Source organism: Mesoplodon bidens, assembly GCF_964165515.1.
Source record: "Mesoplodon bidens genome assembly, chromosome: 9".
NCBI classification, from domain to species: domain Eukaryota; kingdom Metazoa; phylum Chordata; class Mammalia; order Artiodactyla; family Ziphiidae; genus Mesoplodon; species Mesoplodon bidens.
The window spans coordinates 100,079,899-100,151,526 of NC_138166.1; the positions used below are offsets into that span (position 1 = coordinate 100,079,899).

The 71,628-nt window shown below is 46.9% G+C and overlaps 1 protein-coding gene across 1 annotated transcript; it reads right to left on the reverse strand.

Annotated features, from left to right (window-relative positions):
- Window positions 1-25,253: 25,253 nt before the first annotated feature.
- On the reverse strand, window positions 25,254-51,209 carry ZNF777 (zinc finger protein 777). Its single transcript, XM_081243565.1, has 6 exons — window positions 51,078-51,209; window positions 46,235-47,095; window positions 45,088-45,214; window positions 42,855-42,968; window positions 29,939-30,190; window positions 25,254-26,775 (listed from the first exon to the last, which is right to left on the reverse strand). Exons 1-6 carry the CDS (start codon window positions 51,192-51,194, stop codon window positions 25,619-25,621), a joined length of 2,628 nt encoding a protein of 875 aa, XP_081099691.1. The 5' UTR covers window positions 51,195-51,209; the 3' UTR covers window positions 25,254-25,618.
- Between the last annotated feature and the right edge of the window lie 20,419 nt (window positions 51,210-71,628).

A 71,628-nucleotide genomic window follows, 5' to 3' on the forward strand; every position in this document is an offset into this window, starting at 1 on the left:
TCTAAGATGCTTCATTTCTTTTTTCTTTTTCTTCATCTCCCACTCTCTGTTTTGGTTTCCTTTCCCGGGAACCAAGGCCTGGGACCTATGGGAGGCTGTCAGCGTCTTGGCTTACCCCAGGAGAGGCACCTGGCCAAGAAAGCTGCAGCCCCAGCTTTCCAGGGTAAGAGTGGGGAGGGGTGAGCCCAGAAGTTGGCATAGCCACAGGGTCTGGCATGGGGCTTGGGCTTACTTCTTCTGGAACTCAAACAGCCCCTGCTGTACAGTCATACATTTTGTAGTATTGAGCCATCATTGCATTTCTGTCTGAGTCTTTCTTGGCTATGTTGTACCATACAATTGGATACGATTTTCTACTATTTCATTCAGATTATTCTGAAGTGAGATTGCCCTTCCCCGATAGAGGAGGGTGGTTCTTTGGTCAAGGGTATGGGAGTAGCTGTGCCCCTGCTAGATGCTCCAAACAAGCTCTCCACTTGTAGGAGAACGTAGGCCCATCAAGCTTCCAAGACTCCAGGCACATCCAGTGAGGCACTGAATGTGACAGTCTGCCTTTCTTGGGAAAAGAAGAGTTAAGAGTGTTGGCAAGTGGATGATTTTTTCCAGGATTATAGAACAACACTGGATGAACACGAACATACTTCTTGGCCCACTTCTCTGGGATTGATTCCCAAGAGTGAAGACGTAAGGCTCCGAGGGCCTGGCTGGGTGCTGCGGCTCACAGCCGCCATCAGCAGTCATCAGTCCCCTGGGGTCCTGCGCTCTGTCCTTCACTTCCCAACCCCCATGGTCCTGCCCTAGAGCCCTTACCTGGCAGCACCTCAGTGAGGCCATCAGGTATGGAGCCTGGCTCCCAGCCCTGCAGCACCAGACCCCTGACTTTGTGATGCAACCCGGTTAGACCAGGCTCTCAGGACCTCCCTAATCAGGCTCTGAGAGATGGATGCATAATAAGCCAGAATGCCCTCGAGGTTACCTGGGAAACCAAATTAGCTATCAGAAGGTTGCTTCCCGAGGCTGCAATCAGAGCAAAGGGGAACTGAATGCTCTTGAGGGTTTCTCAGGCCCCAGAAGATTATTATGCATTATTCCTGTTCCAAAGTCCCGTTCCTTCTTTAGAGGCCAGAATACTCACAGTCACACTGAACTGGGAAGCGCAGTGTGTCCTCAGGCATCCTTCCTAGATCACTGCCCCCCCTGCCATCCCGCTTCCTGAACATGCCCGTCCCCCTCCTCCATCTAGCCTCTCAGCCCTGCGATCTGCTCAGTGTGGATGGATCTTAATCCACAGATTGAGGGATAGAAGATAACTCTACAAAAGAACTGGATCTCTATTTTGTGTCCCATCCTACTGAGTGACAGAAATGTAATGAGTCAACCTCAGGACTCCCCCGACGCCCCTGCACCCTTGTCACACCTGAGTCCTGAAAGGGCTTTCCGAGTACCACAGTGCTGGGGGTGCGGTGGACATCTGGTCCTCCATGTCGTCTTGACAACATTGTGACCTTCTGATCCCACGCTGGTCCCCGCTGTGTCTCCTCCTGGGTTCCCTGGCTCTCCCGGCCACACCCATGCCGCGCCCCCCTGCTGGCACAGAGTGGGTGCTGATCTTTATTCCCCGAATCCCCCAGCACCCACACTGTTGGAATTGGAAAGCTGAGTACTGACAACATACATGCGTTCTACAGGGTCATCCCTTCCCTGTGTTGTTAAAGGCACAAAACCTCCCCGGCTGGATGGGGGAGGGGGGAGAGCATCCTTCAAGGGCAGGAAACCCTGGTTACCAGCTGTGTGTTAAGGCCCAGCTTCCTAACTGGTCTCTCCGTCTCCGTCAATGACCCCATTACTCTCCATCCTTCCAAGACGGCTCTTGCAGGGGTCTTCCTAAGACAAGGTACTAAACGCTTTCCGTGAATCATCGTGTTTCATCTTCACGTCAACCCTATGAGATAGATATAATTATTATCCCCGATTTACAAATAAAGAAACGAAAGCTTAGAGAAATTCAGTAACCCAGATAGTCTAACTCCAGAACTAAAACCGGTGACCATATTGCAAGAGTTCTTTCTAAAACACAGATTGAATTGGGTCTCTGCCTGGCAGCACTAGATAAGACATCAGTCGTCCCTTACTGTTTGATTTCCTTCTAGACTATTCAGGAGGTAGGAGCTCATCACCCACTGCTTTGGGCTGATTAGGTCAGAGCTCACTTTTAGTGATACCCCCGTCTGAAGAAGTCACTCTGGAACCCTTTCTCATAGACACGCCTCTCATGGGCAGTCCTGCTGATGGCTGGTCCCACGCACTGCCTGCTGACTCTAGTTTCCCCTTCCTGGGGTGATATTATCTTCAAGTTTCAGGGGTATCACCATCCTGAATATAAATAAAAGTGGGGCGTTCTAGAAGCTGGAGGTAAGCATTACCCCCACTAATCTCTGGGCAAGGTGAGCCATGAAGCCCACCCCTGAGGCAGGGGCCCACCTGGCCTAACAGCAGAGGAGCTGGATGCTCTCCCAGGTGTCCTACATCTGTCGCCTCATCTGTGCTGCTGGTGATGCCATTGAGGCCGCTAAGGAGCCAGAAACCGTAGTGACCGGTTCTGGGAGCGCGCTTCTTCATTTCACCTTGCTTTTTAGCCAAGTTCCCTTTAAAAGCGTCAGCCTGTCTCCAAGGTGCTAAGAGGAAAGAGGAAAGGAAGTTTTCCCCTGCACACACCAATACACCGTTTATTAATGTAAGAGACACAACCAAGTCAGAACCAGACAATGAAAACTGTGTTTTTTATTTGGGGGGCATCGTTTCCTGCTGTTGTCGATTTTAAAATGTGTCTATGAAAAAGGAATTTTTAAAAACTTTCATTATGGTAAATCTTAAATATATACAATAGTAGTGGTATTTATCAATTTATCATCCGGTGTATTGGTCAGGGTTCTCCAGAGAAACAGAACCAAATATATATATATACATATATATTATATATAATATATATAATTATATCTATAATATATCTACATCTGGCAGAAAGAGAGAAAGAGAGAGAGAGATTTAATTTAAGTCATTGGTTTCCATAATTACGGAGGCTGAGAAGTCCCGTGATCTGCCACCTGCAAGCTGCAGACCCAGGAAGGCTGGTGCTGTAGGTCCAGTCCTGCAAGTGGAGAGCTGATGGGTACAAGTTCTAGTCTGAGGCAGGAGAAGACCGATGTTCCAGCTCAGCGGCGGGCAGAGCCAATCCTCCCTCCCTCTGCTTTTTGCTGTCTTCAGCCCTCCGTGGGTTGTATGATGCCCACTTGCACTGGGGAGGGGGATCTGCTTTACTTAGATTTTTACTGACTCAGATGCTAATGTCATCTGGAAGTACCCTCACAAACATACCCCAAAATCATGTGTAACCAAGTATCTGTACGTCCTATGACCCAGTAAGTTGACATGTGAAATTAACCATCACATTTAACACTTCAACATGCCCGATCTTGTTAGATCTAGAGGCTTGATCAGATTCACATTCCGTTTTTTTGGCAAGAAGACATCACCAGAAGTACCGTGTTCCTCCTTTGTATAGAAGGATGCTTGCTCATCATGTCTGCTTGGCTCTCTTTTTGTGAAATTAAGGTTAACTGGTGTGTTGAGGTGTTATTAACCTCATTATAAATGCCCCTGTCAAACACTCATCTCATCGTCTTGGCAGGCATTGGTGATACTGGCTTATGCCCATTTCCTCGTTAGGAGTTGCAAATGGTTTTATTCAAATTCTCCACCTTTATTAGCTTGAGCTTCTTTTACAAGGAAGACTTTTCTTTATCCACTATTTGGTTCTGTTTGGAATATAGTTCATATAGAAGATGTAGAACAAATGCTTGATTTTTTCCTTTTATTTACAAGTTTTCAGAATAATGAATTGATGCCTTAGCAACCTCTACATTTGACAGTGAGGGCTCCAGTAGTCTTTGAGGATTTCCTCGTTTTCTTTATGGTGTGAGTGTGAACCTGTGTGTGTGTGCACGCGCGCACACAGGCAAAATGAAATTACCAGGCTGAATGGGCTGCCCAGGCGCCTTTAAATAGACGTCAAGTCCATTTGTGGAGAATGACTTGTAATTGTGTGCAGGGTGGATGGGGTCAAAGGCTTGATACATAGTGCAGGGAGGTGGGCCTTGCCGGAGGATGGTTGGTTGGAGCCTCCCAGGATGGGGAGGGACAGTCGGAGGAGGCTGACTCGCAACAGCACACAGAGTCTGTGGGGAGGACTCCTGCAGAAACAGGAAGGGCCCTGGCGAAGGTTCTGGGCTCGGCCCTGAGAGAGTGGGGCCCTGGGGGAGCTGCTTGCTCAAAATGGCCTGAGCAGACCTGGGCTAGGAGTGGGCCTCCGTGCCCAGCAGCAGACTGCCGAGACGCTGGATGCTGGCAAAGCACAGCAGAAGGGGGAGGACATTCAAACTACCCATGCTGGATTCCCCACCAGTCTTGGTGGGTGAGACCTCATTTAATCTGATTATTTTTAAATTTTAAATTGCATTTTAAAAAGATAGATACGGAACCCACAGAAGTCAGATGATACAATGTTCAAAAGGTACAAAAAAGTATGCAGTTGGAAGCAACCAAGAAGTCCTTCAGAAGGTGAATGGATAAATGAATCATGGTACATCAGACAATAGAATATTATTCAACACTAAAAAAAAATGAACTATCAAGCCAAGAAAAGACATGGAGGAACCTTAAATGCATATGACTAAGTAAAAGACGCCAGTGTGAAAGGCCACATACTGTATGACATTCTGGAAAAGGCCAAACTATGGAGAGAGTAAAAAGGTCAGCGGTTGCCAGAGGTTTGGGGGACAGAGGGAGATATATAGGCAGAGCACAGAGGATTTTTAGGGCAGTGAAAATACTCTGTATGATGCTGTAATGATGGATACATTTGTCCAAACCCATAGAATGTAGAACACCAAGAGTGAACCCTAATGTAAACAGCGGACTTTGGTGATTATGATGTGTCACTGTATGTTCATCCATTGTAGCCCATGTACCACTCTGGTGGGGGAGGTTATGCCTAGGTGGGGCAGGGGGTGTGTGGGAAATCTCTGTACCTTCCTCTCAATTTTGCTGAGAACCTGAAACTCTAAAAAAATAAAATCTTAAGAATAAATACATACATTTAAAGAATAAAATGAAGAAAAAAATATGCAGTGAAAATTCTCCCTCTCTCATCTAACAAGACTCTCTGTTAGCATCCCTGGGGAACCCGTGTTACCAGTTTCTCATGTTCTCTTCCACAGATAGTTTGCGCGTGTCAGTAAGGAATACACAATCTCTCCCTGACTTTATTTATAAACACAAATGGTAACATAACATACCTATGCTACTGCATGTTGCTTTTTTCATCTAATTTAATTTTGTATAAATAATGGCATTGCTTACCTGGAAGCATTTCTCTGTATAGGATTTAAACCAGCCCCCAGTCCTATGAGGAATGCAGCCCCCAAAATAAGGGGGTTAGATCATTCCCTGGCAATAATGAGGGAAAGTTTCCACATCCTCATCCTTGCTGGTTACACAGAAGGGGGTGCAATACCAGGAGGCCCAGCAAAGAGAAATTTGAGATAATTCCCAGTAAAGGGAAGCTTGGGATAGTTACAAGGGGCACCCAGATTTGAACCAGCAACCTCTTGATTTGTAGTCAAATGCTCTAGCCCTGAGCTACACCCACTACTGGAATATCATGTCTCCTCAGAACTTCTCACTTTGGTAGTCACACCAAAGACACCTGTGATAATTTTAAGACCTGATGTTTATTGAGCACTTATGAGGTGCTAGATAAACTGTTCTAAGACTTCTGCATATAATTTAAAAACTTATTGTGGTAGTGCTGTGTCCACCACCACCCTCATCATGGGTGACAGTGACACAGGGGATTGAAGCAAATTGCCCTAAATCACAGAGCCAAAGTGACAGAATCAAGAGTTAAAGGACCACCACTTTATCTTGCCTCGACCCAGCTGCCCTTGAGGGTGGGTCTCAGGGCTTTGCTGCCTCAGGGCCAAGCCTTCACCCCGCCCTGTGACCCCAGCAGTCCCTCTCCCCCACCTCCCTGCAAACTCTCCCCCTTTTCTAATGGGTTTGTTAGGGAGGGGACCTAACCCAGCGCCTTGAGAGGACCCGCCAGAGGCTTCTGGGAGTCAGATTGCTTGAACTGAAATTTCCTAAATTTCTGAATGAACTAGGTATTTTGGGAGTAATGCTTTCATATGGCACAGAATTGAAAATGTACGAAACAGCAACCAGAGAAAAATCAAGACTCCATTCCATCTCTGTCTCTCAGCCACCACATAACGACTTTACTGGTTTCTTGTGTGTACGCCTTTGAAAGGGAACATTTTTTTCTTAGTGCCCCAGGGCTAACTTAATTTTAGTTTATTGTACTGCTTATATCTGTATACAAATGTGTACACAAAATTAGATGTAAATGCTTCACACTCACAGTTTTATACACTATTAAGACAAAACAATTTTAGAAATCAATGCAAACAAAATCACATGCCCAATAACATTCAACTTAATAGCAATTCAGATGAAATCATTTTGCTGGAAGAGGCTCTTTGCAATGTGCTTGTGAAGCTGCTCATGCCTGGAGACCCAGCTATCCCCCCACTCCTCTGCTAACTGTCTCTGCTAACACACCCAGTGACGGCCTCTCTCGGCCCAGATCCACCTCTCATAGGCTGAAGTTGTCACCAAACTCAGGGTTGGCTACTCGCTGCTCAAAAGCCAATAATCAAGAGGCAAGTGTCAGTAGAAACGAAAAACGCTTTAATCAGAAAAGCCGGCAATCTGGGGAGAAGGTGAACTCATGTCCCAAGACCAACTCCAAAGATTCTGCTCAGCCATGACAGTTTTTAAAGGGAAAAATGGGGAAGAATTTCATTGAACCATCGAGGCAGGAGGTTGCGTTCTGCATCCTTCTCCATTGCTTGCAGGCTGGCTGCCTCTCTCTCCAGACGTTATCTTGCTCGTGTGATCTGCCTGCAGGATTGCTAAGGGGGCTGTTGCGGGTAGAGAGCTGGTCATTCCTTTACTACTTAATTCTTCCCTCTTACTTCTTTTAATCTAGGAAAAGACTCAACAGGTTACACAAGGCGTGGTGTGCACTCAGGAGAGCTCAAGTCAGGAGCTAGGTTAAATTGCCTAGTCATCTCGTTCCTATAATTAGGTTCTTTCAAGGTTGGAGGGGCACAGAAATGGACAAACAGGAAAGGGGCAAAAGAGCTGCTTTCAAAGGCTGCCTCTGTTCTTCTGTCATCACAGTGTTACAGCACGGTGTGGGGACAATGTGTCATAAACCCGGGCACACGCCAGCACTGGGCTCTAGGTTATAAGATGGCCCTGCAAACCAGCCACAGTGTCCCTATATCGAAACGGTTAAGATTGTTATTAAAGTATGAATAGATTCCTAGGCAAACTCAAGAACCACTGAGAAGCACTGATCTGCTGTCCCTTTCATGCCTGGGCACATTCGGGCTGCCCACAAGGGTCAGGAGCAGGCCTCAAAGGTTTTGATTTCTGCTCCAGAATCTAAATCTCAGGCCTCCCCAGGAGCACAGCCGCCCTCCCTTCATTTTCTCCTCCCCTCTGCCCAACCTCTCCAGCAGCCAGCGAGAGGAGCCTTTCTGAGGAAGCACCCCCATCCCGGGGAACACACGTTATTGGTAAGCTGAGTAACTACAAAGCCTTGTTAGGTAGGGTCACCTAAGTCTGTCCCTGGGGATGGTCCTGGTCTGTAGTCCCAGCATCCAGTTCATGGAATCAAAGTGAAGCTTTGGAAGTTCTTTTTTTTTTTTTTAGAAGATGTTGGGGGTAGGAGTTTATTAATTAACTTATTTATTTTTGCTGCGTTGGGTCTTCGTTTCTGCGCGAGGGCTTTCTCCAGTTGCGGCAAGCGGGGGCCACTCTTCATCGCGGTGCGCGGGCCTCTCACTATCGCGGCCTCTCTTGTTGCGGAGCACAGGCTCCAGACGCGCAGGCTCAGCAGTTGTGGCTCACGGGCCCAGTTGCTCCGCAGCACGTGGGATCCTCCCAGACCAGGGCTCGAACCCCTGTCCCCTGCATTAGCAGGCAGACTCTCAACCACTGCGCCACCAGGGAGGCCCTGGAAGTTCATTTTGTCCAAGATGAAACACCTGACTTATTGCAAAGGCTGTTATAAACTCCATTTAAGACTTCAATAGAAGATAGAACTCTTTGTTTTTGCGGTAATAATACAAGAATGAAATTTTTGGAGCACAGCATTGTAATATAAACAGTGTTCTTAGCAAGGAAGCCATCAGTAAGTTCTAAGCAAATTAAGCAGAAATGTCACTGGCACTGTGGTGCACACATAATTCACAAGTGCATCCAAACAGGCTGTGGTATTCTACCAATTCCTATAAAAGCTGAATTGGGTTTTTTTTTTAAGTTTTTAAAAAACTAAATTACTTCTGTGACACAGCTGATTTAATACAAGAAAATATTTCATGATGGCAGTATGTATAAGAAAGTACAAATAGCTACTGAATAGAATTATTTTGTAGGTCCACGAAGGTAATCAGTCTCTTAAACACATCTGTCCCCAATACCACTAAGATTTTAGAAATGTTTAAACCTTTGAAGAACTACTTTGTGAATTAACCTAAGTGTCCTGCAATGGCATTGGTATTAAACTTTTCTTTTTGTAAAAATGTGCACCAAAAATTGTTGTTGTGTTTTGCATAAACCTGTTGGAAATCTTTTTTTTTTTTTTTTTTTTTTGCGGTACGCTAACCTGTCACTGTTGTGGTCTCTCCCGTTGCGGAGCACAGGCTCCGGACATGCACAGGCTCAGTAGCCATGGCTCACGGGCCCAGCCGCTCTGCGGTATGTGGGATCTTCCCAGACCGGGGCACGAACCCACGTCCCCTACATCTGCCGGCAGACTCTCAACCACTGCGCCACCAGGGAAGCCCCTGTTGGAAATCTTTAATCAAAGTTTTCAACAAATGGTGTGCCCCAAAACTTCAGCTTTTGAAAACTTTAGAGTTGCAATAAATGAAAACAAAATTTGCAAACAGGAAGATATTGAAATGTATTCTTGCAAAAGCAAGAGAGAAACTGAACAAATTAAACAATGAAATTTCACGTGGTATACAAGATTTAATTCTGAATTTCTAAAATTGAATTTGCGAAATCTCTAAGGAGTCTTTGGCTGAAGCTCCTCATTTAAATTGGATAATTTACATTCTGTACCTGAAGGGAATGAAATTTTCAAAGGTTATGATTTTGCAGCATCTAAATTTGGTGAAATATTCAAAAGAATCATACTCATTTCAAGAGCTTTGTCTTATAAATATTTTTGTGGAAGAAACGTACTTTGAACGGAAGCAAAAAGAGAATGTGAAAATTTTGTGCCTAAAATGTTTACATATTGCAATACAAAAAAATTACAACTGAGAATACTTTTTTTAAATGCTTTTTGGTTGTTTAAAACTTTCTCTTTTGTTTCATGGCCACACCACACAATATGCAGCATCTTAGTCCCTTCATCAGGGATCAAACCCATGCCCCCTGCAGGGGAACTACAGCGTCCCAACCACAAGGCCACCAGGGAAATCCCACAAGGTGCCCTTCAATTAGCACACTTGAAGCTTACCAGTTACTTTAGCACCTGGATCAGAGGTATTTTCATTAAACATATTTTGGTCTACAGAAAAAAGTCACTTGAAAGTGGTTGCCCAGGGACTGGAAATCTGTGGGTCTCCTACGCCTCCCCAGAGCCGTCCGCAGACCCCAGTCTTGCTTCTTTCCTATGCAGAGCAGCCCTCATTGCTCCTGGCTGACACCCCTTGTGCTGATGAGAAAGGTGGGGTGATGGCGGTGCTGGGACCAGAACCCCGACTTCTTACTCCTCCCTGGGGCTCCTTCCATCTACCACACCCTGACGAGCAGCAGGACCCTCCTGGGGCCCTGACAGCATCCCGCTCCCCCCATTTCCTTGAAAACTGCAAGAAGCCAGTGAGACTTCTCACACTGTGGACCTCTCCACAATCCATAGGTGGCTGTTCCGGGTGGGCAGGTGCCTTAAGAGGAAACTGCAACCAGATTCAAAGGCTTAGCCCCCAAACCCCACAAAATGTAAATATCTCATTTATAAATTTTTATATCGATCACATGTTGAAATGAAAATGTTTTGGATACACTGGGTTTAAAAATATGGAAATTGGTTTCACTGATATCTTTTTACTTTATTTTTATTAAAACATTTTTCCAGTTTTAATGAGATATAATTGACATAATACTGTATTAAATGTGTACAACATAATGATTTGATATATATGTGTTTGGAGAAATGATCACTGCAGGAAGTCTAGTTAACATCCATCACCTCACATAGTTACATTTTCCCCCTTTTAAGATCTACTCTCTCAGCAACTTTCAAATATACAATAAAATATTGTTAACTGGGCTTCCCTGGTGGCGCAGTGGTTGAGAGTCCGCCTGCCGATGCAGGGGACACGGGTTCGTGCCCCGGTCCGGGAGGATCCCACATGCCGCGGAGCGGCTGGGCCCGTGAGCCATGGCCGCTGGGCCTGTGCGTCCGGAGCCTGTGCTCCGCAACGGGAGAGGCCACAACAGTGAGAGGCCCACATACCGCAAAAAAAAAAAAAAAAAAAAAAAAAAATATTGTTAACTGGAGTCACCGTGGTGTACACCACATCCCAGGACTTATTTGTCTTATAACTGGAAGTTTGTACCTTTTGACCCCCTTCACCCATCTCCCCCTTTTTACTTTAAATATTTAATGTGGCTACTAGCAAGTGTAAATTCAGACTTGTAGCTTGCATTCTGTTTCTGGGGGGAGTGCTGGTGTAGGCCTTGACCTTAGCAAGGCCAACCTGGCTGGTGGGGCAGAGAGGTTGCCTGTGTCCCCAGAGTGGGGACAATCAATGAAAATCCTGATCTTGCAGGCCTCCTTTGAGGATGAAATAACAATGCCAAGACAGGAAGGAATCTCTCTCCAGATGGGAGAGAGTCAGTGGGTGTTGTTCTCAGTGTGGAGGGGTGCTGGAGCTACAGGGACCCAAGAAAGGAAGACCATGGGCCTCAGGCTTGCTGAAGCCTGGAAATTCCAAAACACTACGTGAGCAGGGGGCACCCGGATTCGAACCGGGGACCTCTTGATCTGCAGTCAAATGCTCTACCCCTGAGCTATACCCCCTGACACGCATAGGTGTTCTCAACTCACACCTTTATAGGCGTGCAGCCACACCCAGGCCCTGCCGACTGTCGTAGCCTCTGCTTTGGGTTTCGCTGCCTAAGGCCGCTCCAGACGGGCCTTCCTGCTCAGAACTCCAACCGGTTTTCCTCCCCAGGTTCGGTGGGACGATGGCTTTGGTCACAGTCTCCTGCCCACAGCCGGAGGTGGCAGAGGTTCAGGACCCCTCTTGTTGCCTGGAGAAAACCCAGGCCGCCGGACGGAGGCCTCTCAGCGCGCCAAGCTCCGGTCTGAGCCCGGGCCAACTCGTTGCTTCTGCTTTATCTGCCCTTTTCCGGCCTTTGGTCGCGTCTTCCTCCTCCTCGTCTTCGCCGCCTCTCCCTCCCCTCCCACCGCTCTGATGCCTCTCGGGGCTCTCCTCCCCTAACCGCGCAGACCTCGGCTAGTCCGCCAGCTGCCTGCCATCAAGCAGTGTCCTTTTCAAGCTCCTTCCTTGAGAGGTAAACGGAAGACCAGGCCTAGTAAATAAAAGGTGAACCATTTATTTGCAAAAATGAAATAGGTGACGGTAGCTAAGAAAACTGCGAAAGTAACAGAAGCGACACTGGAGGACTTTTCCATTGTAAATATTAGAACATCTACTAAAACAGCGCAAGGCAGCCAGACCCGGGAAAACACCATGGTATATGTACCCACGTAATAAAAGATCATCACGAGTGCCTCCCGAGCGGTGAGGACGTCCACAACCCTCCGAGAGGGGCTGTGATTGCTACCCCAGGGGCACAGCGGAGGAACCCGAGGGGGCAGGATGCGAAATAAGCTGTCGGGGCTTACTTAACCACACACTTAACCGCGGCGTTTTACTGCTCCGCGGCAGAGCAGTCAGGAATTCAGAAGGGAAAGGAAAGGTTATTTACATAAATCAAGCTAGGAGAGTTTAATTGGCCATTTGGGAAAAATATTAAAGTAGCAACTACTTTTTGTATATCAAAATACAGTCCAAGTGGATTAAAGCACTGTGTATAACAAAACAGAACATAAAGTATAAGAGAATATAAATGGATATCTAACTAATTTCTGAACAGCAGGGAAGGCATGGAAGAAATCCGAACAGAAAATGTCAGTAGTTATTTAAACATTAAGAGTTTAGGAATATGAACAAAATTGAAACGTTAATAGCAAGTTGGGATTATAGCAAATTTCCATCATTTACGACAGACAAAATGCTACAAATAAATATCCTTTAATATGTAAAGAGTCCACTTAGGCCATCAAGGATGTGCTCAATCTCAGTAAATCAGGGTAAATTTTAGGAAGACCAAAGAAATGCAAATTAAAACATAACATTTTTTACCTATCAAATTAGGGAAAAAATTAAAACAGTAATTATCATATTAGTACTGTAAATTGGGACTGTAAATTGGTACAATCTTTCTTGAGGGGAAGGGCAGTGTAAAACCAGAGATTGTTTTAAATAATTAATTCCCTTTGACTTGGTAGTAATTCCATTTCTTGGAATCCGTCCTTAGAAAATGTCTGAAATATGAACAAATGTTGGCTCAGAGATATGTTAAGTCCTCTTACTTACTTACATGTAAGTCCTCTTAAGTGTTACTTAAAATATTTAAACATGCCTAATACTAGAGAGGTAGTTAAGGGAAGTATGCTAGATCTCCAGTGATCAAAAACTACTGGGACTTCCCTGGCAGTCCAGTGATTAGGACTCCTTGGCTTCCACTGCAGGGGGTGTGGGTTCGATCCCTGGTGGGGGAAATAAGGTCCTGCAAGCTATTTAAATGTTTCGTATAATTCACAAGAAAATGTGAATTACATGCTAAGTCACGGTTCTCAGTCCTGATCTTATTAGAACCTCCTAGGGAGGTTTAAAAAGGTTTAAAAAACCCTAATGCAGGGAGGAGGGGGGCAGCTAGTTGAGTGACAAGGACACTGGTGTCTTTTAAAACCAGGTGATTCTGTGTTAAATGACAGAGAGCATTATTTCAAATGTAAAGATAAAAATTTCCAGTAATGTATTCTTTTCATAAACTACTTGAAATGTAAAAAAAAAAAAAAAAAATTAAGGGCCTGGTAAAAGCACCTCTGAATCCAAATCGGGACCTCTTAATTTACAGTCAAATGCTCTCCTCGGGCCACACCCTCAAAAGACCAGTCCCTTCTTGTGGGCCTCCTTCCCCTCCGAGCCACTCCCAAGACTCCATCAAGCCAGGACTCCACTTTCCCTGGCCTTTCAGGAAGCAGACCTACCTGCTAGGATGCCCAAGTCGCTGGACCTGCTGACATCACTGTTCCTCTTGCCAATGCATTTAAATTTGTATTGTTTGCTCCATGGCATAAAGAGGAGGACTAAAAACGGGGGGATTAAGGGGGACTTTAAAACCTTCTTCTTCAAACTTTCTATATCCTCCAAATTTTCTGTAATGTATTACTTTCAAAATCAGAAAAAACAATAAATATTACAAATTTAAGCATATTCCCTTCTAGTAATTGCAAGCAATACCATTTCCTATGATATAATTAATAAATAATTGCTTTAAGACAAAAAGAACCAGTGGAATAGTCATTTGGGAAATATGCATTATAATTTACATATAACCCACTTAAGCTTTTATAAGGAATAATTATTTCCATTTTGCAGGTGAGGACGCAGCTTCAGAAAGTTTCTAAGACCCTCGGTTTCAAGACCACTTGGTCCAAGTTCAGGGCTGTTACAATACCGCACTTCTTCCATCCTTTTGTGGTAAAGGTTGGGTAACTGAAAGAACGTGAGGGTTGAATCACCCTCTGTAATCCCCTCTGGGGATCTGTAAGAGTTACCACCACATTTGCCACATCCCCTCCATGTTAAGCTGGGTGTCAACCTAAGATACTGATAATGGCTCCAATATGTTGAGTGTTTACTACTTTGGAGGCATTTCATGTACCTCTTCTCATTTAATCTTCCCTTTGAGGTAGGTACAATTATTATCTCCTATGAAGTAGCTCAGATTATCCCCATTTTGTAGATGAAGAAACAGAGCTTGGAAGGGTTAACTTTCATTCAGTCATTCAACAAACACTCAGGAAGCACCCACTGTGTTCGAGGTTCTAGCCTGGCCCTGAGGGCTCAGCAGTGAACAGGCAAACAAGGTCCTTGCTTTCACGGAGCTTATATTCTGAGAGGTTAGGGGGACAGACAGGAGAACAAACAAGTGAACAAGATCATCACAGACACTGAAAATACTGTAGGAAAATAAAGCAGGTTGATGTGATGGAAGACGACGGAGGTGAGATGGGGTCGTCAGGGAAGTGACAATCGGAGCTGAAGTCTGAATGGTAAGAAGCCAGTGTGTAAAAATTTGGATGCAGAGCATTCCAGGCTGTGGGTAGAGACCGCCAAGGCCCTAAGGAGGGAGCTGGCTTGGCAGGATGGATGCAGGAGCGTGAACAGTGCAAAGGGACAGCACAGGACAGAGACGTGAGCAGAGGTCAGTGAGGTGGGGCAGGGGCACCTATAGAGGGCCTTGAAAGTCATGGTCGGGGGAGGGGTGGAGCCTGCACTGACCGCAGGTCTGTCTCCCCCGTGTCCCAGGGCCACCGCTTCGGAGGCCTTCCTGGCGGGCCCTGCAGTGGGCTTGGTACAGAGCCTGTCCCCTCTGGCCTGTCCTACTGAGACAGGCTTCCGCAGCCAGTCTATAAGCCTCTGTGCCCACGTGTTTAGGTTTGTTATTGCTCACCCAGGCGGCCTGATGCCGGCCCTCACGGGGGTGACCTTCCAGAGGAGGCACACGTGAGACTGACACTGTGACTCAGGCACTTCCTCAGATACCATTGGGATGGGTGTCACGAGCCTGTTAAACAAGGCAGGGTGACCCTCATCTGCGGGGTTCGGGAGGGCTTCTCGGAGGCAGTGACATTTCCACAACACCTTGCAGGAGGAGGGGATGGGAGGTGGAGATGCGTGGCCCAGGAGGACAGGGTAGGGGGTGGAGGCTGAGCCAGGAGAGTGGAGAGAAGGCTAGGGCCCCCGAGTCAGGGGAGACAGCCTCTTGCGGGCTGGACAGCGTCCGCTCAAATCCACGTCCTTTCAGGAACCTCCGATGTGGCATGATCTGGAAGTAGGGTCACTGCAGATAGTTAAGTTAGGATGAGGTGGTTCAGAATTAGGGTGTGTCCTTCATCTAATATGACTATTGTCCTTAGAGGAAGAGAAGAGACATAGAGATAGAGACACAAGGGAAACACCACACGAGGATGGAGGCAGACACTGGAGTGGTGCGTCCACAAGCGAAGGGACACAGAGGATCGCAGGCAAGAGCGAGGCATGCAACAGTGTCTCCAGTAAGAGCCAACCTTAACGCCGCCTTGATTGTGGACTTTTTTTTTTTTTTTTTTTTTTTGGGCTATGTTGGGTCTTCATTTCTGTGCGAGCAGGGGCCACTCTTCGTCGTGGTGCGTGGGCCTCTCACTATCGCGGCCTCTCTTGTTGCGGAGCACAGGCTCCAGACGCGCAGGCTCAGTAGCTGTGGCTCACGGGCCCAGTTGCTCCGCCGCACGTGGGATCTTCCCAGACCAGGGCTCGAACCCGTCTCCCCTGCATTGGCAGGCAGATTCTCAACCACTGCGCCACCAGGGAAGCCCGACTGTGGGCTTTTATAGCCAATAAACTTCGGTTATGTGAAGCCACCCAGTTTCTGGTATTTCGTTACGCAGCCCTAGGAAACCAATACACTGCCCAAGATAGGGCTGGAGAGGCAGGCAGGGCCCGGTGGGCCCTGATGCGATTTTGGAGTTTACCCAAAGAGCAAAAGAGGACCCGCATTTTCAAAGGATCCCTCTGGCTGCCCAATGTTCCGGAAGCGTTGACATCCACTGAAGAGTCAGTCCCACAGTATGACCCGGGGCACCGTCGCAAAGCCACTGCCTGCCTGGGCATCCCTCACCTGGAACCCCATGTTGCCCCTTAAATGCCGGGCGATTCTCAGCCCCTCCCCCTCCCCACAAGAGACCACCTTCCCAGTTGGCAGCTCTGCCTGCTGGTACCCTACCTACGTCCCACAGAGAACAAGGTGGCCCTTCTGGAAAATGGTTTAGTAACAGGCATCAAAAAGCCTTAAAAAAAAAAAAAGGCCCATACCCTTTGACAGGGCAATTCCAACTCTTGGAAATGACTAGGCATATTTGAAAATGTATCAAGAAACAAACAATAGGTCGAGGCCATCGTCAGGGCGCTTCTCAAGATCCGCCTCCGCGTGGTGTAAGTACATCTGCCACTAGCTTAACCGACTCGAGCAGGAGAAAAGTGGGTGAAATGAAGTGCCCCGCGGGAAACGGTTTGCATCCCTAAAGCTCGGGTCAATTCCAGTGGCCACCCCTTCCTTCTCGGTCCCCGCGGCTCGCTGGGATTTCCCTTTTACTCTTCTCCTCGGAGCGGCTTTGGGCCGTATGGGTGGGGCACGTCTCGGCGCTCCCGCTCTCCGCAGAGCCCCGAGGTCCGCTCTGCACCCACGGGTTCCCAGCACCAGGATCTGCACAAAGAACGCGCCCGCGACGGGTCGAGGGACGGGGCCGGCCAGGCGTGCGAGAAAACAAGAAAACCAGAGCGGCTTCGGCCCCAGAGGGATGGTCTCGGGGCGTGCAAGGACGGCGCCGGGCCGCCCGCTCGACAGAGAGGCCTGGCGCGCCTTGCAGAAGCGCCCGCGCCGCAAAACCGCGGCTTCGGGCACAGCCCCTTCCTGGGCGCGCGACGACGGGCCCCCGCCACCACCGAGAGGCCCCGCGTTCCTAGAGCGGCCGCGGGCGGCCAGGTGCGGCGCGGCGGCGGCCTCCGGGCCTCCCGGCTCCGGCCGCCAGGGGGCAGCACGGCACGGCCGCGGCCCCACGTGGCGCGGGCGCTCGAGCGAGGCCCAGGACCCGGCGTCCGGCCAGCGCGCGCTCAGCTGGTTCGGCCGCTTGGTGAGTGGAGGCTCGGCTGAGGAATTTGAAAAAATTCAGCTCGCTATAAATTAAATTTACAAAACGACATACATTTATTTAAAACGTAAATATATAAATCTATAGAAATACAATTTTTAATTTAAAAAAAGAAAGGTTTTTTATTAAGGCCTAGCTCCATCATCCTGCAGCACCGCTTACAGAGCGCCTGGGCGACAGACGCTGTCTGTCCCCATTTCACAGGTGCTGACTTGGGGCCCCGATATTTGAGGGAGTCGATGAAGTCTCAAGAAGAGATGAAGCTGGGGTTCGGCGAGGGAGGCTGAGGACGGGCATGGCAGTTCCCTGGGAGCCGGGAAGGGCTCTAAGGATCCCCAAGGAAGTCTTCAAGGGGTTGGAGGCCTGGGGTTGGGAGAGGACTCTACCCAGGGGGTCCATGTGCCGCCGCCGCTGTAGAGGGCAGGAGGGCACAGGGGACCAAGGCCATCTAAAATGAGAGGAAGCCAAGAGTCGCTGCTGTCCTGTGAAAACAGAGGAGTGACAATCTGACAGCTCCGCCAGCCAGGGAAGGGTGGGAGGGCTCGTTGGATGCAGGGGAGATGCCAACTGCTCCATTCCCCTGCAGTCTAGCTCTGCTGCCTGCCTTCCCTTGGACTCCATATCTGGGAGCTGGGTGACCGTCCTTCAAAGGGCAGGGCAGCCCAGAAGGATTTCTGTCATCACCCCAGCCACCCAGCAAATGTGGTTAAGAGGATCTGGCAGTGACCTGGGGACTCTACCTATTATTTGGGCTGAGATATCGGAGGGAGTGATAAAATACGTTTTCTATGCCATCTTTTAAAGGTTTGGATTAGCTTTAATGAGGAAAATCATCTGCAACCCAAATGGACAGAGATTTGGGGTTTTACTTGTTTCTCTTTCCTGCACATTTTCATCTGTGTCTGATTCCCCTGTTCATTTAAGGTGAGTGCCCCACCTGGGCCAGACCCGGGTACCAGATGCTGGAGCTAGCACAGAGATGACCTGAAGCCTGCCCTTGAGAAGGTCAAGCACACATGCTGTCAAGGGCCCACGCCAGGCACGCACGGAGCCCAGGACAGCCTGGAGGAGGGAGACCCTCAAAGCATCTCACAGCTGCGATGTGTGGCCAAGGGTCCTGGGAGCTGTAACTTGGCCTGATGATCCCTTGTCTCCACAGTGTAAGTGTTTGCTGTAAAAATAACTTCTGTAATCCTGGCAGCTTCTGACAGGGCCTTTCTGGACATCTGTGCTGCTATTTCCTTCTGCCTTCCAGGGATTCTTGGTGGGTGTCAGCTCTCTAGACTTCACTGGTGAAGTCACAGGGACTCGCCATATAACCTGATATGAACATCTGCCTGGTAATGTAGAGGTTATAGAGAATAGAGATGCATGTACACCCTAAAAGGAAGAAATAAACTTAAACCCTGTGCCCTATCAAAGGTGTAAGCATGGAATGTGTCACTGGATAAATTAAACCCACAGAGTTTGGATTGAGACTGGGAAACATTGAAGCAAGGGAGAAGGGTGGGCAGGACTTGCCCAGGGCAGGGGGTGGGGTTTGAAGCAGCTTCCTCTTCAGAAACCCCTCAGGGCCGGGGAGGGCTGAGCAGGTGGATTTAGCAACTACCCCTCCCACTCCAACCCCAGCCCCTCTGCCTCTGATTATTTTACATATTTAGCTTCTGAAAATGGTTTTATTTAAACAAGGGATTCTGGGGCTAAAAACAAAATCTTGAAAACACTGACAGATGAAGTGCAGAAAACTTGGCTGATCATTATAAATTTGATGAAGATTTTGTGTCCTGACTCTGAAAGAGATTCTAAAATATAGTACTATAGATTTAGTTTCTACAGAGAGGTGATGAACTCTTCCAAACAACCCACTTAATTTCACAGGTATGGAGATGGTTAAAAGTCCTCATACTGGGTGGCAAATGAATTTCTTCTGGTACATTTACAGATGAGACTTAATACTTTCTCTTGGAGAAATAACGGGCTCATTCAATTCTGAGGTAAGTTCTTATTCTTTGGAATTCAGAAGTTCCCTTTACAGTAAGAAAAAACAACAGTGCTATTTTCATGTTGGGGAAAAGGGTTTTAAATTAAATTCTGAAATTCAGTTATATGACAATAACATACTAATGCGAGTTAATCCTTTTGGTAAAATGAACACCCAAGCATGTTTGTATGCAGTTTAGTTTATGCTTGTTCCAAGACTCTGAAGGGCTGGCACAGATTTGGGCAAGAAAAATGTGTCTATTTCTTCTCAGTCTGTCTACCATTTGAATTAAATATACTAGGGGCTGGCGTTATTTGGATGTTGACTTGCTTTTTTAGTAGTGCTCTGAAACATTTGAGGGTTTTTTTTCCCAAACTTATTTCAAGATGTATCACAAACCTTTGGCTTGGTAAGGCATTGATTAATTCAGGATAAGCTAAAGTGGGAAATGAATAATAATTTTAGGTGGACATTTATTATTATTAAATTGTTTAGGGGGTTGCTTTGCAAACCAACTTACTGCCTTTACTTTTGGACAAAATTAATGTGGCCATTTTCAGTGATGACGATCAACCCACAGAAGATAACACACACCTAAAATTTTTATCTTAGATTTTAGAATCTGTATAATTGACCTGCAGAAAATTTGGTCATGGAACTGTATGGTTCTTGGATCATACCTTCAGTGGAAGAATGGCAAATGTCATGCTTCATAACCTGTTTAATTTTCTTAATTGAATTGAGCTTAAATCCAATCAATTTCAATCCTTTGAGGGTGTGTCTTTAGTATTTGTGTATCTGTAAACAAAGAATTGATTGAATGTAGTTCTTTAAAATCTTTTATGCTTATTAGTCTATACTGATTCTAAAAGGAAACAATTTGTTGTCCCAATATTCGTTATTTAAATAAGATTGCTAGTGAGGCTAGAAATTTTCATTGGTACATTTTGTCATTAAAATTCAACTTTTCATTACCCTAGTTAACGGTCAGTAGTGATGCTCCTATCTTAACATCCTTGAGTTATTTTGAGAACTTGTTTGTTATTTCGTAAAGAGAAGCAGTGAGTTTCATTCATTGGTTGTGGTGGAAGGAATGGTGAGAACCCAAGAGGTAGCACAGCCTAAAAGCTTTGAGTCAGGGCGTGAGTGCTGTTTTATCGGGGAGCAGGTGCATTGTCCTCATGAAAATCTTCACCCCATTCCTTCTCTGACTGTTCAACAAAGGGCTTCTTAGGTCCCAACATAGAAACAAACGCAGAAAGGGAGCCCCTCGCCTTAACACATAAGCCTCTTCCCAAAGTCCCCACGGAAGAGAGGGGATCGGTCTAAGATGGGGGCTGGCTTGATGCCCAGCCACCAGGGCGCGCAGCATCTATTCTCCCCGGTTAGGAGAGCCGGATGCTGTCCCAGGGTTGCCGGGCTGAGCTGGTCTGTCTGCCAGGTCCAGAACTTACACGCTGTGTCCACGGGAGAGTCAGAGCTGCAATTCGAGAAAAAGCACTGTTTTGCCTTCTTTATTAAGGATCCACGTAGAAGAAATTGGGAGGCAGTCTCCAACAGCAGTGAACAGCACGCACTTGACGGTTAAATTCTGGCCGTGTGACCTTGGGCTAATCGCTTAACCTCTCCAAACTTCATTGTAAAAGGGTATATAGGGGCTTCCCTGGTGGTGCAGTGGTTCAGAGTCCGCCTGTCGATGCGGGGACCGTGGGTTCGTGCCCTGGTCCGGGAGGATCCCGCGTGCCTCGGGGCGGCTGGGCCCGTGTCTGGAGCCTGTGCTCCGCAACGGGAGAGGCCATAACAGTGAGAGGCCCGCGTACCGCAAAAAAAAAAAAAAGGATATATAATACCGATTTCACAGGTTGTCAAAAGAGAAAATGAAATGAAAGCGTTTACTTAGCACAGTGCCTGGAACATGGTAAGACTCAGTGAATCATAGCGGTAATTATTATTATCCCTAAAAACTCAGGGCTAGGTCTGACTTCTGACCGGAAGTTTTCACATAAGGCCACTCACTATCGGTAGTACTCGGTTTAACTTAGTTTTTTTTCTTTTTCCCTTCCTTCCTTCTTTCCTTCTTCCCTCCCTCTCTCCCTTCCTTTCTTTTCTTGCTTAGAAAACTTATTTTAGCCTGGAGTTACCTTTGGTCGAAAATAGAAATACAAGGGTTAGGTTCTATTATGCTTTAACTAAAAATACCCGTTTCAAAGAACCCAACTAGAATTGGTCAGTGCAGAACTGATTTATCAAAAATTTAAATCTACAAGTCCCCACTATGCCTGGGAAGCAGTAAGAGGCTTCAGCAGCTGCAATGCTTTCCAGAAAGCTGGAGGAGAGGCCTTGGCCTGACTCACTGTTGCCCTGGCAACAGTAGGGCCTGGAGGCCTCCGTCCCTGATCCCTTAATCTGAGAAGCTGCCACAACATGGCCTCAGGAAAGGTCCCCACAGACACCTGGCTAAAGCTACCCTGTCTGAAAGGAGGGTCAGAGAAGAGATGGTGGCGTGATGGCTCTTCCTGCCCAGACAGTGGCCTGAAGGTCTCCGTCGCTTTCCAGACCCCAAAGCTTCAGTCTGGAGAATTAGGCCGCAGTCTCCACCGGATTTTAAGTGCTGTCAAGGCAGCGGAGGGTTTCCTAATCCTTTTGTGTTTCTCCGTGGAGCCCAGTACAACGCTTTGCACATGAGGGGTGCCTAATAGATACGGGCGTCTGTGTGGCAGCGAGCGCCCTCTGAGGTGCCAGCCCCACGGCTCGCTCCCGTCGCTGCCCCTGCCCGGGTGAGCGAGCCCAGCACCGACCACGCACTCCTCCCCGTCGTCTTTTCTCCAGCTGCAAACACGGGCTCCACGACGCTACGGCCAAGGCCTCTAAAATTCTGTTTTAACTATGTTCACGATTTTGGCAAATGTATGGCACAGAGCATGTTCTGCTCGGTATATTGGTTCCCCTAATTGTGTCTTAATTTTTAAAATCTGAGGGTAAAATGGAATAATTTGAAAGAGGCTCTGACTTCTCTTTTGTCAGTAACCATTTGGGTTATTTGGTTATGTGGCCAAACACATGGGCTTTGGAGTCAAGACGACTTCAGATCTTGGCTCTGCAGTGTGGTTGCTGTGTGACTCTGGGCCAACTTACCCTCTCTGGGCCTCAAGCTCTTCACCTATAAAATGAGCGTGCGGTGCACACATCCGAGCTATGAAGCCTGCGAAGGTACGTAAAGCCTTCAAAAGAAAGAAGCCTTCAATAAATGGCAATTATTCTCTTTGGCACACAACTCCATGGTGCCAATGGCAACTGACAGTTCAGGAGTTTGAAAGTCTGGCTTTCTAATTAAGGGCCCCCGGGGAAAGCGCCGTGAGGGTACAGGATAAGCAGGAAGGCGGGTACTACCCACTGCAGATGCTGGCATGTGGCTGAGACGTGAGTTTTAACCCTTGTCTGCTCCGACTTCAAGACCAAGGGGTAGTTGTCTGCGTGATTTGACTTGAACGTCCTCACACCAAAGTAATTTTCTGCTTCTGGCTGGCGGGGAAATTGCCTTCTCAGAGCTTCATTCTTTTGGGACACAACACGAGCCCACTACCTGCCCGAACTTCTGCTTTTACCAAGTTAAGCCGTCATTAGCCATAAACTAATCTGAAACTAGCAAACTTTTATTCAGACCTTAGGATGTGCCCAAGTCTTTGCCGCATATTTACTGCATTGTTATTAAGCCTCAGAACAATGGCTCATTGTCCCCAGTTAACGAACGAGGACATGGTCTGTTAATTAGCTTGTTCAAGGCCACACGACCATCATGTTTAAATCCACATCTGTTCGACTCCAGGGTCTGTCTACGCTGTAGTGAGCCCCCTGTTTGATGTTGGTCCATGACCACTGGCAGAGATTACGGCAGATGGAGAGCGAGAATCACGACGGTGTTTGGGAGTCGGGAAAAGGGAGAGATGACGTGGAGCCCAGGGAGCTGGGCCGCGAGGAGGAAAGGGCACGAAGGGGGGGTTCAAGCCAAGGGAGGTCAGGGCACAGAGGAGCCCTGACAGCCCATAAGACGTACCAGTCTTTGACTATATTGAATCCTTTATAAACCAGATTTCCTAGGAAAAGAAAGGCTCACGGGCACGGTTCCCACAGACCCCACAGTTCTCCGAGGATGCCCTGGTACCAAAGGAAGTTACTCTCTGCGTTTCCGCCTTGGATTTCACCGGAAACTACCACGGTCTCCCACTCAGGTCTGATCGCCCCCAGCACTCTCCGGTTCTCACATTCCAGGACTAGTAAAAATTCTGAGCAGCTGTGGCCTTCCACCAACTATCTCCAAAATACCTCTGCTCACATCTCTTCGAGGCTTCACACATCCTGGTGTTCAAAAGAGCCATCTCCTCTGTCACGCCTCCAACCTCCAGCACCAGAGGCATCGTCCTCGGACCCGTCCACTGACCACGGCTAGTTCCCCCCCTACGTTTGACTACAGACTGTCCCCATCCCCACTGGCTGCAGCCTCCTGATACCCACGTGCACCCGTCTCTCTCCTGCTCCGCGATCGGCAATGGCATCTCCTACACGATCACATTCAAACTCCACACTCTCCAGTCTCAGATCCGAGACTCCCCTGCACCCACGTCTACTCCCAGCCAGCTTGTTTTCTCTCCACAGGGCCTTTCTCCAGCTCAGTGGGTTTAATCAGTCACTGATCCCTGATTCAGTTGGGCCCACTTTCCACACTTCCGCCTTCGAGAATACCCACAGCTGGAAGGCCCTCCTCATTCCTCTCACCTGTGAAATCCTCCAGCTCGGATCCCACCTCTGCACAGAAGCTACGCTGTGTCCATGCCGCATCCTCCCGCGGTCGGCAGTGCATTTATCACGCGCTTGGCACTTAGGTGTTTCCTATAGGCAAACCTACCGACTTGCTCCTAGATCTGAATCTACTCTCCAGCCGGTTCCGCAGGTCAGGACCCAGAATGGCCTCCTCTCCAGCCCTTCACATCAGCCCGGCCCCCTAACCCTCCCTCTGGCTGCCGGCCCTGGTGTCCTACCATCCTTTTAAAAAATTTCAGTGTAAACCAACAAATCACATCCTTTCCAACAGGAGATCCTGGGCCATCGCTTCCCCTCTCCGTGCCTGACCTTATGCATCTTTATAAAGGAGGGCGCTGATGACCTACCTCTACAGCCCCTTCAAGGTCAGTAATGTAGCACCTGTGCCCCCTGAATTCCTAACCCCCTTTAAATATCTGTCCTCCCCTCTCCGCCCCCAGACTCACTACCTTCAGCAGCTCTTGGCTCTCAGGTGCTCTTCCTTCAGTTAGACGTCTGGCCTCCCCAGCTCACATGGCTGAGCCGGGCACTCCGCTAGCCTCCACGAACCGTCCCTTCAAACTGCCTGAATTCTCTCTGGGTCACTGTCAAGCCCAGGACAACAAGAGCAGATCGCTCTGTGGGCAACGTAATTTGCCCCCAGTTTCTTTTTCTGTGCCCCACTGGAGGGTGATTGGAAATGAATGAATACCTAGCAAAATGAGGGTGCGCTGATGCATTTAACAAGTTGAAGGAGAGTAATTTGGGTGCAACATGCAAATAAAAAGTGTTCTGACTGGTGCCTTTTGTGGCTTTCCCAAAGACTGGCACCAGGTTGCCTCTGCACCCCTTCCCTACGCCTCCCTGCACCGCGGGCACGCCACCCCATCACCAGCTGCTTTTCAAGCCAGGCGGGAGGGCTTCCTGGGCCTGTGGGAGGCGCCCAGTTTCTGCTGCCGGTCTTTCCAGCAACTTCCAAACCTGTCACTCTCCCTCCTCCCTCCTGAACCCCCCTGTCCTCCCGACACCAGGGCGCAGGGACGGTCTGCGCCGGGAGCTCCACCCTCCCGCGGGCTCATTCACCTGTCAGGCTGCTCAGGTCTGCCTCTCCTTTTCGGCTCTGTAACGGCGGGATCTGCGCCCCTTCACCCCCCAACACGGGGGATGAGCACAGAAAAAGGACTCAACAGAACCTGTCCACTGACACGAGGCACACGTTCCTCGGCCACCTTCTCAAACCCTCCCCTTCAAAACCAAACAAAAACGGCAAACAAGAAACGCTCGTCTTTTAAAAATTACTCTATTATTATCAAATAGAACCACAGTATCCAAAATGTAATTATAAAGTTCTATCCCCTACTAAGTGACCCCGCCCCGCCCCACCGAGTGGCCGGCGGCCAAATCACGCCCCCCGTGCTGATTGGTTTCATCCATTTTATTGTCAAGGAAATTAACAGCCCGAAGGGGTTCCCCAGGTCCGCGCTCCCCCCCTGGGGCCCCGGGGAAACGCAGCAGCCAGCGACCTGGTCTCACTACCCCGCGTCCTTGGTGGGGAGGGGCGAAGGGAGAGGGGGTCTCACAGCAAAGGGGCTCGGAGGCGCCCCGTCCCCGCCCGCCGGGCTCGGGCCGGGCGACGGGGCGGCCCGCGCTCACTCGCCCGTGTGGGTCCGCAGGTGGTACTTGAGCGACTGCTTGTAGCGGAAGCACTTGGCGCAGTGCGTGCAGGGGTAGGGCCGCTCGCCGGTGTGCGCGCGCTGGTGCTCCAGCAGGTGGTGCTTCTGCGTGAAGCGCTTGCCGCACTCGGCGCAGTGGTAGGGCCGCTCGCCCGTGTGGATGCGCCGGTGCTCCAGCAGGTGGTGCTTGCGGATGAAGCTCTTGCCGCACTCGGGGCAGGCATGCGGCCGCTCGCGCGAGTGCACGCGGCAGTGGTTGGTGAGCTTGGACTTCTCGCTGAAGCTCTTCTCGCACTCGGGGCACTTGAAGGGCCGCTCGCCCGTGTGAGTCCGCTGGTGGCGCAGCAGGTGCGACGGGCGGCTGAAGCTCTTGCCGCACAGGCTGCAGATGAAGGAGACCTCGTGCTTGCCCGCGTGCACGCGCTGGTGGATGACCAGGCTGATGTGCAGGCGGAAGCTCTTCTTGCACTCGGGGCACGTGTAGGGCCGCTCGCCCGTGTGCGTGATCTGGTGCTTGGTGAGGCTGGACTTGTGGCTGAAGCTGCTGTCGCACTCGGGACACTTGTAGGGCTTGGGGCCGCCGCCGCCGCTGCCCGAGCTGGGCGACTTGGGGCGCGGCTTGAGCGCGTGCTTGGGGGCGAAGCCGGGCCCGCGCTCGGGCGAGGCGTAGCCGCCGCGGACGCGGTGGATGCGCTGGTGCAGCGTGAGCTGCTGCTTGTGCCGGAAGCTGACCTCGCACTCGGCGCACTCGTACGGCCCCTCCTTGATGTGGTTGCGCTGGTGGATGATGAGGTTGATCTTCAGTCGGAAGCTCTTGCCGCACTCCATGCACGTGAAGGGCCGCTCGCCGCGGCGGTTCCGCTGCTGCTGGCTGGCCGCGCCCCGGTTCTCACCCGGGTGCCGCTCGCCGTGCGACGGGGGCGCCAGCCTCTTCACCGCCGGGTTCCCCAGCTGCAGCGGCGGGGGGCTCTCCTCGCCCTCGGGGGACAGCTCCCCGGGCAGGGGCGGCGGGTACATGCCGGCCTCGTACCTCCCGGACAGCTGCCCGAGGGGCTGCAGGCGCTGCGGCAGCTCGTCCTCCTCGTCCTCGTCCTCCTCGTCCTCCTGCTCCTCCGTCTTGATCACGATCCCCTCTGCTCCGGGGACGCGCGGCGGGGGGAGAGAGAGACAAGATGCCGTTAGGTGTTGCCTGACGCCCCTAACCGGGAGGAGGTAAGCCCCGCTTCGCCCTCGCCCGCGGCACTGCGTGGGCATCGTCCGCCCCACGGCCTGCTTTCGGGAAAACGCAGCTTCCCGCTCCCGCAGCCCAGGGAAGCCGGGCCGGCCGCGGAGCCTGGCTCGGGAAGGAGCCCAGGCCTAAAATGGACCAGTCGGAGGCCTGCCGTGGAATTTTATGCGGAGGAAGCAGGGACGACGGCGTCCTCGTGGGGGGACGCGGGCGCTGCGTGTGCCCATCGCCCGACGCCGCCGGCGGGCAGGCACCGGCAGGAGAGAAGGCAGCGAGAGGCAGAGCGCTCCGGAGAGGCAGCGGCCCAGGGCGCCCGAGGCCGGCACACTCGAGGGCCTCCCAGCTCTCCACGCCGATAAACAACCCCTTCTTACTTAAGCCACTTGAGGACTGGCTTTCTACCGCCAGAGTCCAAAGGGTCTTGACTCCTCAGGTTGCCAGCCTCGTCCCCCTCTGCGGCCTCGTCTCCCTGAACTCTGCTCAGCCTCGCTGGTCTCCTTTCCTGGACTCCCCTGGAGAGCTCTCCTCAGGTGCCTTTACTGACCCGCCTCCCGTGTCTCCAAATCGTGCCCATTACTTAACACCCTGCTCCAATCCTGTCTCCTCCTGACAACCTTGCCTGACCATCCCGACCTGCACCCCTCAAGCCCCCCTGAGCCGCTCGCACGTGCGGGGGCGCCTCCCCGAGACTTACGAACCCCGCCTCCTGACGGGGCCCCTCACCTGCACAGGTGGATGACTCACCTGCACAGACTCTACCAGCCCTGACCCTGAAGCCGGGGGGGGGGGGTGGTTTCCTCTGCCTTTGCCGCAAGCTCGGGTGTGCAATGTCCCACACGCGGTGAGTGTTCCGCGAGCACCCCAAATGGTGGATGTCCTCCTCCGCCGCCGGCCCTCCACCCTCTAGCCTGGCCCTTTAGGACCTAAGATGTTGGCTGTTCTACAGGGTCCCTGGAGAATGTAAGTCCGAGAGAAAAGGAGAGGCCTCCAGCACCTATTTGAATTTTCTCAGGTGCCTTGAACTTACCTGGCCCTCCCTAAACACTTAATTGGGGAGCTCTATTTTTAGTTGCCGACTTTGTGTGACATGAGAAAGTCATTCACTTTTGAGTCCACCTGTGAGATGGGAGGTGCAATACTGTAATAGTCTGCATCTGCAGAATTCTCAACAGCAAACAAATGAGAACTTTTTCAAAGCACCTCACACCTATGCTCTCATGTTCACGGTATCTTATGGGAGACGTCAAGCAACAATTATCCCCATTTCACAGACTTGGGGCATCCGAGCTTGGCACTATCAAGTAATGTCTCCAAATAAATAAAGTCAGACCTTTCCAGAGCTTGCAATTTAAGGACCAGCTAGTCTGTCCCCTCGACTGATAAGGAAACTGAAGCTGGCAGTGTTCGTGACCTGGCCAAGGTCTTCAAGTCTGTCAGTGACCACTAGGCCACAGCACTTCCAGCTACTCCTCTGTGCCCAGTTAAGTGGCAGTGTTCAAATCAGAACACAGGTGTGCCAAGTCCCAGCTCAGGCCTCCCGTCCTAAGACAATGCTGCCTCGGTCCTGTCAGGACTCTCAGCAGGAAGTGACCCAGAACATCCCTGGAACACGATGCTTAAAAGATCAGGAAGGAGGAAGCAGCTTCAGAGGTTGGTAACTCATTGCCCTGGTGTTTATCCTGAAAATAGGGTTGTTTATGAAAGGCAGAGGGGGAAATATGGGCCTTGGAAGATTTAAACTCTCCTTGAGTTTCCAAGTTGTTTTTTCTTAATGAAATAAGAATGAAACAGTTGGCCCTAAAATTCAGGTCTCGAAATCCCACAAAAAGCTTACAGTATTACTAAATGGTACTAACAGAATTAATGGGAGTGTTCAAAGGGCAATCTGGAATTGCTCTTATGAAGCTCCCATTCAACGAATTCTCACAACTTGCCTTGTGTCTTTCACTATTCTCTAATGAAAGACAACATGGTATATTAAGAAGATTTCTCGAATATCATGCAATTATTTAAATATAAGGAGTTAGATACACATCTTTTGACCAAGAACAATGTCCATATTTTATGTGCAAAAAGGCAAACTGCAAGGGATTAAAATAAAATGGAAAAAAAAAATTTAAATCATCAATACTTCTAAAAACCTAAATAAAATGGATGTGGATACATTTCTAAGTATAAATAATATAGTAATTGATATGATGGCTAATGACTCTTTTGCACATAAACAAAACATACAGACAAAAACCAAAACCCAAGTGGGTTCTACCAAATTTTCAAGGAGCACACAGAATTCCTATCTTACACATTATTTTTAGGATACAGAAAAAAAGAGCAAAAGCTTCCCAGTTCCTCTGATAAGTCTAGTATAATCTTAACGATGATTCCAGAAAAGTTCAGGTTCACTTCATTTATGAATATAGTTGTAAAATTCCTGAATAAAATAGCGGCTAGGTCTAGTAGTGTATTTAAAAAAATACATCACGATAATCAGACAGGGCTTTTCTCAGGCCTGCGAGGACAGTTTAGCATCAGAAAACTGACCACAAAAGATGTCCTGGCCGTGCTGCTGCAAGCCCGCTTCCTCACTGTTTCCCTGTCCTCAGAGGGAGCAAGAATGTGCAGAATGGTGACCCTGAGGTTTTGTGATTAAACGAAAATGATGCCTAGATTCTACCAGAAAAAAAGCAGCCTCGGCCATTTACAAAGATGTGCTCTTCAAGGGTGGAAATCTTCAAGCCAGTTGAGGCTGCCAGTGTGACAAGGGAATGACCAAGGACACGTCGGGAGATGGAAGTTCTAGCACTGCCGCTAGTGTGGGACCTTCTCTGCCTGTAGAGGGAGGGGGCCGGAGAGATGATCTCCGCCAGCCCCTGAGGTCCTCATCTGACCTGGTCTTCGGCTGTTAGCACCCTCTTTCCTTGCCGGGAGATGGATGCGTTTAAATCCCGAGGCAGGGAAGCTGTACCTGAGGCCACGCTTGGTCCTGTCACACCTGCCGTGCCCTCAGTGTCATAGCACCTCTCTAAAGGAGACCATGGCTTCCCCACAGGCACCAGCCCCCCACTCACCCGCGCAGCTTCTCTGCTGTGCCAGCATCTGCTTGAGCTCACTGAACTCGCCTGAGCTCTCCGTGGAGGCCTCCAGCGGGTTTTCCGGCTCCTGCATGTCCAGGTCCGGCTGCTCGCCGCACGGGTCCCCCAGCTCCGAGTCCTGGAAGCCGTGCTCCTCCACCTGGCCCATCAGGGGCTCCGGCGTCTCCAGACTCTCAGAGCCCTCGTCGTTGGTCTGCACCTCGATCTTAATCACAATCCCGTCGTGAGCTGAGGAGGTGGGGGCGGGGTGGGGGGAGGGCAAAAGAATCCAGAACATGTTCATTCCACCTGCCCAGGGTTTTGTGGCCCTAGAATTTATATTTCCCGAATTCTTATTTTAGACACCCTGAAGAAATATTCTGAGTTGGCAGTGAGTAGGCATGGGCACTGTGTAGCCTTGAATATGAACTGGAGTCAAGTTAAAATAGATGCCAAGTTTGTTTCCTTGACCCCCTGTAATTTGAAAATAAGGGTTTCTTTTAGAAAGAGATCCTAATTCCCTTTCCCAGGTTAGGTCAGCCAAAGGCAACAGTTTCTCTCCCCCTCAACCAAGCTGAATAAAGAAAAGGCTAATCGTCTGGTCTCCCCGCACACCTTTTCAACACTTCCCCACCAGGTGTCCTACAGACCAGAGGCCCCCAGCCCCTTCCTGGCCCTCGTTTACAGGTACAAGAGGGGCTGTGGGGTTAGTTTTTCGTTAAACAGCATCTGATTACACACATGGCCCTGACATTTTTTTTTAATCTGCCTGTACATCTGTAGGTTAATTTCAAATGTCGTTACACACGTAGGCATCACACTTTCAATAAACAGGATTCCAGCGCACAGTTTTGTTCTTTAGTGCAGTATTTTTTCCCCTTTTAACTTGCCTCCCCTTCTCCTCACTCCCCACTCGACAGGTACGACCTTCCCAGGTAATTCCCATAACTGCCCTCACACTTTTCTCTATGCTTATGTAGTGATTTATCACAGCACGTTTACATTTATGTTTTTCTTTTCTGGCCGTTACTGGTTTAAAAACAATAAAACTGCCTTATACATAACCCTCTATGTTCCTTTTCTCCCCCAAATATCTTGTAGAAATCCCTTCACACCGACTTCTGTAGGCTAACGCATTCCTTTTCAAAGCTGTGTATATTCCACAGTGAGGATGATACAGCAACGCGTTCCACCATTTCCTTATTGACAACATTCACTTTCTGCTGCCAGGCTTCTGCCATGGTGAACAACACTGTCATAAACATGTGTTTATATCTCTAACCATAAAATAGTGCTTTTATTTTTATGAGAGTCCCAGGAGTGGGACTGCAGGGTCAAAATATTTTAGATTCTGATAGAGGTCATCAGACTGCTTTTCCACAGGCTGTGACTATTCACATTTCTACCAGCCCTTTTCCCCACGTGCCTGCCAGCAAGACACCACTGCTCTTTTTAATCTTCCTCAGTCTGATGGGTATAAAGTGACAACTTACTGATACTTTCATTCTGCTTCCCTGACGAGGGTAATCTGAATATCATTTGTTTTATTTATTGGCCTTTTAGACTTGATTCTATGTGAACTGTGTTCTGTCGATTTGTCAGAGTCCTTTGATTCCTGTATTAAAGATAACCCATTTTCTCTTATGGGCATTTCAAATATTTCCCCCAAATCTATCATTTGTCTTTGACTTTGTGTTACCTTCTATCATATAACTTTCCTAAAGTTTTCATCTTGTCAAATATGTCCCTCTTTCTTACGGCTCCTGGGTTTTCTGTCTTAGTTAAGAGGGTCTCCTGTGGTCCTAGATGGTTCATCTGATCTCCTAGATTTTATTCCCAGGTTTTTTATTGTTTTCTTTTTTACATTTAGCTCTTCATTCCACCTGAAATTTCTTTTTATCTTGTGTATAGTGTGAGGTAGGGGTTCAACTTTATTTTCTTGCATATGGGCAGAGCTGTACTAGCATAAAGCCCCTGAAAGGTTGAAACTCACTGTTAATTAAGGAAATTATAAACACACAATGCATGAACATATTCATTCATCCTTTGAATGTTTATTCAATAGCTATTTATTGAGCACCACCTATGTGCCACGCATGTTCTAATGGTGGGGCACATCAGTGAACAAAACATAGCTCCCCGCTCTCCTACATCTCACATAAGGCAGTAAACATAATTAATAAATTATATGGTATGTTAGAAGGTGATTAAGCGCTGTGGAAGAAAGAAAAGGCACCAGGAACCCAGTGAACAAAGCCCCTCACTGTCCTTCGCCGTGTCCACGTGTCCCGCCCACACTAAAGTGAACCACGTTGCCCAGGAAGCAGACCGCCCAGTCATGCTAGCAACTGATGGCACATGACCTAAAGCTGGGTTCTTTTGGATGCCTGGCAATCCTTTAATTCCTCTCTGATCAGCCAAGTAATCAATTCCCAACAGCTGGGGAGTGGACCACACAGAAAGCAGCCCTAATGTCCCAGGTTGCACTCCCCACAGCCTTCCACGCAGACCGTGCCTACCTTCCCTCCAAGTTGACTCTCCATCCTATTCTCTGTCTTACAGAAAACATAAAGTCATCCACACTCACATCCTGGGCTTCCTCCTGCTCCAGCTCGACGTCATCCCCCTGCATCCCCTTCCTCCCGCGCCCCTCCTCTGGCCTCCTCTCTTCCGGGCTCTGCATGACATCCGCAACTATGACTCCAGCATCGGAAGGATACCTTCCCTGACTTCAGAACTCCCGAAGATATTTTGCTTGCCTCCTCCCTAAGGTAAGTTTTTAAAACCATGTACCCGTTTGCACCTTTTTGAATAAATATACAAAATGCTTCAATCACTGCTAAGGATGTCATTTCTGGAGTATTGTAAATGTTGATGTTTTAAAATAAACTCTTCCATTGCCATTTAATGTTGCCAATGGAATCTAAGAACCCTAGCAATTTAAAACCCACCATTATTCCCTTAAAAAATACATGAACAAGTTCTTCTTTGATACTTGAAGTTTTAATATCATCCCTTTTCACCATGGACTTCTATTTCCATTCCCACTTTACCCACAGGATTTTAGCCTAATAGAACATATTTTTATGCTTAGGTGCCTTCCTGATCACCTCATCTACTGCACAGAAATGTGTATGTAAACGGAAAGATGAATTTTGCTTTCATTTCCAGTAACCACAGGGTTCTACGTGTGACTTGTCTGCCTGGCTTAAGTCATCCCTAGTTATTATTATTGTGGAATGAAAAATAATTATTCAAGATAGGAAACCAAAAACCTGTAGGAAATGTATCTCTTCCAAGGATGGATGGGGACTTTTTCCCCAATTAGTTCATTTATCTGAGAATGAATATTCTTATTGCTTGAATGAGACAGCGTTCAGAATAAAATCTGCTCCTATTTTCATTTTTATAAATATAACCATTGGGAGAGCTCATTTACATAGATCTGTAGCTGGGCTGGCGGGAGCTTTGTTATGGAATCATCACTCCATTCTTTGAACTTCTGAATTATAAATACTGCAAAAGCACATGGTTAACATATCATCAAAAATTGTTTTTAATGACCTATTAGCTGACAACTTAATTAGGTTCTCTTTCAATTTTGTCGAAAGCTAAGCATTCCAAATGATCGAACTTCCAAAAGAATTCGCCATCCAGGCCCCAGAGCCACCAATGTACTTCTGGTCCTGTCCCCCAACATTCTGGCTTGTCTCTTTGTTTCGTGAGCCAGAGGGCTTTTTATACATCAGAGAAACACTCCATAATAAGGCAGGATGGGCAGGAGGTGCCTCCTCTTTTTTTTTCAATGGTAGGAGACATGGGAGATGAGGACCTGCACTAGAGGGGCCGCAGGTGTCCAGTGCCCTCACTGATACGTGTTAGGAAGGAGAACAGATGGACAAAGACTTGGAAGCCGAACCCGCAAAGCCCTCTGTGTTGTGCCTTCTTGGAAAGGCTCTTGTACCCCGGGGCATGGGTACTGCAGCCCGAAGACCACTGCCTTCCCATCCTTACCTCTCCTTCAAGACCCCCACTCCACCAGACGACCCAGGCCGCTCTTAGCCCATCCTGAGTGTGCTCTTCTCTGACCCCCCAAGCACTCGTCTGCCCCTCTCTATGGCATCTAATTCTTTTTCCCTTGAAATGTGCATCGGTTACACATTTTCGTGCCTCTCCCCCGCCTGTTAGACAGCAGGGAAACCAGTGTTTCCCACCAGAGAGGCCTCTCTGCCCCAAACAACTTCTGAAAGAGTTCTGACAACCAGACTGCATTCATAAGCAGTAATCTGTTCTCCCATTAAAAAAATTAATCAAAGACACATATACTGTGGGAATATAGTTTATGACCAAAGGTAGCATTTCAAACCAGTGGGAAAAGGTTTAGGTAAATGAAGTGGAGACAGCTGGCTTCCTGACTAGAAGGAAAAAACCAAAAAAACCATCTTCACATATCTCACCTCAAAATAAATTATGGATGAATCAAAACTTTAGACATAAATAATGAAATCATACTAGTATTAGAGAAAAGCACAGCTCTTTCCCCTCCCTCCTTCCTTCCTTCCTTTCTTTAGTTTCTTTTTTTCTAAACAGCGTTGAGCTGAGGAACAGGCTACCCTGAGACCCTCTGGGACTTCAGAGATTCCTTCTGGAAGCTGTCTGGTCAGTCACACCAAACATATTAAATGTGCACAACACATATCAACTATAATCTTTTGGTGTAAATTTTGGGGAAAAAATTTTTTGTAGCTTTGCCTTGACATTGGTGATAAGAAACATTTAATTTGTGATTGGTTGTTAATCTCTGTAATCACACTTCTTCATAAGAACTCTTCTGAGATGGGAAAAATCTCTGCTACAAATTGCTTTCAAACGTATTAAATGTTTGTGGACACTAAATTTAATAATTAATGAAGCTGGTATAATGTTATATTGGGAGACACAGTTAAACATTTAATTATTTATATTTTGTAATTTTCTTTTTGTTTTCTGGAGCAAAAAATATCTTATTTCAGCTTTCAAATATTTTTATAGATTTTTGAAAAGCTCATAGGTCCCAGGCCTGTGATCATAATGTTTACTGAATAAAACAGGCCAAGTAAGTATTTCTACACTTGGTATGAAGCCCACCCACCATAAAGAAAATTTCTGGTAAATCTGAATACATAGGAACTTAAAATTAATAAATTGGAACACAAAAATTTTAAACAGCTATATCACAGATACACACAAAGGTAAACCATAAATTTGGAAACATATTTGCATACGTAAGACAGACTACAGTTAATATCCTTAATTTTTAAAAAGCTTTTATAAATCAATAATAAAAAGATGAATAATCCAAAAGAACAATGGGCAAAGGATAATTCATAAATAAGACATACTGGTGACCAATAAATACGTGAAAATATGCTCAACATCACTCTTACAGAGTTCATGAAAACATCAAAATATTGTCTTTTCTACCCATCACTCCGACAAATAATAAAAAGATAATACCACCTGTTGGCATGGGTGTGGGGAAACAGGTTTTCTCATGTATAGATGAGGGCACAATTGTTTTGAAGGGCATTTGCTAATATCTATTAAATTTTTAAATGGGTATATCCTTTGACCCAGAAAGTCTATTTCTAAATAAGTTTCAGATGAGTGCATGAAGATTTACTTATAAAGGATCTTTAATGAAGCACTGAAACTTGTAAAGACTCTAAATGTATATCAATGGGAGTTTATTTAAAGTATGAAATCAATACACAGAATACTACAGTCTGCTATTTAAAAAACAGGGACTTACATGTTTTGACATGTAAAGATGTCAAAGATATATTTTTGGAAAAAGCAAGTTGCTAAACAATGTACTTCTATATTGTTTGAAGAAATTTTTTTAACAATGAGAAAGTATTATATAATTAAGGCTGTGTGTGTGTGTGTGTGTGTGTGAGTGAGTGACTATGTGCACAGAAATTGGAAGGAATAAGCTGTTGACTCTTCTCTCTCTCTCTCTTTTTTTTTTTTTTTTTTGGCTGCACCATGCAGCCTGTGGGATCTTAGTTCCCCGACCGGGGATTGAACCGGGCCCTGGGCAGTGAAAGCGTGGAGTCCTAACTACTGGACCGCCAGGGAAGCCCCGAGCTGTTGATTCTTGAGGGAGAATTATATGGGACTTTCACTCTCTCTGCATTTTTTCTTTTTGAATTACACTGACGCAACTTCAGAGTTTCATTGGTAAGTGAAAAAAAAGCGTGGCCACATTAACTTTCTCCACCAGCTCAAAGCACAGAAATGATGGCTGCCACGGGCTTTCCAACCTTTTCATGGCTACACTTTCTGTTAGATTTTTTTAAACCTCGGTATATTAATTTTCTAAATCTTCCTTAAAAAGTTATATGTACACATAGGCCAGAGGAATAAAGGGTTCTTCAAACCTCATTTTTAAGAAGCTCCCCTCTACCCCCCAACCTGCTCCCCAGAGGCAATCACTTTCAATTCTTCTAGCTGATTCTTTTGTCACTGATATTCATAACTCTACATAACACAATGGCATTGCTACTCCTTGAGTTTTCAATTTTAAGCATAATCTACTGACTTCCAAGAGCTGGAGGTGAGGACCACCTCTTCCCCAACCATCCACACCTCTTCCAAATCCCTGATTTTTCCCAGCCTGTAATTCTGGTTGAATTAATGTTGGGTGTTTACATTATTGGATTATGTAAATGCTATTTAAAATTGAACCATGTAGCATACTATAAGTACTCTTCTATGCCTGTAAACCTTTTGGCTTCCCCCTGGAGCTAGTTTTCTTTTCTTTTGCTTAGCTTACTATCAATTACCAGAGTCAGCCCCAGTGTCTCCCCCCAACCCTCCTCTCAGAACATCCAAACATAATGGGGATTCTCAGTTTTACCTACTTGAAGAAAACTTTTCTGGAACCTCTGGTATGCTCCAGTGTGGACTGGTACCTCCAGATCCACAGCTGTCTTTTGGGGATCCCCTTCGGCAGCACCCCAGGGATTCCTTCCCCTCTCTTGTGCTGGAGCTCCTTACACCTCTTTCTTGGTTTACTTCCTCATTTGGCAAAGTACCTGCCCCAGCTTGAGAAAGGGCATGTGGCAGACCTTGAACATCTCAGTGTCTCGATTTCACTCTCATATTTAATTAGATTAGTCTGTCTAGATATCAAATTCTAGAATGTTGGGAAGTATTTTCCAATTTTAAAATTTAAAGAATTTTAAAGGAATTATTCTACGGTCTTGTAGCTTCCAATACTGTTGAAAAGTCCAATGCCATTCTAATTCTTGTTCCTTTGTATGAACCTGGTCTTTCTCCCAGAAGTTTGTCAGATCTCCTGGGTCCTCAGTTGCTCTGAAATTTCTTGCTGAAGTATTTAAGGCTGGGTCAATTTTCATCCGCTGTTCTGGACCGTTGGTGGGGCCTTCAATCTGGAAAGCCGTCTTTAAGCGCTGGGAATTTTTCCTGAAGTCTTTCATCTCTAATTCCCTTCTCCCTGTTTTTGCTATTTTTTATCCTGATATTTCTATTATCTGGACATTAGACTTCCATCCTTTACTTTTCTTATTCTCTCCCTATTTTCTTTTTGGTCTTTTTGCTCTATTTTCTGGGCTGTGTATTCAACTTTATTTTCTAACACTGCTACTGAGTTTTTAATTTGCATTATTATATTTTTAATTTCTAAGAGCTCCTTTCTATTTTTTTTAGATAAGCATTATACTTTTGTCATGGATACATTCACTTCTTTTATCTCTCTAAGATTATGAAAAAATGTATATTTTAAATGTATAACTATATATAAGTATTTAAACATACTCCCCCCCCCACCCCATATGGTCTCTGTTTCCTTGAAATTTATTTTTTCTGCTTTTTTTCCCCTTTGTATATTAGAGGCTCTTCCCAAATGTCTTGTGGTTCTTGGTTGTCCATTTATATTAAAAGTTGAATATTCAAAAGAGAATTGCAAGTTTGGTGCATTCAGGTAGGGCTTGGTTTCCCAGCAGGATTGTTTAGCTAGGTCATTTCCCTGGGAAATCTCTTGGGCTGGCCCCAAGCATCTCCAGATAAGACTCTTCCAGTATCCTGCCCTGAGGGTTTAATCTTGGATGTGAGCATCATTTTGGGATTCAGGTTAGGGAAGAAGGCTAGAGAGCTCAACATCTCTGTCAAGCTTCACTCATTCCCTTGTTTTCAACATGGCACCCACCCCAATTGTGCCTGGTGTCCACATCCAGAAACGCTGTTGTTCACCATCTCCAGAGAATAAGGCTTGGTCACCTACCAGGGTCGGTGAAGCAATGGAGGGGAATGGCAGTGTTTCAAGGCCTCTTAAGATGTTTGACCAATGCTCTGTTTTTAGCCTCACCTTTACCCCCATTTCCAAAGACACCTGGAACCTCTGGTACCGCTAGTTCCCGAGTCTTGAGCAGGGATGGGGGTGGAGTGCAAACTGGGTTTCTTCCCTAACACCAATTTTGGATTCTGCTTTCTCAATCAGTGATCACCCAGCCATCTGCTCTCAGCCTTCCAAAACTTAGCTGCCATTGTCTCCTTGTCCGTTCCTTTTAAAAAAAGTCCCTTTGCTCTCGTTTTAGAAGGACTTGGGGAGGTGGGAGTAAACACACGGTCAATCTGCCACCTTTAACTTGGAGTCTTTCTTCATGCGTTGTTTTTTAAAAAACTTATTTTTACTGAATAAGAAGTAATATACGCTCACTTCAGAAAATTCTAAAAAACATAGAGAAATATGATTTGGGTATGTTTCCATCCCATTTCTTCCCTAGTTTTGTTAACATTGTTGACTTCCTATTGCATTTACATTATCCACTTCTTTTTTTTTGGCTATGTCACGTGGCTTGAGGGATCTTAGTTCCCCAACCAGGGATCGAACCTGGGCCCTTGGCAGTGAGAGCGTGGAGTCCTAACTGCTGGACCGCCAGGGAAGTCCCTACATTATCCACTTCTATACCATTAACTTCCCCTATCGACTGGCTCATTCCTGTCAACATGTCGAACAGGCTTTGGCAACCCCCATCTTAAGCAAACAAGAGTCCCTACGCTGCCCGGCCCGCCAGCGTTTCTCTTCCCCACCCACAGCTACACTGGAATGATCTCCACTTCCTCGCCTCCCATCCACTCCTCAACCCACTCGCAGGCTTCCACCTCAACCATGCCGCCAACGTTTCTCTTTCTTGCTAAGGTCACTGATGCTGCCAATCTGCAAATCCAATGGACACTTCACGCAGTCTTTGCCTAACTAAACCACACTGCAGAATTCAACACTGTTAACCACGCTCCCTCCTTCCGGAAACACTTCTCTTGAAATACCCAACAATGCACTACCCTAATTTCTTGCTACCTTTCTGGCCACTCCTGTTTCCTTTGATTCTTCTGGTTCCTCCTCCTTTTCCCAAATCCTACAGCAGTGGTTTTCAACCCTGGCTGCACATGAGAATCACCTTGGAAGCTTAAAAACAAACAAACAAAACTAACACCTGGGCTCCACCCAGACCCATATTATTCCAACTCTCCAAATCTACTCTAACAGTCAGGGCCCCAAGCCAAGGGCACAGGCCGTGCTCTTCCTCTTCTCCCATCCAGGCTGGGAAAGCTGATCCCGTCCACGCTACCAAGGCCCACACGTCTGTCTCTAGCTCAGGGCTCTTCTGTGAGCTCCAGGCTCCTTTAACTCAGCTGCTTTCTCAACACCACCTCCTTGACGTGTCCTGGGACCTCACACCTAACGCGTTCCTATCGTTTCTCTGGGTTGGAACCTCTTGTTGTCCCCCACCTACCCCCTCACTCACGTCAGGACCTGGACTCACCCGCGGGACCCCCTCTCCTCACATTCGACATCCGCCAGCCACCGGCGCCAAAATACACCTCGCAAATACCCACTGTGCTCCCTGGGCTATGCCAGGCCTCCTACCTGGGCTACAAAGAGAGCCCCCTCGCTTCCAGCCTTTCCTCCCGCTGAGGAGTTCTCCTCCGAGTAACGGGAACTCCCACTCGGGCTTCCAAGAAAAATCCCACCTCCTCCGAGGCCTTTGCTGAGCGCCTGGTCTCAGTAAGGCCTTTGCTGCTGTGTGTCCCAGAGCCCTGGATGCCTGTCTCCACAGCACTGTCACAGTGGCTGGCTGTATTTTTACATATGTGGGGTGTTTAGTTTGTTAACATCAGTCTCTTGACATAGGACCTGGTACAAAAAATATTAGATGAACTTAATAATAAACAAACAAGTGAAAATATGGTGTAAAAACTCTTCACGTGTGATTTTAGTGGCTGTATAACCATCTATCATAATGTAATATAATATTTGTACATCTTAATCCATATTTTTGGATTCTTTTCTAGGCTATAGACTCTCAGAAAGGAAATTATTAGGTTAAGTAAATGAACATTTTAAATATTTAAAACATAGTTGAAGACCAGAAAATATCAAATTGCTTTTTAAAAAGACTGAAACTATGTACACCGTATGAGAACTTGGATTCCAGCCATGGCTTCTGGCTTGTTTGTTTTATTCTGCTAATTTGTTAGCTGACAATGGTCCCTGGCTTCCCCAGGCCTCCTATTCGCCCTTAAAGAGTCAGGAATGGGAGCCCCGGCCTGGAGGATTTTGAGAGCAGGGTCACTACCTGAGTCGCCTTCAGGTCTCCTTGCCCTTAGGGATCCCAAGTATAAATGCTAGTTTATTGAATGCATTTACTCAGCCAGTTCACAAAATTATCAGGTTCGGTGTATTTGGAACCACGAAAATTCTCAGTTGGTTTCACCCTTTGGGTCTGGCCCAGGGCTGGCCTTGTGGCCACTCTTCTAAGGGGGAGGACACACGAATGACAGGTGACCACTGGCTCTGATAACTGCACACTCACAGGACAACCGTGCTACCCTGAGGCCAGGGCCTTGCACACACGCAGAAGTGCAAGTTTACAGCTGGCCCACGGGGCGGTGGTTCCCGCTCCTCGCCTATCCTCCCTCCAGTCAGGCTCCTAGTGGCTGAGACGGTGAGTGGAACAAATGGCACATTCCAGCCACACAAGGCAGCCTCTGTGAGGCCGCCGCTGCCCACAGAAGCTCCGGCCTTAGACGCGCCTGTGCCAGAACGAACCCCGCCTGGGGCCGAGGGGGTTAGAGTGATTTGCTCTCAATTCTGGCCCCACTTTGTGGGAGGCCCACCTGTGATGAGAGTGTGAACAAGCAGACAGGGGAAGGGGTCCATGTTCCCATCCCAGCCCTTCTAAGAAGATGCTACAAAAGCAGTACCTGGACCACAAAACCCTACGGGGACATCGGATGGGTTCTAGGATTTTTACCACAAACCACCTCTCCCCTTTCTCATTCTTTGCCTCCCAAGTCCTCTTTCTGATTTCTTCTCCTTTGAATCTCTCTGTTCCCACTGACACCTGTTTTTGGATGCGGCCACTCAAACCTTTCACATACAGACTTGTTTTCCTCCAAACAAAAGATTACTCTGCCCCGTGCCACACCCTGTCCCCCAACACTCACTCTCACCTCATCTACTTTTAGTATTGCTTTTTTTTTTTTTTTTTTTGCGGTACGCGGGCCTCTCACTGTCGTGGCCTCTCCCGTTGCGGAACACAGGCTCCGGACGCGCAGGCTCAGCAGCCATGGCTCACGGGCCCAGCCGCTCTGCGGCATGTGGGATCTTCCCGGACCGGGGCACGAACCCGTGTCCCCTGCATTGGCAGGCAGACTCTCAACCACTGCGCCACCAGGGAAGCCCTCATCTACTTTTACATCCATCTTTTTTTCTGCCAGATGAATTCAGGATCCGCCTCTTCCCTCCATTTAAATCTCCAGACAAATCTCTAGAGAGTAATGATGGTTTAGGGTTTCTCTGAAACACGCCAGCACTTATTCTTCCTCAGGGTCCTGCCTCTTCTGGAAGCTACCTCTGCTCTCGCTCCATGGGGCCCACATGACTGCACGTGATTCTGGACCTCCTCCTGGTGCCAGAGCCGATGACATTGCTTCATACAAGACCTGGCTGTTGGCCCCAGTGAGTTCTCCTGCTAGATTATCCTCCTTTTTCAAAAGACAGGATCACCCATGACATCTGGCTACAAAGGACAAGGATCTCCTCCCACGGAAGACCTTCAAGGGAAGTGAAGCAAGGCCAAGGGCAATTCCAAACAACGAATCACACCCCGAAAGCACTGCCGTGCAAGTGTGAGGGCTGCTGAGTGGCCGCTGGGGAAGGGACGGCTCCCCACGCAGACGGACACAGCAGCTGGCGTGTCCTGGGCCACTGGAACCTGCTGGTCAGCACGCCAGGCCCTGGCTATCAGTACCAGTCCTGTTTCACGGATAAGAAAGCGGGCCTCCAAAAGGCCGAGTAACAAAAACCACAGGGTGAGGACGCAGAGAAGCCGGGGTTCAAGCGCCGGCAGCCCGACGCTGGCGTCTGCACCCGAGCCCACGGCCAGGCGGGCCTGGGCTTCTCCACCGCCTCACCTCACTGCCTCATCTGGACCCCGCCCCACACACTGGAGGATGCTTCAGGTAAAGTCCGTGTCTGTCCCTGTCCTTCCACTCACTGGCCACAGGACCAGGGACGTGGCCCTCCTCTGGGAGCTCGAGGCTCACCAGCACCCGCATCCCAACAAGGGAACGCCTTTCTGTCAGTTTTGGTTCTGTTTCCCGCAGAGTGAGGTGATGCTCGGTCGCGTCAAAAGCTCCCCGAGACAATGACCGCAACGGCATTCCTAGCTCAGCTGCTAGGGCCACTGGTGATCAAGGAGGCCCCAGGCAGGTCCCAGCACCTGCAGGCTTCCCTGAGGCACTCAGCCTGCTAACACAGCCCGCCAGGGCCTACTGTGGGCTGTAACAGCCCGCGCGGGGCCCCCTGAGCGCTGGAGGCCTGGGCTGCCTGGCAGCCACTCACCGGCACTGGGGTCTGCAGGTGCCTCGCCCTCTTCTGAGTCCTCCTGCTCCTGCATGGCCGGCCTCTCCCCGCGCTCCATCTGAGACATGAGGTCTGGTTTGGAAATTGCATAGTCTGTGCAGGAGGAAGCAAAGAAGATATCCTATGGGGTGAGTTCGCACTGGATGCTACAAAGATGTCACTTGTGTGAGTGGGACATCGGGAGCAGCTGCCCTACCCAAGGCCGGCAATGCTGCAGAAGGAAGGGCCAAGTTTCCAGCCCTTCTCCTCGGGGCCACAGAGTGTGTGTGCGTGCGCGCGTGTACGTGTGTGTTAACCACGTCCCGGGTCCTCCCAGCGGCACCAGCAGTGGGGCACCACTTGCCCACTGATGGAAACTGGTCATCTGTGGCTCACAGGTGGCCAATGCCAGCTCAGGTTTTCATGACAAAGGGAGAAGATATTTGAAATTTTATAAATTAAAAAACTGATCTTGATAAAATATAGAAGCCATGAAACAAAACACTGATAGGTTTTTTTTCACATTACAAAAAGTTTAAAGTTCTTTGGAAATAAATTTAAAAGATAAAGAAACTTGGAGGAAATAGTATCACACACACACATTTGTAAAAAATAAGGCAAAGGATTAATGTCCGTACTATATATAAAGAGCCTCTACAGTTAGTAAAATAAAAAATCAAAGATATGAATGGCTAATTCGTAGAAAATATGCAAATGGCCAATAAACATATTAAAAGATGCACAAGCTCCCTAATCATCAAAGACATACATGTTACAATAATGCAGCGTCACTTTTCACCATCAGAAAAGACAAATCTTTACAATAGGAGAACCTCAGTTCCGGCCAGGGTGTGGAGATGGCGTCGTCACACTCTGTTACGTGAACATACACAGCCCTGGGTAGGGCCCGTGGAAGTGGCCATGACATTGTAAGCGAGCACCCTCTTTCCTCGGCAAGCCCACCTCCCGGAATCCATCCCACTGAAATATTCACGGAAGAGCACAAATGCAGAGATGCTGAATGCAACCCTCTGTGGCGGTGAGAAGAGGGACTCAGGCAGCTGCCCATCAATAGTTCTGTATCAACAGCCCGACGGTTCATCGGGAACACTGCACTGTCTTTCGAGCAGGCCTCCGCGCTGACACGGAAAGCTGGCTCTGACTACTGTTAGGTAAACTAAGTGAAGGATCCCATTTGTGCAAACCACAAACCGCATGTGCACAAGTGCAGCAAAATGATGAGAGACAATATCGGCCCAAGGGTTCACGGTGGTTACCTCTGGGGAGCGGTGCTGGTTGCGGGTGGGGACTGCTCTTTATTATACAAACCTAAATTGTTGCATTTTCACAATTATGTATATACTTTAAAAAGAACAGAAAAAAATAAAAAGTTACCCCATGGAGAGGTATAGATGTATAAAATTAACAATTCCAGCAGGGATCGGATTTTCTATACAACAGTGTATTTAATGTTTTTCTAATTTCTTTTGTGCCCAAAGAGTTCCCCATATCAGAGAAAAGGAAACATAAAACTAAAGCCTATTTTCCCAGGTCTTCATCCTCAAATACTCTCGTTAGCGAAAACAACAAGAATCCACCGACTGCGGGGTATGAGAGATCCCAGTGAAATCGCAACTTCCTGGTAGGGACCTAGGACGACTGTTTACTCCCCGGGTCATACCTCCTCTCTGCGCGAGCGGGACGAGAACCTGGGGGAGAACCTGGGGGACGTAAGCTCTCAATCGAGGGCAGTGTTCAGCCACCTAGGCGGTCTATCAGGAGGGCTGACACCTGTCCCAGCTCCCACACGGGCAAGGTGTGAGGATTAAATGTCATTCTCATAAAGCACCTCACACTCTGCTTAATAATAGTTTGCTGGACAAACTAATTTCAAGATATATATATATATATATATATATATATATATATATATATATATATATATATGTATGTATATATGTATATATACATATATAGGGGCCATGGGGAAAATAATATAAAGGTGAGAGACTGCTGACGTCTGAGTCTGTCCCCCGGCCCCCGCGGGTAGAGGGGAGTCTCTGCTTACGAGCTGTGCTGATCTGTGCTGCGCTGAGGTATGTGGGTATGTGGGTGTCTGCTCTCATTTGCTGTGCCCTCGAAAATTGTCTCTGGGAGTTCAGAGCTCCCGGGGCTCCTAAGGAACCCCCAGCTAGCAGGCGGGAAGCCGCGGGCAGCGAAGCCGTGTCCTTACCCATGGAAACCAGAGACTCGTAGTTGCCCCGCATCACGTTCTTGTACAGCTCCTTCTGCCACTCGGACAGGTTCCCCCACTCCTGCTCCGAGAAATGGACGGCCACGTCGTCAAACGTCACAGGGACCTGAAACCACACAACAAGCTCAGCTCGGACCAACTGGAAGGCATCACGGGCCCTCAGCTGCCAGATCCCAAGGTTGCCAATGGCTCTGGCCCCCTGGGCCTGTTTCAAAACTCTTAGGAGTGGAGTGGGAAAGGCCCAGAGCCCCAGCTGTGGGTTTTCACCAAGGACTTCTCTAGAAATCAGGAGGCTTCAGCCACTGTCCTGGCCCGAGAGAGTCGGGGCCCCGTGATGTCTGGTCCTTTTCCTCTCTAACAGGACAGTCCTTGCTGCTGTAAAGTGTGGTCTGCAGACCAGCAGCAATGGCACCACTGGGGAACTTGCCAGAAATGCAGACTCGCAGGCCCCACTCGAGACTCACTAATTTAGACTCTGCATTTAGTAAGATCCCCAGGTGATTCGTGTACACAATACAATCTGCAAAGTGCTGGCCTAGGCAACACGGTCCACACGTTTTCCCTCCATGAGGCTGTGAAAAGGGGCAGTGGCATAAAAGAACAGAAAGAAAACCAGTTCACGTTTAAGTGCTTTCCTCTGGGAAATACTACTAAAATCTAACCATCCTCTGGTTTTTTAGGATACCTCTGAAAATCATATTTTTACTGGCATTAACGTGATTTATGAGTTTACAGATAAAAATGTCGAGCAGGACACTGCCCTGTAACATTTCACCAAGTCCGCCCTCCACCTCCACGGGGAACCACACAGGTTCATGCTTGTCCACAGCTTGACCACTTGGCCTTCAATTTGCCTTTCATGCTCAGACATCACAGACTGAACGCCTTCTACACTGACAGCCCCCATCACTAGGTCATCTCTCTGATCTATAGCCTATGCTTTTATCAACAGGAGAAATCATCTGGTTTTGCTGCGTCCTGTTCTCAACGATGTGAAGTTGGTGACTAGGTATCATCATATTGTTTTCCTTCTTAACCATGGCTTTCCCTTTCTTTGATATTAAATTCCTAAAACACATTCCAGTCCTGGTCACTCCTTGGGAAGCCCCGGTTGGGATAAAGTTACCTTGGGAACTTCTCCATTGCTGCCTGGGGGCAGCCGCAGGATCCAGAAGTTTCTGTTCTTCAGCAGGTTCTCCATGTTCTCCAGCCGCCTCTGCAACAGCCCGTACTCCTGCAGCAGGGTCCCCAGCACAACCCATTTGCTCTCCAGGTGGTTTGCAAACTCCACGGCCGTCTTCTCGCAGTCGGCTATCTTTTTCTCATTTGTCCCAGTCCTGCCCTCCAGGGTCAGGAGCCGCATGGCTTGGGCCTCCAGTTTCCTCTCCACCGCTTGGACGGCAGCCCACACGGCCAAGCGGGTGATCTCCGCCGTTGGGAGTGGTGTGTCCTTCTGGGCCGCAGAAGAGATCTGGAAGGGGGTGTCCTTTTGGGAAACCGGGCTCTGGAGCAGGGGGTCCATGTCAGTCTCGGGAACTGTGGGGGAAAGGGTCAAGGGGTCTCTCTCAGGAACTTCGGGGGAGTGGAGTGGGGCTTCTTGATGATGGGTGGAGTGGGAGAGAAGCGAGATCTCTGGTTCAGCAGCAGCTGGGGGTAGATACGGGGCCTCTTCTTGGGAAGTCAGGGGGCCCTGGATCTGAGACTCTTGCTCGGAAGCGGCAGGATACAGGAGTGAGGGTCCCTTCTGGAGCACATGCGGCATTCGGCCAGAAGTCTGTTGCTTGGGAGCGCTGGGAGTCTGGGGTAGGGAGCCTTGCCGGGGAATGGCGGGAGACAAAGAAGGAATTTCTTTGGGGGGAAGAACGTGGGATTGGAACAGAGTTTCTCGAGGGAGTCCAGCAGGGGCCTGACGCGGGGTTTCCTCTTGCACAACGTTGGGGAATGACAGAGGTGAAGAGCGTTGGGTCTCCATGTCCAGCTGCTGGACCTGTGTTCCAGAAAGAAAGGACAGGATTGAAGGCCAGAGTCTCCAGCTGGCAAATAAATCCCCAACATAAGCACCTACATTAAAAGGGCTTCAGGCTTCGTAGCAATAAGATATGTTCCATGGACATGAATCTCTTCCTGAGACCCTAGCATTGATCTACACATCAATGGCAACTGCTGATAACAACAAATAAAAGATGGTTATGTCACCTTCTGCTTCTATAGAGCCATCTCCTTTTTCACAACATACACTGCACAGGTGTCATCTCGTGAGTAGTGGTGTGGAGAGGAGAAAGGCTACTGGCCTGGAATTAGAGCACTTGGCTTTCAGTCCTGTCTGCACCAATGCTGCCCGGGTTGCCCTGGCCCAGTTGTTCAACTCCTCTGTTCTCAGGGTCCTCATCCATCAAATAAGGGTCACAATACCTGACACAGCTGCTGCTTCACTGAGTTCCTCGAGCACTGAGCGTTAAATAGAATAAAACTTTGAAAAACAATAGAGCAGAATTTTGTCAATGCCAGGCTAGCCTACGACTGCCAGCAAGCTGGGGCTGGTTCTGTCAAGGTCCTTACCCCGAAGGTGAACTTGACATCCGGCCCCACCGCTTCTACTTGTATTATCAGGCAGTCGTGGTGCCCATGTTTTTTCCCCCACTTTGTCCAACAGCGATGACACACAAGTACCTTCAGCTTCCCAGACTCCTTGATAAAATCTGCATTGTTGACTTAATAACATTTCTCAAAGGGTTGATATGGTAGAGGTTTGCCTTTGAGGCACGTTCAATGGACCCAGCCCCTGCTGGGGAGGCTGAACGGGCTACCATGCATTCAGGCTGGCTCCTGATACACACAGAGAAGAAGACAGACACTGAGACAGGTGTGGGAGTGGCCATTCAGACTCTCCTGAGGGAGCCAAGGTTCCTGGGGCTGATGGTCCCCGGCAGGTAGGTGGACCCTGGCCATCCGGAGTCCCCCCCATGGTTCGTGAGGTGGGGAAAGAGGAGGAAAGGAGGCCTGGAAGGACCAGAAGCAAAGCTGAAGTCAACCAGTTCTGTGAGCTGTGTCAAGGCTGGTGGGGACTAGGAGCAAAATAAAGACCGGTTCCTTCAATTACTTGAAGGGGGTTTCAATTATTCACACTCTCCCCATTCCCCACCTTGTCATGTCCATGTTCAGGGAATGCTTGTGTCATCACAGAAGTGAAGCCAAGGTCTTCTGAGTGACCAGCTCTGTATCTATCTATCCAGAATGTCAAAATGTTTATTGGAACTGAATAGAATTTCTTCTATATCACCGTTTGTCCATTCCCTCATACTCTTCCTTCAATGAATCTGCTGAATGGCCAATTACTGTGTGCTATATAGAAGTGAGCTTTAAAGTAACTGAAATTTCCCTTTTCTTCGTTTGAAAATTAGCATATTCCTGGTGTCCACTCTGAAATACAGTGTGTGCCCAACAAGCGTCTGGTGGATGAATAGTATAAATGACTGGGTTACAAAGAAATTATTAGAGTCAATCATGAAGTTCCTTGAGTCATCTCTCAAAGACTCATCTAAACCTATTTATACCTCTATTGCTTGCTTTCTTTCATTTGTTCATTCATTCACTTATGTGTAGCTTAACTGAGACAGCCTCGCGCTTTTAAGACAAGGATTGAAGATTTAAGGCCTTGTTCAGGCAAAAGGTTTCTGAGGTCGTGCGATCCAACAGCTTTGCAGGGAACCAGGTGTGAGGGCTAATGAGTCAGCCCTGACAACTATCTGGCATTTGTTATGTGCCATGAACTGTGTTTTAAAGGGTTATCTAATTTACTCTTCACAAAACCTTATAGACAGGGACCACTAGAATTCTTATCCACACTTAGCACAGGAAGTTGTGGAGGCTTGGAGAGGCCAAGTAACTGGCCCAAGGTCACACAGCAGTCTGGCTCCAGAGCCTGGGCTTCCGCCTACACTGTAGGTCGCCTCTAGGCCTCATCTGTCAGATGAGACAGCTGGTCAGTATGTGCTCTGAATCCTCTTTACCTCTAAGATTCGGAGGCTTGGAGATTAAACAAAGACGTGTGGGAAGGCCCTGCCCGTAGACGTTTCCATCTAATGCTGGGGTCAGGGACCCCTTTGAAAAGCTGATGCAAACTATGGATTCTCCCCCTCCGAAAACACACATGGGCACATACACCAAATCCTGCGAGCACTCTCAAGGGAATCACAGAGCCCTGAAACTGAAGGCTTGTCGACAACTAAGCCACCTCTCAACTCTTCACAGGCGAGGGCAAGGCTGGAGGACCCTCTGGGATAGGAGCCTCAGACACAGGGAGAGTGATGAGCATAAGGCAACACAATAGGCACATGTATGGCCCTGTCCTCACAGGGGGATTAGGGTATTTGCCTACAACTAGTGGGAGGAAGGGGAAATCCCCAGGGGCCAAGTTAGTCCCCTTAGTAATACAGGGGCTTAACTGAAAAAACGAAGAGAAGCTTCAGGACAGTAAATTAAGCCATTAGCACAAGACATCTTTACTAACTAGTCTACTCAGAGCTCAAAGGAAAATACCAGTTCTTTGCTCTCTATGATTAGACTGTCTCTGTCCATTTCCAGATTTGGAGGACTGCAGAGCAATGAGGGGCCACAGGAGCACATCCCCTCCACCACCCCCAAATAAAAGCCCCTTGCTGTCATTTCACCAGTCCCAGTAAACCTGTGGCTTGATACTACCCTAAGAAAGAAATGGCCAAAGACAGGAATGGAGCTGTAAACATAAAATGTGAGATTAATAAGCTTGCATTCGCAAACTCTTGGGGGCAGGGGGAGAATTCTTCTGGTTCTCATTTCACAGGATTTAACCCACCTTCCCTACCCCATGTATCCTAAGAGGATGGGGTCTCCAGGATTCATTCATTCGCAGAAAAATACATAATCACACCTGACTTATAAAGAAAGCCGTGCCATTGTCTTGTATGACCCAGTGTGGTTCACCCAGAATTATATACCATTCAAGAGTCCTGGAGATCTAAGCATTTAAAAATCATTTTATTTTATTTTCCCAGGAGTTTTATTATTAATATTATCATTATCATTCTTATTATTATGATCATTTTTTGTAAGACCTGAGAGGCTCTTTAGAAGGCTCTATATCCCGACCCCTTCCTGCACACAACAGGAAACTGAGGCTCAGGGCACTGCCCCCCATGCAGCAATCCTCCTCACAACACGGCTACTGCATCTCAAAGAGCAGGTCTGCGGGGAGACTTTGAGACTGATTTTTAAGAATGGCCCACTGAAGAGGCAAACCAGCCCCCAAACCCTTAGTAGCTTGCTCCCCAGACCCCAGCCGTCTGGACACCCAGAATTCGACCGGGTCCCACAGACGCAGAGACTGGAGGCCGAGGCGCCCGAGCCCGAGGGTCACCTGCTCCTCACGCCGGGGACGCTCGGCTGGGCGCTGCCCAGCCTCCCACACGGCCGTCACCTCCCCCCCGACGGGCCGCGTCGCCCGAGCGCCGGCCCCGGCCCCCACCCCAGGGGAGGCCGCCGCCAGGGCCGCCCCCTCCCCGTCCAGGCCCGCGGCCCGGAGGCAGGCATTTCTGAGGACGCGGGCGCCGAGCCACGGATGACTCGCTACGTGACCTTGGGGCAGGCAGGGCCCGTCGCCGCCAGGTGTCCGTGCCTCAGTGCCCCCGCTCTGCGAAATGGGGAGAGCCGCGTCAGCGCCGCGCTCCGGCCGCGAGAGTCTCGGCGGGGCCGAGCTCTGCGGAAAACGTGCGGCGGCAACCCCGACGGACGCGGCGCCGGCTCCGCAGAGAACGAGGCGCGCCGCCCGAGAGCCCGCCTCCGGGCCCGCGTGCGTGCCAGGCCCCTGGCGTCCCCGCAGCCGCGCCCGGACGGCGGCGGGCTCCCCGCGCGTAGCCCCCGCCCCCACCGAGCAGGGGCGCGCGAGCCCTCCGGGTCCCCCGCCCCCACGTCGCGGCGTTTCCGTCCCTTACCGAGACCCCAGGCCGGGCCGCCGAGCCCGGGACGCGCAGGCCGTCCCCAGGGCCCCGAGTCCGCGCGTCCGTGCGCGCGCGGGCCGCCCTCACAGGAGCCGGGGCCGCCTCGGCCATGGCCCTGTGCTGTCCGGCCCGGGCCGGAGTCGCCGCCGCCGCCGCCGCGCGGCCCCACGCAGGCCGGCCTCTGGGCTCTCCACAGGCGGCGCCGGCCCGGCCCGGCCTTCCCCGCCCGGGCTCTCGCGGCCGTCGGGCCCGGCCTGCGCGGGGCGGGCGGGGACGGAGCGGCCGAGCCCGGCGGCGGCGTCGGAGCGGGTCGCGCGGCGGTGCGGGCGGCCCGGCGGGCTGCGCCCCGGCCGCGAGCTGGGCCCCGGCCCTCAGCACCGGCCCCTCTGCGGCCGCGGCTGCGACCCCGGCTCCGGCCCCGGCCCCGGCTGCGAGCTGCGCTGCCGTCCCGGCGCCTCTTCAGCAGGGGAGCTGCACAGCAGCTGCCATGTTGATACAAACTGCATCCTGGGAGGCATGTCCCTCTCAGGCCGTTTAAAGAGAAACACTCCGAGGCTCGTCGGAGGCTGCAGGAACCCAGACAGCTCCATCTACAGCCGGTAGGAGCGAACAGTGTCGAGCGAGCAGCCAGGCGGCGACGGACACGCCCTGAGCCCCGGGCCATCCCGTCGTGCCGCCCGGGCCGAACCGCTCGGGCCTCCCACCCCCCCCCCGGGGCCCCCGGCCTCTCACCTGGGGTCCTCGCCTCCCCGGGCACCCTAGGGCGAGACCCGGAGGCGGGAGAATGGAGGAGAAATAACAGCGCGCGGCCGAGGCGACGTGCTGGGGTCTGGAGGCGGCTTGATTGGCTCCGACAGCCTTCCTACCGCCGGATCCCCCCGCTCCTCTCAAACCCAGAACCCGGGTCGTTCCCTTTCAAAACCTGCGCTCACAAAGGGATCTAAAAAACCCGTCACACTAAAGAAAGCCTGGAGTTCATGTGACCGGCTCCGTGCAGCCCGGGTTCCAGGGGAGCAAGGGGGTTGGGTGCTTTTGTGAAACGCCCGAGTGTTGTTTTCGACCTGAAAGGACAGAATGCCGAGAATCAGAGAGAGAGCTGGGGCTGGAGGGGGCAGACCCGGCGTCTGGGAGGAAACTGAGGCCGGGGGCGGGGGTGGGGGGAGTGACTTGTTTACCCCAACTTGCTCTTTCGGTCCCTTGTAGGAATGCTCTTTCTAACCAGCAGAGCGATCCCAAAAGGAATGGGCGAGCCTGAAGCTGGCGACTCCCTTTCCTGGACAGGTTCACTTATACACATTTTTAGGGAGTACGTACAAGGTGGCATGAACGGGTAATGACCTGAAAAAGAAAGTGTAAGCAGGCCTCCTGGTTACAAGTGATGAAAAGCCAACTGGAACTAACTTAAGGAGAGACAAAAGTAGACAACATTTGTTCACCTAAAGGCACCCGGGGGGTGGGGTGGGGGGTGGTCCCGGCCAGGGCACTTGCCCAACAGGAGCAAGACTTCGTGTGTTGTCGGCTCGGATCTCTCTTTAAAAATGGAAAGTAACGGGTAGAGGGAAGGCCGGGGCCACCCAATCCTTTCCCTTCCCTTCCCGGTGCTGCTCCTACCACGTGTCAGTAAACAGTGCATACCACTGGTTTTGGTATTTTAAATTTTTATGTGAGTGATGTACTTCAGTCCATCTCCTGTTGGAACTTGCTTTTTTTCGTACATCATCACGTTTTTGAGATAGAGTCATGTTTAAACAAGCGTATCTGGCTCATTCGTTTTAACCACTGTATAGTATTTCATTGAATAAATAAACTCCAGTTCACTTTCCATTCCCCAGAGGGGAATCTGCCTAAATGTCTCTTTGCCCACCGTGCAGAGCTGCTCTCAGAGGGACACCGAGACACAGAGACACTCAGTACTGGGGACAGGGGTGCTTTCATCTTCCCTGGGCTCCCCAAAGTGCTCACTAAAGAGAGGGGGGCCCAGTGGCACTCCCACCAGCGGTGCCTAGGTCCTGTTTTCACATCTTTGCCAACACTTACTGATAATGGACTTAAAACCTTTGCCAGCAGGATGAGTGTGAAATGGCAGTTCATTATTTTACTTTTTATTTGTGTTTGTATTTCCCTGATTATTAAGGAAGTTGAACATCTTTTCATATTTACGAGAGATTTGGTTTCTTCCTCTGTGAATTTTCTCTTCATATCCTTTGCCAGTATTTCTGTTGTGAAGCCTTTTTCTTATTGGTTTATAGGTGTTTAAAATCATATTCCGGACATTAATTCTATCACCAGACACTTAAGGTGATTGCTGATAGGATTGCAGTTAAGTCTCCCATCTTACCATAGTTGCTTTCTGTGTTCCCGACATTCAATGATACTTTTTTCTTTTGCCTGCTTTTGGATTGAGTATTTTTTTCTTTTTAGTAATTCTGTTTTCATCACTCACTTATTCGTTATACATCGTTTTTAATGGTTGCTCTACATTTTACAATATACATCTTTAGTTTTCAACAGCCTGCTTCACGTAAATTATACTACTCCACCTGTGGCGCTTTAACCTCACAGGAATGTATCCACCCTCCTTCGTGCTGTTGTAAGTATACATTTTATGTTTCTAGATGTTACCATCTGCACAATACATTGTTGGTTGTGCACATGGCAAATATCTTCTCCCAGTCTGTCTCTTGTCTTAACATTTTTCATGGTAATATATGTTGCACAAACATTTATTTTTAAATATAATCAAATTTAGTACTTTTATTTTTAGGGTTTGCACTTTTATTTTTTGTTTGTTTTCTTCCCTACCCAATGCCTTAAGGATATGCCTCAATTTTTTATTCTAAGATGTTTACAGTTTAGCTTTTACACAGATCTTTAATCTAGAATTGATTCTTTTAGCTTTTAATACAAGTTGCATCTTTACTGAGATATAATTCACATAGCATTAAATCCATCCATTTAAAGTGTACAATTCAGTGGTTTATTATGTTCACAGAGTTATGCAACCATCACTATGACCTAAGTTTAGGATATTTTCATCACTCCAGAAAGAAACCCTGGGGCTTCCCTGGTGGCGCAGTGGTTGAGAGTCCGCCTGCCAATGCAGGGGACACGGGTTCGTGCCCCGGTCCGGGAAGATCCCACATGCCGCGAAGCGGCTGGGCCCATGAGCCATGGCCGCTGGGCCTGCACATCCGGAGCCTGTGCTCCGCAACGGAAGAGGCCACACAGTAAGAGGCCCACGTACCGCAAAAAAAAACAAACAAACCCTGTACCTAGTAGCAGTCATTCCCCATTTGCCCCTAGCCACTCCCACTCAGCCCTAGGTAACCACTAATCCACTTTCCGTCTCTACAGATTTGCCTATTTTGGACATTTCAAATAAACAGAATCATATAATATGTGGTCAGTTGTTACTGGCTTCTTTTACTCACATAATGTTTTTGAAGGTTCATCCATGTTGTAGCATGAATAGTATATCATTCCTTGTTACTGCATTGTATAGATAGACCCAATTTTATTTCAGTTCATCACTTGATAGACATTTAGATTTTTTTCCACTCTTTGACAATGATCAAAAATGCTGCTGTGAACATTAGTGTACAGATTTTTGTGTGGATGGATATTTTCATTTCTCTTGAGTGGAATTCTAAGAGTAGAATTGCTGGGCCAACTATTTAATATATATTTTTATTGGAGGATAATTGCTTTACAATGTTGTGTTAGTTTCTGCTGTACAATGAAGTGAATCAGCTATATGTATATCTAAGGAACTGCTAAATTGTTTTTCCGAAGAAGCTGCACCCCTTCTCATTCCCACCTGCAGTGTAAGAGGGTTCCGATTTCTCCACATCCTCACCAACACCGATTCTCTTTCTTATTATAGCTATCTATGGGTGTGGAGTGGTATCTCACTGTGGTTTTGATTTACATATCCTTAATGGCTAATGATGTTGAGCATCTTTTTATGTGCATATTGGTCATTTGTATGTTTTTCTTTGGAGCCATGTCTATTCAGAACTTTGCCCGTTACAGTTTTTTTTAATTGTGGTAAAATACACATAACATAAAATTTACCATTTTAACCATTTTTAAGTGTACATTTCAGAATCAGTATGTACATTCACATCGTTGTATGGCCAATCTCCAGAACTCTTTTGATGTTGCAGAACTAAAACTCCATGCCCATCAAACAATTACTCCCCATTTCCCCAGCTCCAGCTCTGGGCAACTACCATTCTTCTTTCTGTCTCTATGAATCTGACTATTCTAGGTACCTTCTATAAGTAGAATCATACACGGTTTGTCTTTTTGTGACTGGCTCATTTTACTTAGCATAACGCCAGTCATCAAGATTCATCCGTGTTGTAGCATGTGTCACAATTTTCTTCCATTTTAGAGGTGAGTAATATTCCATTGTATGTATAGATCATACACTGCTGATCCATTCCTCCGTGGAGGGACACTTGGGTTGCTGCTACCTTATGGCTATTGTGAGTCATGCTGCTATGACCATGGCTGCACAAATATCTCTTTGAGACCCTGCTTTCAATTCTTTAGGGGTATAGACTCAGAAGCTGAATTGCTGGATCCTATGGGTTCTATTTTTAATGTTTTGAGGAACCATCATAATGTTTTCCACAGCAGCTGCACCACTATACTTTCCTACCAACACTGCACAACGGGTCCAATTTCTCCATATCTTCACCAACACTCATCATTTTCTGTTTGTTTTGTTTTGTTTCGATAGTAGCCATTCTAACAGGTGTGAGGTGGTATCCAATGGTGCTTTTGATTGGCATTTCCCTAATGATCAGTGATGCTAAGCATTTCTTCTTGTGCTATTGGCCATTTGTATATCTGCTTTGGAGAAATGTGTATTCAAATCCTTTGCTCATTTTAAAATCACTTTAAAAAAATTGTTTGCCCATTTTAAAATTGGGTTGTAAAAGTACTATATATATTCTAGATACAGGTCCCTCATCAAATATAATATTCACAAATATTTTCTCCCATTCTGTAGGTTGTATGTTCACTTTATTGAAAGGGTCTTTTGAATCACAAAATAGTTTAATTTTGAGGAAATTCAATTTACCTATTTTTTTCTTTTGTTGTTTGTTTTTCTGGTGTCATATCTAAACAACCATTGCCTAATCCAAGGACATGGAGGCTTATGCCCATTTTTCTTCTAAGAGTTTTATAGTTTTGGCTCTTACCTTCAGGTCTGTGACTCATTTTCAGTTAATTTTTGTATAAATTGTGAGGCAGGGATCCAACATCATACCTTTGTATGTGGAAGTCCAGTTGTCCCAGCACCATTTGTTAAAAAGACCATTTTTTTTTACCCCCATTGAATTGTCTTGGTACTTTTGTCAAAAAAATCAATTGACCATAAATGTGAGAATTTATTTTAATTCTATTCCATTGATCTATATCTTATCTTTATACCAGTACACACTGTTTTGATTACTGTCACTTTGTAGTAAGTTTCAAAATCAGGAAGTGTGAGTCCTTCAGCTTTGTTCTTTTTTTTCAAGGTTGTTTTGAGCTACTCAGGATCACTTGAACTTCTATGTGAATTTTAGAATGAGCTTATCAATTTCTGGAAATAAGCCATCTGGAATTTTGATGGGACCCAGAAGTCAACTCATCAGCTAATATCCCAGTAAGAGGCTCCTAGGTTAACTAATCTATGCTGATTCTTTTCAGATGAATGTAAGATGAGAAATCCAGTATTAATAATTTTGGATTTTCTTTTTGCTTTAATTTAATTTATTTATACAGCAGTTTCCTATTAGTCATCCATTTCATACACATCAGTGTATACATGTCAATCCCAATCACCCAATTCATCACACCATCACTCCACACCCCGTGGCTTTCCCCCGTTGGTGTCCATACGTTTGTTCTCTACATCTGTGTCTCAGTTTCTGCCCTGCAGACGGGTTCATCTGTACCATTTTTCTAGGTTCCACATATATGCGTTAATATACAATATTTGTTTTTCTCTTTCTGACTTACTTCACTCTGTATGACAGTCTCTAGATCCATCCATGTCTCTACAAATGACCCAATTTCATTCCTTTTTATGGCTGAGTAATATTCCGTTTTATATATGTACCACATCTTCTTTATTCATTCATCTTTCGATGGACATTTAGGTTGCTTCCATGACCTGGCTATTGTAAATAGTGCTGAAATGAACATTGGGGTGCATGTGTCTTTTTGAATTATGGTTTTCTCTGGGTATATGCCCAGGAGTGGGATTGCTGGATCATATGGTAATTCTATTTTTAGTTTTTTAAGCAACTTCCATACTGTTCTCCATAGTGGCTGTATCAATTTACATTCCCACCAACAGTGCAAGAGGGTTCCCTTTTCTCCACACCCTCTCCAGCATTTGTTGTTTGTAGATTTTCTGATGATGGCCATTCTGACTGGGGTGAGGTGATACCTCGTTGTAGTTTTGATTTGCATTTCTCCAATAATTAGTGATGCTGAGCAGCTTTTCATGTGCCTCTTGGCCATCTGTATGTCTTCTTTGGAGAAATGTCTGTTTAGGGCTTCTAGCCATTTTTGTATTGGATTGTTTGTTTTTTTAATATTGAGCTGCATGAGCTGTTTATATATTTTGGAGATTAATCCTTTGTTGATTCGTTTGCAAATATTTTCTCCCATTCTGAGGGTTGTCTTTTCGTCTTGTTTATGGTTTCCTTTGCTGTGCAAAAGCTTTGAAGTTTCATTAGGTCCCATTTATTTATTTTTGTTTTTATTTCCATTACTCTAGGATGTGGATCAAAAAAGATCTTGCTGTGATTTATGTCAAAGAGTGTTCCTCCTATGTTTTCCTCTAAGAGTTTTATAGTGTCCGGTCTTACATTTAGGTCTCTAATCCATTTTGAGTTTATTTTTGTGTATGGTGTTAGGGAGTGTTCTAATTTCATTCCTTTACATGTAGCTGTCCAGTTTTCCCCGCACCACTTATTGAAAAGACTGGCTTTTCTCCATTGTGTATCCTTGCCTCCTTTGTCATAGATTAGTTGACCATAGGTGCGTGTGTTTATCTCTGGGCTTTCTATCTTGTTCCATTGATCTATATTTCTCTTTTTGTGCCAGTACCATATTGTCTTGATTACTGTAGCTTTTTAGTATAGTCTGAAGTCAGGGAATCTGATTCCTCCAGCTCTGTTTTTTTTCCCTCAAGACTGCTTTGGCTATTCAGGGTCTTTTGTGTCTCCATACAAATTTAAGATTTTTTGTTCTAGTTCCGTAAAAAATGCCATTGGTAATTTGATAGGGATTGTATTGAATCTGTAAATTGCTTTGGGTAATATAGTCATTTTCACAATATTGATTCTTCCAATCCAAGAACACAGTACATCTCTCCATCTGTTGGTATCATCTTCAATTTCTTTCATCAGTGTCTTATAGTTTTCGGCATATAGGTCTTTTGTCTCCCTTGGTAGGTTTATTCCTAGGTATTTTATTCTTTTTGCTGCAGTGGTAAATGGGAGTGTTTCCTTAATTTCTCTTTCAGATTCTTCATCATTAGTGTATAGGAATGCAAGATATTTCTGTGCATTAATTTTGTATCCTGCAAATTTACCAAATTCATTGATTAGCTCTAGTAGTTTTCTGGTGGCTTCTTTAGGATTCTCTATGTATAGTATCATGTCATCTGCAAACAGTGACAGTTTTACTTCTTCTTTTCCAATTTGTATTCCTTTTATTTCTTTTTCTTCTCTAATTGCCGTGGCTAGGACTTCCAAAACTATGTTGAATAATAGTGGTGAGAGTGGACATCCTTGTCTTGTTCCTGATCTTAGAGGAAATGTTTTCAGTTTTTCACCATTGAGAATGATGTTTGCTGTGGGTTTGTCGTATATGGCCTTTATTGTGTTGAGGTAGGTTCCCTTCACTTTCTGAAGAGTTTTTATCATAAATGGGTGTTGAATTTTCCCAAAAGCTTTTTCTGCATCTATTGAGATGATCATATGGTTTTTATTCTTCAATTTGTTAATATGGTGTATCACATTGATTGATTTGCATATACTGAAGAATCCTTGCATTCCTGGGATAAATCCCACTTGATCATGGTGTATGATCCTTTTAATGTGTTGTTGGATTCTGTTTGCTAGTATTTTGTTGAGGATTTTTGCATCTATATTCATCAGTGATATTGGTCTGTAATTTTCTTTTTTTGTAGTATCTTTGTCTGGTTTTCGTATCAGGATGACGGTGGCCTCATAGAATGAGTTTGGGAGTGTTCCTTCCTCTGCAATTTTTTGGAAGAGTTTGAGAAGGATGGGTGTTAGCTCTTCTCTAAATGTTTGATAGAATTCACCTGTGAAGCCATCTGGTCCTGCACTTTGGTTTGTTGGAAGAATTTGAATCACAGTTTCAATTTCATTACTTGTGATTGGTCTGTTCATATTTTCTATTTCTTCCTGGTTCAGTCTTGGAAGGTTATACCTTTCTAAGAATTTGTCCATTTCTTCCAGGTTGTCCGTTTTATTGGCATAGAGTTGTTTGTAGTAGTCTCTTAGGATGCTTTGTATTTCTGCGGTGTCTGTTGTAACTTCTTTTTCATTTCTAATTTTATTGATTTGAGTCCTCTCCCTCTTTTTCTTGATGAGCCTGGCTAATGGTTTATCAACTTTGCTTATCTTCTCAAAGAACCAGCTTTTAGTTTTACTGAGCCTTGCTATTGATTTCTTTGTTTCTGTTTCATTTATTTCTGCTCTGATCTTTATGATTTCTTTCCTTCTGCTAACTTTGGGTTTTGTTTGTTCTTCTTTCTCCAGCTCCTTTAGGTTTAAAGTTAGATTGTTTATTTGAGATTTTTCTTGTTTCTTGAGGTAGGCTTGTATAGCTTTACACTTCCCTCTTATAACTGCTTTTGCCACATCCCGTAGGTTTTGGATCGTTGTGTTTTCATTGTCATTTGTCACTAGGTATTTTTTGATTTCCTCTTTGATTTCTTCAGTGATCTCTTGGTTATTTAGTAACGTATTGTTTAGCCTCCATGGGTTTGTGTTTTTTACGTTTTTTTCCCCTGTGATTGATTTCTAATCTCATAGTGTTGTGGTCAGAAAAGATGCTTGATATGATTTCAGTTTTCTTCAATTTACTGAGGCTTGATTTGTGACTCAAGATGTGATCTATCCTGGAGAATGTTCCATGCACCCTTGAGAAGAAGTGTAATCTGCTGTTTTTGGATGGAATGTCCTATAAATATCAATTAAATCTATCTGGTCTATTGTGTCATTTAAAGCTTCTGTTTCCTTATTAATTTTATGTTTGGATGATCTGTCCATTGGTGTAAGTGAGGTGTTAAAGTCCCCCACTATTACTGTGTTACTGTAGATTTCCTCTTTTATAGCTGTTCGCAGTTGCCTTATGTATTTAGGTGCTCCTATGTTGGGTGCATATATATTTATAGTTGTTATATCTTCTTGGATTGATCCCTTGATCATTATGTAGTGTCCTTCTTTGTCTCTTGTAACATTTTTTATTTTAAAGTCTATTTTATCTGATATGAGTATTGCTACTCCAGCTTTCTTTTGATTTCCATTTGCGTGGAATATCTTTTTCCATCCCCTTGTGTTCAGTCTGTATGTGTCCCTAGTGGGTCTCTTGTAGACAGCTCATATATATGAGTCTTGTTTTTGTATCCATTCAGGAAGCCTGTGTCTTTTGGTTGGAGCATTTAATCCATTCACGTTTGAGGTAATTATCGATATCTATGTTCCTATTACCATTTTCTTAATTGTTTTTGGTTTGTTTTTGTAGCTCCTTTTCTTCTTTTGTGCTTCCCACTTAGAGAAGTTCCTTTAGCATTTGTTGTAGAGCTGGTTTGGTGGTGCTGAATTCTCTTAGCTTTTGCTTGTCTGTAAAGCTTTTGATTTCTCCATCAAATCTGAATGAGATCCTTGCTGGGTAGAGTAATCTTGGTTGTGGGTTCTTCCCTTTCATCACTTTAAGTATATCATGCCACTCCATTCTGGCTTGTAGAGTTTCTGCTGAGAAATCAGCTGTTAACCTTATGGGAATCCCCTTGTATGTTACTTGTCATTTTTCCCTTTCTGCTTTCAATAGTTTTTCTTTGTCTTTAAGTTTTGCCAATTTGATTATTATGTGTGTTGGTGTGTTTCTCCTTGGGTTTATCCTATATGGAACTCTCTGAGCTTCCTGGACTTGGGTGGCTATTTCCTTTCGCGTGTTAGGGAAGTTTTCGACTATAATCTCTTCAAATATTTTCTCTGGTCCTTTCTCTCTCTCTTCTCCTTCTGGGACCCCTATAATGCAACTGTTGTTGCATTTAATGTTGTCCCAGAGGTCTCTTAGGCTGTCTTCATTTCTTTTCATTCTTTTTTCTTTATTCTGTTCCGCAGCAGTGAATTCCACCATTCCGTCTTCCAGGTCACTTATCCATTCTTCTGCCTCAGTTATTCTGCTATTTATTCCTTCTAGTGTAGTTTTCATTTCAGTTATTGTATTGTTCATCTCTGTTTGTTTGTTCTTTAATTCTTCTAGATCTTTGTTAAACATTTCTTGTATCTTCTCGATCTTTGCCTCCATTCTTTTTCCGAGGTCCTGGATCATCTTCACTATCATTATTCTGAATTCTTTTTCTGGAAGGTTGTCTATCTCCACTTCATTTAGTTGTTTTTCTGTGGTTTTATCTTGTTGCTTCATCTGGTACATAGCCCTCAGCCTTTTCATCTTGTATATCTTTCTGTGAATGTGGTTTTTGTTCCACAGGCTGCAGGATTGTAGTTTTTCTTGCTTCTGCTATCTGCCCTCTTGTGGATGCAGCTATCTAAGAGGCTTCTGCAAGTTTCCTGATGGGAGGGACTGGTGGTGGGTAGAGCTGACTGTTGCTCTGGTGGGCAGAGCTCAGTAAAACTTTAATCCACTTGACTGTTGATGGGTGGGGCTGGGTTCCCTCCCTGTTGGTTGTTTGGCCCGAGGCAACCCAACCCTGGAGCCTACCAGGCTCTTTGGTGGGGCTAATGGCAGACTCTGGGAGGGCTCACACCAAGGAGTACTTCCCAGAACTTCTGCTGCCAGTGTCCTTGTCCTCATGGTGAGTCACAGCCACCCCCCACCTTTGCAGGAGACCCTCCAACACTAGCAGGTAGGTCTGGTTCAGTCTCTATGCAGTCACTGCTCCTTCCGCTGGGTCCCGATGCACACACTACTTTGTGTGTACCCTCCAAGAGTGGAGTCTCTGCTTCCCCCAGTCCTGTCGAAGTCCTGCAATCAAATCCCACTAGCCTTCAAAGTCTGATTCTCTAGGAATTCCTCCTCCCGTTGCCGGACCCCCAGGTTCGGAAGCCTGACATGGGGCTCAGAATCCTCACTCCAGTGCGTGGACTTCTGTGGTATAAGTGTTCTCCCGTTTGTGAGTTACCCACCCAGCAGTTATGGGTTTTAATTTTATTGAGATTGCACCCCTACCGTCTCATTGTGGCTTCTCCTTTGTCTTTGGATGTGGGGTATCTTTTTTGGTGAGTTCCATTGTCTTCCTGTTGATGATTGTTCAGCAGTTAGTTGTGATTCTGGTGTTCTCGCAAGAGGGAGTGAGAGCACATCCTTCTACTCCGCCATCTTGAACCAAGCTCGCTGGATTTTCTTGTTACCAAAATAAAATGAAAGACTTCACTCACCAGGATAATTAATTAACTGATTGGAGTCTATTTATCTTCCTTTGTCTTGTAGACTATGTAAAAATTGGAAAAATAAAATATCTTCCATTTGACCTATTTAATATGAATTTAGTTTTATAATTGCATATACTTTTGCTATATTTTCTCCCTCAATATTACCAGCTGTGTATTTGACACATTAATATTAAATATTGTGTAATCAGTTGAAGTTTTTTATTATGAACTTATTACAATAGGAATTGTTCCAAGAAACAAGCATGTAAGGCAGTATTAAAACGTGAGCAGGGCTTCCCTGGTGGCGCAGTGGTTAAGAGTCTGCCTGCCAATGCAGGGGACACGAGTTTGTGCCCCGGTCCGGGAAGATCCCACATGCCATGGAGCGGCTGGGCCTGTGAGCCATGGCCACTGAGCCTGCGCGTCCGGAGCCTGTGCTCTGCAGAGGGAGAGGCCACAACAGTGAGAAGCCCATGTACTGCAAAAAAAAAAAAAAAAAAGTGAGCAAAATGTGTTTTGTTTTTTCTTAAATAAATGGTTAGTGTCTTTAAAAAAACATTTTGTATATCTTTTTTTTTTTTTTTTTTTGCTATATGCGGGCCTCTCACTGTTGTGGCCTCTCCCATCGTGCAACAGAGCACAGGCTCCGGATGCACAGGCTTAGCGGCCATGGCTCACGGGCCCAGCCGCTCCGCAGCATGCGGGATCTTCGCGGACCAGGGCACGAACCCGTGACCCCTGCATCGGCAGGCGGACTCTCAACCACTGCGCCACCAGGGAAGCCCTTAACATTTTGTATATCATTTTATTCTTTTTTTTTTTTTTTTTTTTTTTTTTTTTTTTTTGCGGTATGTGGGCCTCTCACTGTTGTGGCCTCTCCCGTTGTGGAGCACAGGCTCCGGACGCGCAGGCTCAACGGCCATGGCTCGCGGGCCCAGCCGCTCCGCGGCATGTGGGATCCTCCCAGACCGGGGCACGAACCCGCGTTCCCTGCATCGGCAGGCGGACTCTCAACCACTGCACCACCAGGGAAGCCCTCATTTTATTCTTTATTTCTAATTTTATTGCCTTGTGAGTACAAAAAGTGATCTGAATAAAATTGGTTATTTGGAATTTGTTATAATTTGCTTTACAGCCAGTTTTTGTAAATATTCCATGTATACTTGAAAAGAACATAGAAATCTCTAATTGTTGGATAACATTAAATATGCTTTTCAAATTTTCTATATTCTTACTAATTTTTGTCTGTTTTATCAATTACAGAGAAAGGTATATAGAAGCATTCCATTGTGTTTTTTTTTTCAATTTTTTCCTCATAATTCTGTCATTTTTTGCTTTACATATTTTGAGATCATGCTGTTAGCTACATTATATCATACTTTTTTCACAATATAGTGATCTTTTTATCCTAGTAATAGTTTTGCTTTACAGCCTGTTTTGTCCAATGGTGTTACTACGCCAGCTTTCTTTTGGTTAGTGTTTGCTGGTGTGTCTTTTGTTTTCCTCCCAATTCTTTACTTTACTCTATACTGTGTCCTTAAGTTTTAGATATCTCTTGTAAAGAGCATGTGACAGTATGTCAAGTGTCTTTTTGCCCTTGTCTGGGAATTGAGGCTAAGGCCAGAGCTGAGGACAAAGCGCATAAACTACCCCATGTTTTGATTTTGTGTGGCCAGAAGGCATGGGAACTGTCACTTACCTACAGAGCTTACTAGGAGGCACCACTTTAGAACTGACACTATCCCCATGCCCGCCACCCCCCAACCCTGCGTAAAGAGACTAGAGAGAACAGGTTTCTGGGCCGTCCCTCCCTTTCCACGATGTGAGAGAGTTCTTGGTCCCCTTTTGTGGAGCCCAGAAGCATGGCTCAGTGCCCTTTGCAGTCTCCCTCTTCCATTACAGGGAAGAAGAGGAGGGTGCTTGCTCCATGCCCCCTGTAGGTGTGGGCACACTGGAACGTGGAAACAGACAGTTTTTAACACAGAGATTTCTGAAGGCTTAAAAACATCACCAGGAAGACACTAGGCTACTCCCACCCTATTCCAGTTCCCCTCCACCTCTGATGGGGCAGTATACGACCCGAGCAGCTTCCTTGCTTTCTTGTAAAGAGCATGGGGGTTGGGGGAGGGGCAGGGACTCTGCGGTGCCCACATCCCACAGGCCCACATGGCCACAGGCCACTTGATGGGTGCCTACCTCTGGGAAGAACCAGGGACAGAAATTTCTAGTTACCTCTGGGAGTGAGTCTCAGTGTCAGAGTGGGGCGGAGTGAAGCTGCGCACTACCCCAAGGTAACCTCACATACTGCCTGCCTGGAAACCACCACAGCAGCAGAGGCCCGCGGTCCCAGGTGGAATCCAGCGGTGGGAGGGTTCCAAGCAACACAGAGAACCACGTCCTCCTTCACCTCCTTTTTGAACGCTCCATGCTTTGGCCCAAAGTGAGGCTTTGCAAAAGCCTAAGTTAGAGTGTGGGTGAAGGAAGCTTGGAAGACCAGAGAGAAAAACGAGGAAGGGTTTGAAAAGCAGACCACATGCCCTCTTCACCTCAAGCCGCTAGTGCCCCAGACAGACCTAGCCTGAACTGGAGGGGAGGGGACCCCAGCTCTGACTGAGTTCAAACACAGTTCAGACTGAGGCTGAAATGAGGCTCTCTGACAACAGAAAGTGATGAAACATTTTGGAATTTCAAAAAGATGTCATTATTGTACTGAATAACCAGTAAGGAAACAAGGGCTGCCATAACACAATTATGGGGCAGTCACGGGAGAAAGGGAAACTATTTTATGTTTATGCCCCAATGAATTAATGTTTCTCATAAAACTTCATAGAGCTGGATTTTTGTTTAGTTTTATAATCTGACAATTTGCCTTTCAACTGGGGAGCTTATTTTCTTTATATTTATTATGGATATAGATATATATGGATGTTTTCTGTCATCTTATTTTGTGATCTTTATTTACTGTAACTTTGCCTCTTTCCCCCTTTCCCTACCTTCTGTTAGATTAATCAGGTTTTCTTCATTCACCTCCTCTCCCTCTGCTAGGAGCCATTCTACCTCTGTTCTTTCAGCATCTGTGATGAACACAGTAAATACGTATGTTTGACTTATGAAGTCTAAATGTAATTGCTGTCTCTGCCCTTCTCTTGAAATCACCAGGACCGTGGGATACTTTCACTGAAGTCATGGTCTATCCTCCTTACATGTGGTCTAGTATTGTAGTTCCATTTGTTTTGTGTCCCCCAAACTTGTCTTTATTATTGTCTTACAAAGTCAGTGCATGTTGAGATTTACCCATGTTTACTAAATTTGTTTTGCTCACCACTCTCCTTGTGTCCCTCTTCTTACTGAGTTCAAGTTTCCTCTTCTCAAAGGATAGTCCTCAGTAGTTTTTCAGTGAGGGTTTATAAATGGTACATTTCCAGTTTTTATTTTCTGGAACTGTCTTTATTTGGTTTTGCTCGTGTGTGACAATTGATCAGGGTATAAAATCTAGGTTGACAGTTATTTTCCCTCACCGCTGTGTAGGTGTTCGTCCACTGTCTTCTGACCTCTATTTTTATCATAGAAGAGTCTACTGTCAATCTAGTAGTTCTTTCTTTGATGTCAATCTGTCTTTTTCTCTGGTTGCTTTTAGTATTTCTTCTTTGTTTTTGGTGTTCTAGTTTCGCCACAATGTTTATACATGTGGATATACATTTGTGTATCTTGGATTTGAGGATTTATATCTTTCGTCAGTTCTTGAAGACTGTTGTTCTTTCAAAAAATATTTATTTTCTTCTAATTTCCTAATTATCTCTTTCTACATGAGAAAATCTGATTTGATAGATGTATGGTCAGTGTTCCCAGTCTATGTTCTTAACATACCATATGTTTCCATCCATCAGTTTATCTGTCTTTCATTCTGGGTACTTTCCTCATCTATCTTTCATTTAATGAATTCTTCCCAGCTGTGTCTAGGTCTGCTGTTTAACCTTAACCAGTCCACTGAGTTTTTTAATTTCAGTGGCTCTATTTTTTCTCATGCTTTCTTTTTAAAATGTTTCTTTTTAATAGTGTCTTGATTTTTCTTAAGGTTTGGTGATTTCTATTTACCTTGCTTTTACCATGCTGCTTCTTCTACTTTTTTGCCCTTAGTTTTTAGAAATTATAAAAATATTCACATTATAGTCTGTTTTGAATTATTTTACTTGAATTCAAGTTCCTGGATATTTACTCCTGCTCTTTTGTTGCATTCTCAGTAGTGGTGGACTGTTTCTTTGTGGGTTTTGCAGTTTCTAATTGTGAGTTTATATTGAGCTGGGCTTGTGGTCTGGATTGTGGGATAGTTCCTCCTGTTTTTGTTTCCTTCAATCAGAGATCTCAAGTGCTTTCATTGGCCTAGGTCCAATTTTTATGTCAATTTATCAGCCCCGAGGTAATGTAAAATTTGAATCCCAATCTCCATAAGGTACTAGCTGTGGTTTTGGATTCTCAAGGAAGATATCACCCCATCCACTACCATCACCCAGAGCCCAGCCTGAGATAGATAAGCTTTTTGTCATCTGTGGCAGGCATGGAGATATGCCACTCAGATCTCTGTTCAAGAGCTTACGATTCAGCTACAAGAAGTGCAGTTAACTGACCAGTTACACCTCTAGGAAATGCCTTGGCTTTCCAGCTGAGGCCATGCTTTTCTTGGACAGCCCCAGGCAGTGAGTGAGCAGGTGGGGTCCTAGGCCTGGTCATTTCTGCCCAACACAGGACTCCTCTAACAGGCAATATTTGCTCTAGAACCCTTTGTTTAGTTGGCTGAAACTTTGTCAGAGCTACATAATGGTCTGTTCCTGCTGCCCAAAACTGCTTCTTCTCCTCTTTCCTTTCATGGATGTTGGATATGTGTCCTGGTCTGAGACTTTGCCTGGAAAACCCTGCTTCCTCCTCCTTTTACCTTTCATAGGCATCATTCTCCTCTGGTACTTCAAACTATGTCTCAGCATCTGCTTCCTGAGGACCCAAGTAACACATCATCTTTTGGTGTTAGGATGCATTGTTTCTGAACCATGTATTTTCTGAAGATGAGGCCTTGAAGGGACTTTATCTGGAGGTGTTAGTTCCAACTTCTCACCTTCATGGACCCAAGGCCTATATATTTTTCTCCCCACCCCCACTCCAGGTAGGTGCAGCAGCTCCTCATAGGCTTCCAACATGGCTGCTCTGTTCTGTCTTTGTTTCTGGCACAATAGGATATCCCTTTATTCCTTTCTATATTAGCTCTATATTTAAAATTACGTTTATTATATCCCATCTGGAATTCCTAGGTATTTGTATCAGGAATGTGTTCAGTATTTTGTATTTATTACTTTTTGACAAAGAATTTTCTTAAGACAGAAATTAAGTATATATACTTAATGTCTAAACTGTGCTCTTAATGTTTTTAGATAATCATATACAAACTGTACAATACTCAGGGTGAAAAGAAATGTGACAATTACGCAAATCAGGAACTTTGTTTTACAGCTGCTGTCAGGGAATAAAGCCTTCCTTGTGATTTGTAAGTCTCTTGCTTCTTTTTTTTTTAATTGAAGTTTAGTTGATTTACAATATTGTATTAATTTCAGGTGACAGCAAAGTGATTCACATCTATTTTTTCAGATTTTTTCCATTATAGGTTATTACAAAATATTGAATATAGTTCCCTGTGCTATACAGTAAATCCGTGTTGCTTATCTATTTTATGTATAGTAGCATGTATCTGTTAATCCCGTACTCCTAATTTATCTCTCCCCTCCCTTTCCCCTTTGGTAACTGTTAGTTTGTTTTCTATGTCTGTGAGTCTGTTTCTGTTTTGTAACTAAATTCATTTGTATCATTTTTTAGATTCCATATATAAGTGATATCATATTTGTCTGTCTGATTAGTATGATAATCTCTGGGTCCATCCATGTTGCTGCAAATGGCAATATTTCATTATTTTATTATGGATCAGTAATATTCCATTGTATATGTTTACCACATCTTTTTAAACCAATCATCTGTTGATGGGCATCTGGGTTGTTTCCATGTCTTGATTATTGTAAATAGTGCTGTAATGGAACATTGGGGTGCATGTATCTTTTTGATTTAGAGGTTTCACATTTCCTGGATATATGCCCAGGAGTGGGATTGCTGGATCATATGGTGACTCTATTTTTAGTTTTTTAAGGAACTTCCATACTGTTCTCCATAGTGGCTGCACCGGCTTACATTCCCACCAACAGTGTAGGAGGGTTCTCTTTTCTCCACACCCTCTCCAGCATTTCTTATTTGTAGACTTTTTGATTAGGGCCATTCTGACTGGTGTGAGGTGGTACCTCATTGTAGTGCTGATTTGCATTTCTCTAATAATTAGTGATGTTGAGCAGCTTTTCATGTGCTTCTTGGCCATCTGTATGTCTTCTTTGGAGAAATGTCTATTTAGGTCTTCTGCCCATTTTTTGATTGGGTTGTTTTTTTTGACATTGAGCTGTATGAGTTGCTTGTATGTATATTTTGGAAATTACCCCCTTGTTGCTGGCATCATTTTATTGCTTCACTTTTACACATACACCTTTATACACATTTCCAGGAACACATGATATACAAAGAGGGAGTCCCATGAGATGACAGATGGAGTCTGAGCAAGTGTCCATGGAAAAACAGGGGTGGCATCAGTTCCACCTGCAGAAACTGCGGAAGGCTGGGTGAGGTTGAGCCGTGAACTGAGGGGTAAGAAGGAGTGCACCAGGTGGATGGGGCAGTGGGGCAAAGGGAAGGAGGACATCATCTGCAGTGGGAACAGCATGTGCAGAGATGAGGAACAGCACGGTGCTCTGGGAGGGGCAGGTGGTTCCGTTCATCTAGAGCATGAGATACAAGGGGACTTGCAGGAGATGAGGACAGGGAAGGAGCCACCTCGTGAGGGGTTGGAAATGTCGTGCTGAAGTTTAGATTCTCAGTGCAGGTGATGGAGTTGCTGGAGGACTTTAAAACCGGGAATGAGAGGGATCAGATCTCCCAGTTAGAAAGGTCACTTTGGGCCTGTGTGAGGGATGGAGAAGTGCAAGAGGGGGTGGGAGCCACAGACTTGAGACCCAGAAGGACTTCTGGCAAGCCTTCACTGATGTGGAAGAAAGACTGATAAATGACAGAGAAAAAGAGAGAAGGTGACAGGAACTTTAGAGGAGGAGGGGGCGTCTTCCCCAGGATGGAGACGCAAACGAGAGTAACAGTCACACGTGGCCAGCACAGTCTTCACAGATCTTGAGGCTGTTGAAATGGTTAAGGTGCAGCTGACCCACCTTGTCTTCAGTCTGCCTGTAAACATGACAATGATGTAGCACTACTACTTAACAATGGAGAGTCGGAAGGGATGGGGACCATCTTTGGAAGCATAGGAATGAGAACAAAGTTGGAAAAAGATGAAGGTAAACAAAGATGTCAGGAGGAGGCAGGCAGCAGACGGGTACATTTTGATGGGCAATAGAGGGTGGCCTATATGAAGGAATGACTGGGAATGATGAATCTCGTGTGTTCTCATTTTGGCAGGTTATTTCAGTGCCAGAACATACAGGAGCATCCCAGGGAGGATCTGGTCTGGCCTCGGAGAGGTGTTGAGTGTTGTCCTGAGATTTGGGAAGTGTGGTAAGTCAAGTAATGCCCCCCCAACCCGTGAAAGCTGTCCACATCCTAATTCCCAGAACCTGTGTAGCCTTATAGTATGGCAAAGGGGACTTTGCAGATGTGATTAAATTAGGATCTTTGGATGGAGAGATCATTCTCGATTATCTGGGCAGGCCCAATGAAATTGCAAGAGTCTTTATGAGAGGGAGGCAAGAGGGTCAAAGTCAAAAAAAGATGTAATGATTGAAGCAGAGGTTGGAGTGATTCCCTTTGAAGATGAAGGAAGGGGCCACGAGCCAAGGAATGCAGGTGGCCTCAAGAAGTTGGAAAAGGCGAGGAAACGGATTCTCCTCTAGAGTCTCCAGAAGGAATGCAGCCCTGATGACACCTTGATTTTAGCTCCATAAGACTCATTTTGGACTCCTGACCTCCAGAAATGTAAGATAAATCTGGTTGGTTAAGCCATGAAGTTTGTGGTAATTTGTTACAGCAGCAATAGGAAGCTAATACCAGGGACCACTGTGCTTTGGCCTAAGTGGGATTCTTTTTTTTTTTTTTTTTTTTTTTTGTGGTACGCGGGCCTCTCACTGTTGTGGCCTCTCCCTCTGTGGAGCACACGCTCCGGACGCGCAGGCTCAGCGGCCATGGCTCACGGGCCCAGCCGCTCCACAGCATGTGGGATCTTCCCGGACCGGGGCACGAACCTGTGTCCCCTGCATTGGCAGGCGGACTCCCAACCACTGCGCCACCAGGGAAGCCCCCAGTGGGATTCTTTTGAGCCGTGGCAGAGCAAGCGTTCCCAGGAAGTTTGGGAGTCGTGGTGGGGTCCCCGTTCCACAGTGCTTGTCTGGTCTCCCTCACTGATTGGGCACCCCTGCTGGATGTCTGAGACGGACCTCAGCCTCCCCCTCCCCACTGCCTAAACCCTTTCCTCCCATGCCCTCTGTCTTGGAGAGCACCTGCGCCAGACCTTAGGAGTCATCCTTTCCTGGGCCTCGGATAGGGTTCTGGCATGACACGCAGGCGGCGCGAGGGCGTGAGAATGCATGTGAGGACAGGCGAGGGTGTGGTGGTGGAGGAGGAGCCCCGCCAGCCGGGCAGACACCACATGCGTCCCGGTTGACTTCCAAGCACTAGAGACATGTCCAGTGGGGGCAGTGGACCAGAAGCACAGCAGAGAGGTCAGGGCTGCTGAGGAGGAATGAGATGACACGGCCTGTGCCCGCCATCTCACGATGGGCCTGGGTGAGAGCCACTCCCCT

Excerpts from the sequence above, each read along its gene's own strand:
- ZNF777 (XM_081243565.1), bottom strand. The coding sequence starts at position 51,194 with ATGGCCGAGGCGGCCCCGGCTCCTGTGAGGGCGGCCCGCGCGCGCACG. Across the intron at positions 47,096-51,077 it reads CGGCCCGGCCTGGGGTCTCG|GTCCAGCAGCTGGACATGGA; the intron begins GTAAGGGACGGA and ends TCTGGAACACAG. Across the intron at positions 42,969-45,087 it reads CGAGTCTCTGGTTTCCATGG|ACTATGCAATTTCCAAACCA; the intron begins GTAAGGACACGG and ends CCTCCTGCACAG.